This window comes from Pituophis catenifer, unplaced genomic scaffold (genome assembly GCF_029215685.1).
Source record: "Pituophis catenifer annectens isolate HBS135680 unplaced genomic scaffold, rPitCat1.0.hap2 SCAF_2, whole genome shotgun sequence".
NCBI lineage: Eukaryota > Metazoa > Chordata > Lepidosauria > Squamata > Colubridae > Pituophis > Pituophis catenifer.
This window is the reverse complement of record NW_027256882.1, coordinates 102,065,800-102,137,888: the sequence shown is the minus strand read 5'-3', so window position 1 is coordinate 102,137,888 and position 72,089 is coordinate 102,065,800. Positions and strand designations below refer to the sequence as shown.

Below are 72,089 nucleotides of genomic sequence, written 5' to 3'. Positions count from 1 at the left end.
AACTAATCTGGTCACTCGATCAAAAAAGAAAATCAGATTCCGGTTGTCTCGTATTTCTTGATTCTAAAAATGTGCTATCACCATCTTACAGTATTTAACATGAACATATGGTTTATGTTCAATGAGCAAATTCAAATGTGCCCTTCCATTGAAATAATTGCTTTTTCTATTTGACAAGTTCATCAATTTTCCATATTTCTGCAGCCTTTTACCACCTCCCACAGAGTTCCAAAGTGTCTGCATGACCCTTTGGAGAAGATTTTCAGGGAGATGATAGGGATGAAGATGAAGCCCTAAACCGGGAGCCTGTTGGTTCATTCTGAGAGATTCGTTAGCTCAAAGATGTTTAGAAAATTGGTATATTTTATATGCTAATTCAAACAGAAAATTGAAATCTTCATCCAGAGCAAAAAGACATGGCTTCATGAAAAGATGTTAATTAAAACAACATCTGAAACTCCAAACTGTAATTAGCCTACATTGTTTTGTGAACTCCTTTCATATTAAGCATGGTCTGAAGAGATGGGGGTTTCCTTATGTTTACTAAAAAGAATCTTTGTTTTGTACACATTGCCCTTGCAAGAGGTAGGGGCACTAGTATATAACAGTCTGTTCCAAAATAATATACTGTATATGTCTTATCAGTTTGATGGATGATAGAAATTAGAACACATGTTCTTCCTTCTGTTTGACTTTTCAAAAAATGAATGGTTTCAGAAATGGGACGTTTGCCATAGATTTTGGTGGATTCTAGACCAGAAATATTATTTCGTGCTCTGTGTAAACATAACTCTACATTTCAAACACTATCACTGCAGAAGGCACGCTCTTTTGTAGTGGGTTTATATTGGTACATTGGAGAAAGAGTCATGCAATAACAAAAGCCTGTAGGTTTCCCCAAATAGTAACTCTGTTCATTATTAAAGCAGCATTGAACAACATCAAGCAGTACATGTTACTGGTGGGAAGAAAGTGGATTTTTAATATATATTGGAGCTTCATTAGTAGGAGGTCCCAATGTTTCTTTTACTACCCCTGCTCCTTGGCCAAAAGGAAGGACGTTGCAACTTCCCAATATATGAAAGACCTTCTAAGACCTCTCACCTCAAGAAAGTAGTGGATTTGTATAACTTTGAAGACCAGTTCCATCATACATAAATAAGGCAAGCTTATATAAGGGATGCTGTTTCAAGAAGAGATTCTCCTAACTACTTAGTCTACCTCTGTTTCATAATTCATGAATGTAATATGGGAAGCTTTGTTTGGGACTAATGCAGAACAACCTTTCCCTCATTTAATATGAGATAATGAAATAGAATCATCACAGTTGTCAGGATCCAGTGCTTACACTGAGAATAGGACATGGTCAGTCCACTTTTTAAAAAATATAATTTTTCCAAGGTCTGAGCAGAGAATTGTAATGAGTCCTTTGTTCTTTTTTCACTTTCTCAGTGGTTCCTACTAGATCAGAATATCAGCGGGAACAATGTGTGTGGTAAGAATACTTATCTTTACCTCTATGTGGATATTGCATCTAGTGGATCCTTGCCTTTCCCACAGCACCCATCCTTCTTGTCCTGATGATCCTGGGACTGAAGGAGTTAGCCTAGGACCGTGATGGTGAACCTATGGAACGCATGCCACAGGTGGTACCTGGAGCCATATCTGTGGGCACACGATCATTGCCCTAGCTCAGCTCCAGCACGCATGAGTGGGCCGGCCAGCTGATTTTTGGGCCTTCCAGGTCCACCAGAAGTCAGGAAATGGGCTGTTTCTGGCCTCCAGAGGGCCTCTGAAGAGGAAGGCTGTTTTCGCCCTTCCCAAGCTCCAAGAAAGCCTCTGGAGCTTCGGGAGGGCAAAAAATGGGCCTACCGGGCCCACTGTGCCATCACGTGCCAAAAGTGGGGGTAGTGTGTGTGTGGGGGTCGTACACGCATGCATGGGGGGAGGGACGCATTGAATTATGGGTATGGGCATACACATGAGTGACCCTCCCTGTGCTCCCTCCCTGCTTTTGGCACGCGACGGCAAAAAGGTTAGCCATCACTGGCCTAGGAAGTGGGTTTCTCCTGTGGATATCTCCTTCTTTCTAACCATGAAAGAGAGAAAAACAATGCATTATATAATTTGAGTGTTTTTTCCAAGGACAAGATTGAAAGGATCTTTTTACAAAGGAGGGGTCCTTAATGCTCTCTGAGCTTGCTTGTTTTCTTGCAGACGTTTCATTGACCAAATTAGATAACATCATCAGTGCGGGCCACTAGCACTGATGATGTTATCTAGTTTGGTTAATGAAACATCTGCAAGAAAACAAGCAAGCTCAGAGAGCACCAAGGACTCCTAATTTCAACCCTGAGCCACAAATATTGTGGATGTATTTTCTTGTTAGCTTGCTTTTAAATAGCATCCTGGGATATGGTGGCAATGAACTTTATATATTGAGCCGAGGTGGCGCAGTGGTTAGAGTGTAGTACTGCAGCTACTTCAGCTGACTGCTAGTTAAGCAGATCAGCGGATCAAATCTCACCGGCTCAGGTTTGACTCAGCCTTCCATCCTTCCGAGGTGGGTAAAATGAGGACCCAGATTGTTGGGGGCAATATGCTATTTAGTATACTGTCTTTGGTGTAAGCCGCCCAGAGTCCTTGGAGAGTGGGCGGCATAGAAATACGAAAAATAAATAAATAAATAAATATGGTGTTCTATGAACTTTAAAAAAAATAACTCTATTTTAAAAAAAAGCTGCCACAGTCTAGCAACCCCAGTAATACTTTACACAGGTTTATGATTGCTATTGGTGCAGTTACAAGTTACATAGCTTCTGATTCTGAACATTAACTTGAACTGCATGTACTTTGGAAAACTGAGGTTTTGTATTAATTAAAAGACACTTTCCCCAGTTTGTTTTTTGAATGTATATATGCATGATTTTTTCCCCAGTTTCTATTTATGCAGTAGAAAAATTTGAGAAGACTCTATTTTTCTATTTAACAATCAATCCTTTTAAGTTCCATGTATCCTTCTCCCAGACAAACGATGATGATGACAATATTAAGATCTAAAGGGGCCATAAACTTTTCAACCACTTTGCAAAAGCCATCTTATATGGCATATACTGAGCTTTGGATGAAATATTTGAAGAACTTTGTTTTCATGTGTTTAGAGATGATTGAAGTAGCCATTCTCAATTACATTGCTATGTTTGATTCTAAAAGCCAAATCAGAGAACCCATTCAATGTACCTTCTTTTTCCTTTAAAAATAACAGCTAGGGAAAAATCAGAATTAGGACCATAATATATGAGGTTCATTCCTCAACGTTTGCAAAATTATGAGAGTGAGTGAGAGAGAGAGAGAGAGGGAGGGACAGAGACAGAGTGAGAGAGAGACAGAGACAGAGTGTGTGTGAAAGAGAGCAAGAGACGGAGGGAGGGAGGGAGAGGGAGGGAGAGAGACAGAGAGAGAGAGAGAGAGAGGGAGAGATATTTCTATATATATGCTATTGCTGGCACCAATTGCATGATCCTTCCAATAGATAGTAAGCAGGGAAAAATTTGACTCACTCTGCTGGTCATCCACTGTGGTCTTATTCCCTGACTTTCTAGTGCCATCTCTTGACTCATTAAGTGATGAGAAAGCATTGTAAATCAGGCTTCATCACATGTGAAATACTTACTTACGAAAGGAAGTAAATCCTTTAGAAATTAAACATGCATAGCTTCTCACTGTATCAATGCAATCCTGTACACATCTATCAGAATTAAAGTTTGTTTAATTCAGTGGATAATTATAGAGTTGCAATCTAAAGTCCTTAGATAAGTGGTAATATATAAGGTTCTCAAGAACATAAAGAAGTTATATAACAAATGAAAATGTAATATTGTAATATTTTCTATTGTTTTATTTGGCACATGGTAATGTAGTTTTTAATTTAAAAAAATATGGAGCATTCTTATCGGGATTGTGCTGTTTTATATTTGCATTAGCACAAGCTTCACCTTTAAATATATCTTGAAAACTGCTGACAAATCTTAAGTACTGAGGTTGGATTACTGGATACATGCAGGTCGTCCTGATTAGTTTATTAACAGAGTGCAAAATTAGTTTATTAACAGAGTGCAAAATAAAAAGAGATAGGGCTGGATTTCATGTTTCAGTAGTTCTTTTACATGGAGTCTTCATCACAGAAAATTTGACAGACTGTCACTTGACAAGGCATCAGATTTCAACCATGTAGTACAAGTAATAAAAGATCAAAAATAGTAGGGAAGACATGAATGAAGAACTCTTATTTCTCCCCTGCTATAAATCAAGGACCAGGGTGAACATGATGACATGAATGAGTATCAGGTTTAAAATAATTAGGTCATGTTCCATGCTGTAAGCACTTCTGGAACCTACTTTCAAAATATGTTGTTAAGGCTGTATCATTCAATTCAACACAGATTTAAACAAATTCATAGTGATTAAATGTTTTAGTGGCTGAGAGCCAAGATGACTGTGGGATGCAATTTCATACTCAAGTATTTGGAAGTCTCTGCTTTGTCAAAGGGATGAGTGAATGGGAATGGATTATTTCATAATTGTTCTGAAATATCTGGCACCAACTGTTGCCATATATAGGACACTGAGGTAGATTGTCCATATTTTTTACTCAGTGTGTGATTTTCATTGGTGTATATTGTGTCATTGGACCAGAATTATTCACATGGAATTCTTTTTCTGATTAAGAGAAGTTGTAAAAAGCAAAATGTTAGTAATCATTACTTGTCCTTTTTCAATCACCCATAGCATTTTAGAAATCAGGGAATAACTTTAAAGTAACCAGGTGGAAGTATTTTTTGAACAAAAGGATTTTTGATAAAGACTAAATAAGAGACACAAAACTAATTGTTGAAATCCAAACATGCTCGAAATGGCAGGATCCAATCTGGGTTGGTCACTAGGATTAGAGATTTAGTCTTCCAAGCTCTTGGACTCATGCTGGAGCCCATCCTCAGGGAACTTCACCAGAATGTCACATTAATAAGACTCCTATTCAAGGAATGTTTCATGCCACATTCTCAGTAAGTTTTACCAACCAATTGCATGGAACAAAAATTCAACATGTAGTGAGAAACAGCGTAGTCGTAGTGATAAGGATGAAACAATTGACTTATTTGATCAGTGGCCGCAGCAAGCTACAAACTGCTACAAGCAGCATTATGACCAAATCACCAAAATTATTCAGTGAAAAGGTGTGGATTCAAAGGTAGTAAAAACTACTGAGACTATCAAGTTGAGAAGGTTTTAGAGAATGAGTGGGTTAAGATCATATTGGACTTTAAGATCTGAACAAACTGGCCTCTGGTTCATAACATGTCAGATATAACAGTTATAGAAAAGAAGAAAGTCTGGATTATTGATGTTATTATTCCTGGTGAGGCTACGATTGAGGAAAAACAATTGGAAAAACATATGAAATAATGGAACTTGCAGACAAAAGTTGAATGCGTATGGAAAAAGAAATCCCTTGTTATACAATTGTGACTAAAGCCCTTGGAGCACTATCTAAAAGACTTCCTTGATAGCTGGAAACATTGAATTTATCAGACCTGAATACCCTTTAAAAAAAAAAAAACCTGTTTACAACTACCTATATTCTTAGACACTATCTTAATAGTTCTTAGGTCCTTGGTTAGGACTTCAATTATTTAGTTTCTATCAGCCTTGAACTTTGAATCTAACTGTAGACAAAATGATGGAAATATAAAGGAAACAACTGATACGAACTGTACAAATGATAACTGAGATATACAAATGATAATTTAGAAGAGTAATAACAGTAGCAGTATAGGCCAGCACTGAAACATGTGAACTGACAAGAAACATCAATAGAGAACATGCATAGGCAGATTATCAGTAAATGGACAAAGACTGCCACCATTGAAAGTAGTGGCAGTAGTGGCCCTAAAAAGATTTGGTGCCTATAATGAACTAGGTAAATAAGGTGCTTTCAAGGATAAAATAATGTCTATCAAATAGACCAATCAGCTTGCCTTCTGTACAGCAGTAGTGGTTGCAGAAGAACTGGCTATTCTAATTAGAAAACCAAAAGTATCATATCATATTCAATCTCAAAGTGTAAGATCAGACTTGAGGCCAAAATAAATAAATAAATAAATAAAGCAAGAATCAAGTAATTTAAAAAAGAAGAAGGAGCAAAGATTAAAGAATGTACATAAGGATCAAACAGATAATAATAATGACTGGAGAGGTGGAGAAAAATGCCAAATCCAGTCTAAACATCTCACTATCATAATGATAATCACCATCAGCATTGATAAAATCACCATTAGCCAATTGCAAAAGTTAGCTTTACTTGAAAAACCTTACCTCCTGTGATGATATCTTTAATACCATCAAACAACAACTTGGGAAGGACTTGCTAGGTGGATAAAAATGCCAGTCTAAACATCTGGCTGACACTTTCTTCAAAACTGTAAAACAAGAAAATGACACAGTTGCAGCTGCAACTGTGTTATTTTTCAGCTGTCTTAAACACAAGTGATTTTTAGTTTTTTTTAAAGAAATATTTTATATAATTATCTATCTATCTATCCATCCATCCACCCACCCATCCATCCATCCATCCATCCATCCATCCATCCATCCATCATCCATGATCACCTATCATCTATATCTCAAGGCAATTTGATGCCTTTTAGGCACATGAAAAATGTTTTAGGCACATGAAAAATGTTTTGGAGCAGCCAAAGATACTTCTGTTACTGGACAGATACAGATACAAAGCATGTGTAGGAACTGCTTTCTCAGTGTTGTTTGCTAAACACTATTTTTGCTTACAAATCGCCATGTAATTTAATTTTCAAAAATTGAATGAGTAAACCTTGATTTATATGTTAGAATCTCAAGCTGTTTTTAAATTATCGGATTCTTTTTTTCACACACTATTTGCTAACTGGGATATAACATATCTTTACTGAGTCTTGTTTTAATCAGTAAAGTCTATTTTATTTATATAATTCGAAAATAGAAGCATAAATAGAGTTTGAATTGGTACAGTGAGCAGCCAAACCTTCTCTCACCAGATGTTTCTTTTCCTATTTCCACAGGTGTTTGGTCCTTCTTTTAAATAAGTGCCCTTAAACTGTACCTGCAGAATTATTTCAGATCCTTTGGAGACTACTGAATAAGCAAAGAGTGTGTGCAGGAGTGTTCAATAAAGACTTTCTGCTTGTGTAGGAGCAAGAATAATCACAGGTAAATATTTAAGTTTTGCTCCATATTATAATTCACATAAGTTCTTAACCTTTACAAAGCAACAGTAGCAAGGACTATTTTTTCATTCTACATCTGTTTTGGATTGAGTCACTGTTACTTACCATGCTATATTATTATGTATAATAAAGTATAATATATGAGGTGAGGTCTGCCTCCACCCTTCTGGCCTTCCAGAAGGGTGTTAAAACCTGGCTCTGCCAGTTAGCCTGGGGTCCTGATGGGAGCATTCAGTGTGGAGGTTGCTGATGGTTTAAACTGAGAAGATGCTACCGGCACCATACCAATCTTGCCCTTTTCCTACTTGTTTCTGTATTTAATTTTGTAAAATATTTTTGTGTTTATGCTTTTAATTGTAAGTCACCCAGAGGAACTTTTCAGAGATGGACAGCTCATAAACTTAATAAATAAATGAATGAATGCATATCATTAAAATGGAATTTTTTTATTTTTTATTTTTTAAAAAATTTGATTTATATGCCGCCCTTCTCCGGAGACTTAGGGCGACTTACAATGTGCTAAGCAATAGCCTTCATCCTTTTGTATATTTTACACAAAGTCAGCTTATTGCCCCAACAACTGGGTCCTCAATTTACCTACCTTAGAAAGGATTGGAAGGCTGAGTCAACCTTGAGCCTGGCGAGATTCGAACCTGCAGTAATTGCAGGCAGCTGTTCTTAATAACAGGGTGCTTTAGACCATTGTACTACCAACGCTCTGTATTGGTTTTGGTTTTCCTTTAAACAATGTTTTTCAGCTGCATTTTATGAAATGGCAATGATGCTCACAAATGCTTCTTGAAGGTTTTCAGTGAGAAGTTCAGTTTTGGAACCTGAATTATTTTTATTAGGAATAATTAATCAAAAGATAAAGAAGCAACTCCAATGTATCATTTTACATACAGCAGCACAAATTGTTTATGCCCAATGTTGGAAACTTGAAAATATACCAGCCAACGAGAGGATTATTCATAAAATATTAGAATGTGCCGAGATGTATAAACTCACATTAGAAATAAAAAGAAAAGAAGAAACATAATTTTACGAGGTTTGGGATAAGTGATATAAGTGGTTAGAACAGAGAATCAAAAATATATAGAAATAAATATAGATAACTGTAAGAGACACATGACATCGTACTGTTAAAAAATGCTTATTGTTATTTAAATTGGAAAAATGGAAAATATTTCTTTTAAAAAATAGAGAAGTTCAGTTTTGGAAAGGGAATTTTCTGATAATGACTTTTCATTTCTGATTTGCAAAGTGCCAAGTAAAAAAATGTTATCAGCCTACCTGGCCTGGGTTGTGCACAACAAGGCCCATTGAACTACAGTAGTATTGAGCCATAAACAAAGATTTGCAGGCATAGAGGCCTTTGTGGCCTTCACACTGGGATTTCATAACAGTTATGTTGAGGTTCCATAACAAGTATGCCAGTGCAAGCAATGTAATAGACACTGAGGTAGTTTATGGTATTCCTTCCTGATTTGCTGCCCCCTTCAGTCATTTCATTAATATAGTTAATATTGGTTAAATGGTTTTTTTGACGAGAATTTAGGTAATTAATTTTTTCTGATTTATATGGTAATTTGATGTTGTAGACTTGACTGAGGTGGAGTTTTAACTCTTTTCTTCTATTAACCATAGAAGATATATTAATCTCTAAGGAAATAAATTTGTTTTGTATATAGTGAGGTTCATTCTTTTGCTAAACTGTGAAGGTTTAAATATAAGTTTCTTCATATGAAGAGTTAACACTTTTTTTTCCTTAAACCTGTCCTTTTCTCACCAGCATACTCCCATCCCAAATGTCTTAAATCAAAGTCTCTTATTAGCTGATTCTTCCTCCAGTTTCCGCTAGGGGGTCTCCCCACCCTGGTTGCATGTCTCAGAAAACTGCTACTGTACCTCAAGTTGGGAATATTTAATTTCTTCCCAGATAGATCAGGCACCCACTTGCGTGTTTATAAAATTGTGTAAAGATAGCCATTGAAAGCTGCCAATATTCTTTTCTTCTTGTTTCATTATAAACAAGATTTTTGGTAGAAGAAAACTGTCCTCCAGCAATAAAAATGATTAATTTATATTTATATTTGGTAGCAGCAGTTCCACAAAGCTTACGTTATTATTACAGATATACTCTGTAACTTAGATATATGTAACTTAGATGTGCACTTAGATATACTCCATATACTTTGGGCTTCCAAATTAGCAATTTCTATATGTTTGTTTTTATAATAGCCTATTGGGTAAGCAGGAAATTGTTTTCATTTTAGAGAGACAAGAGGACCCAAAAAGAAAGATCACAACTTGTTCAAGAAGATTTGCTTCTATCTTTTTTTAAACCAGCAAAATGTTGAGATGTCTTAGATAGCAAGTAGTTAAAATCAGCAAAATATATGAAGATTTCATTTTAAAAAAATGTTTCCTTATGTAAAGGGACAGGTAGTAAACAAGTCAGTCTGACTTGCTAAAATTAAAGAAAATCTATTTTGTCATATATTTTATTCTCCACACAATCCTCAACTCTAAACTGAAGATGAAGCAACAAGATCATTTCCCACAAGAAATTTCCCAACTATTGAATTTACTTCTGTAGAAAGAAACGTATAGGATTACATAATTATTCACTGTTTGTTATCCATTCTCCCACTGCTGGGTCACTTTTTATTTTAGCATTATTGATTTTCAATAATTTTGCCCTATTTGGTTTTAAGTATTGTTATAAATTGTCCATAGTGTCAATAATGAATATATAAATTGCTCTGGGACTCAGAATGGACTTTAGAATCGTTCTAAACCAGTCTTCCATAAAGTGTTCCATTCTCTTTAATTCCTTGCTGACATATCACAGACATTTACTGCAATTCTGTTTTATTTTTCGCTAAAACAACTTTTCAGTGATTCATAGGAAAACTCAAGGATAACGTATTGACTGAAATATCCAAGATTAAGTCAGTGTTCCTTAACACTCCTGTGTGAATGGAGGAACCAGATAAAGGTTGTGCATGTGGAAGGACACAAAAAATAGAAATGCACTAAAATATGGGCAACATTTTCTATCTTAGCACTAGCTGTCCATCAGCACAAATATTTAGCGAGAAAGGACAAGACTTCCAAGTCAGGTATTTTTCAAAGGAATTAACATTCACTTCATCTATAACATAAATTCCAGATCACGTTGACATTTTTTTCTTGAAAATATTTTTTTTTTTGTAGAATAGGACACATATTACCCAGATATGTTTGCAATCATAGTTTGGTACAGAATTCAAGTATAGTTATTTGCAGACCCTAGAGAACTTTTCATTGGTCCTTTGTTTAAATAACCATATTAATTGCCTCTTGCATAACATTAGCATTTCCTCTGCATACAAAAATGTTTTTGCATGTTAAACTAAGGAGAGAGCAGTAAATTCAGGTTATTTTATGAGCAAACTATTTAGGTCTTTAACTGAAAAATAAGAAGCATCTTTTGTGGAAGTAAAAGAATTCACTTTTTATTCTGAGTGTTGTTTAAGTACTTCTCTTACACCTGGGTGGTCTAAAAAAGGACTATAGTAGTTCTTTGGCAGGCTTCCTCTTTGTAATTGATTTTGTTCAGAAAGAAAACTTTATTGTTGCTACTTACACTGCTCGCATTCCTCATGGCTTTGTGCTTTTATTTTCTTCTGCTTAACTGGTAAAAATGGATGCTGCTTTGAGTTCTGCTCTTTTGAATTCCTGGGTTGTTTTTGAAGAAGACTTCCTCTTTCCTTACTGTATCTGTTATCTTAATGCATCTGTTAACCTAACCAGAATACTTTTCTTAACTTTCTCTCTGTTTCAAGGTGGATTCTCATGGAACCAAGAGTTATTATTAAAAAACATTTGCAAACATATCACTCACCGCCCTAAAATAGAATCCTATTTCAACGCCTTCCCAGAAACCTTCACCAGCCAAACTGCAGCCTTCCCCAGCAGAAGTGGAGAAAGTGTAGCATGCCAAAGGATGCCTGCAAAAACATGCTGACTCAGTTGGGTGTATCCCAAGAAACGCATTTAGAACTCCCCAGGGAGAAAAGACGCCTGGACATGTAAGGTTTAGAGTGGGCTAATGGGAAGCGTGGAAAGGATTCTCCCTTTGTTTCTCCACTAGTCCCAAACACCGTTCAAAAATAACAATCACACCTATCTCATGGGCCTTGTGGAAAGATTGCAAGACAATATTGCGAAGGGTCTGCTCTGAGACGGCAACCTTGGACCTAGATCATCTGCAAAAAAATATTGTTTGAAACAAAATAACCCACAAAATTATCTATGCAATGCATTGCAAATGTGTCGTTTCAAAGGTTGCACAGAGGTGGAAAAGGGTAACCTAAACACAAAAAAACAGGCACTCTGTTTTGGATCTCTGGGATGGTTGGGGCCTTGATTTTGACTTCTCCTCTAGCCCTGACTGAATTGCTTATCTGCTTATTGGTCATCCTGGCATTTTCTCTCGTCTTCCTTCTTCATCTTCTCCGCATATTAATAATTGGAGGGTGACCAATCACGAATGTGCATAGCTCCAAAGGTTTAGTTTCTTATTTGAACTTTTAAACTATTTTCTTTTATCTATGGCATAAGGTTGTGTACTTCCAAGTAAGCATGCTCAGTGTCAAGACACAGACAAATCCCTTGAGAATAACATTCTGATTTACATGAATTTAAAACATGAGTATTTTCTTTCTTTCATTCATTAGGAAATCCAGTACTAGTCAAGCTCAGTATAGCAGTGAGCATGCGGAATAAATTTTAGCTATGGGTTTTTCACCAGGAATAATTTTTAATTTTTCACTGGGAAGAAATGTTAGCTATGAATTTTTCTGTGGGGTCCATATATATATATATATATATATATATATATATATATATATATATGTATATGTATATGTATATGTATATGTATATGTATATGTATATGTATATGTATATGTATATGTATATGTATATGTATATGTATATGTATATATATACATACACATATACATACATACAGATACATACATACATATATATATAAAACCACCAAGCTCAGAGAGCACCAAGGACCCTCTTCCCCCCAGTTCAACACTAGCTACAATATTTTCTTCTATTGGTATTAATTTTTCATCAGAAATAGTATACCAACATCTGAAGGGGATTCTGGGAAGTCTACTAGAGGGAATTAAAATTAGTTGCATACTGATTTTTTTCTGAAAATACACTAGCAAGATCCAACCAATTTTTTTTAAAAATAATTGTGATTAAAATTTAAATTGTGTTGTGTGATTAAATCAAGATTAGGGAAGCCTGATTTACTATCATGTGTTAATAGGTAAATTAACTCTATACATGAAATTAAGGTTTGATGGGTGTGTGTGTGGTATACTTGTGGTATAGAGTTGACTATATATGTTTACACAGATCCTTTTGGGTTTTACTGACCTGAATATTTTGTATTATCTTTAAACTTGGCCATCTCAGTGCTCATCCATAACTTAAAATAACTAACTTCTGGTTAAGAAGCCCCAATCCCAACACAAATCCTTGAAGAATGCCACTTCTTTCACTTTTGAAATTTTTATTTAATTTATTTCCCTCATCTATTTTCTGCTTTTAACCAGTTAACAATCCATGACAGGACAAATTCTCTTTTCCAATTTCTTCTAAGTTTACTCATGAGTGTTAGATGAGAAACTTTGAAAATCTACATACAGTGGCAGTGGAACCTCTGCACGCATTGTCTTCTGCTAAAAATCTGGTCAGGTGGCATAATCTGAGGCATGCCAAAATGGACCTGGAGAGCCATTTGCCCTGGAATATCTCTGCCTCACCTTTCCCTACACTTATTTTGGGGCTTTCAAACTATTGAGATTAGAAAGTTCATTCCAGAGACAAATGCTGGATTTTCTTCTTTGAAGCTGGATCCCCCCCATGCTGAGTTTGGAGAGAAAATTCTTGATGAGATAAATCAGTATTCTGGCATCCAACCTCGTGATTGAACCAAGGTGGCACAGTGGTTAGAGTGCAGTACTGCAGCTACTTCACCTGACTACTAGTTCAGCAGATCAGCGGATCAAATCACACAGGCTCACTTGACTCAAACTTCTATCCTTCCGAGGTGGGTAAAATGAGGACCCAGATTGTTGGGGTCAATATGCTATTTAGTATACTGTCTTTGGTGTAAGCCGCCCAAAGTGGGCGGCATAGAAATATGACTAAAAAATAATAAATAAATAAATAATGATGAAATCTATGGGTTTCAACTGCAAGTAGGTGAATTCACTGTGAAAGTTACTTAACAGCGAGATGGGTGACATATACTATTTTAATATATAAATAATATAAAAATAAGAAGTGACCGTGTTTTACTTGGTGAACTATAATTTTACTTGATGAACACTATCATTTTATTTCTGTTTAACTGGTCTCACTATAATGTTTACTGTTTGAGATCTTTTGAAAGTATTGAATTATAGCATTAAAATATCATGGAAAAATATTATCAAAAATTGTTTTGGGTGTTTTTAAATTAGATCAACAAGGAACCTCCATCAAGCGGAAGATATGCTGGGCTATCAATCCCAGTGTCTTCAACCAGCATGATTCTACAGGCTGTGGATGATGGGAATTATAATCTGAACACATCTATGGAGTCTTATATTGAGGAAGGGCGATCTAGATAGTAATGTAGCTAGAAAGGAAGACAAAGAGGTTCAAGAGGTTTTTTTTTATTCCCATGCTCTTAATTTTCAAAGAAATCACGAAAACATAACTTATAAAACAATATATATACTGCATCCTCCACAACAGCATTATTGAAACATCCAGCGTAACGGTTACCACAGGTGGGGATACACTGGGAAAGAAGTACCTTGTGCATTTTATATTATGTTTCTTTGTCATCTACAGGTAATAAGTATCAACAGGAAAAAGCAACAAGTATGTCTGCGAGAAAACTTCATATGTGTTTTGTATGCGTATTAATATTTAAAGATCATATTTATCATTTTCATATTTTTTAAAAATTTCCAAAAAAAAAATCCTTTTAAGTATTATCTACATTTAACACATAATATCTTTTAAAAGATTTCTTGTTTGGGTTCCTTACTTGTATTGATTCATCTAAATCCAAAACTGGAGAAACAAAGTAATTTAATCCCCCACCCCAAATTTATTTTACCCATCCACGAGGTCACTTCCTCTCCTTTATTTAAGATGCAGTATTTTCCGATGCTCCTTTTCTTTTTCCTTTCTCTCTTTCTTTCATATTTCCCCTAAGATTCTCTACGAGAATCCTTTCCTTTTTTAATTTTTAAATTAAAAAAAAAACTCCTTTAAATAAGGACGGACGATAATTTGATTATCAGGGTAAGACTCTGAAAGGGAAGGAGGGGTGGGTGGGTCTCTATAAAGGTCCTTTTTTTTGAAGAGAGACTAGAGGGATTCCGTACTGCAGGCTTGGTAGAGAATGAAGAGGTAGGAAAAGGGACCTTTTCAGCCGCGAACTTGTAGTGCTGGGAACGGTAGGATTCCCTCCCTCCCCAGGAGCTTCCAGCTTGAGAAACAAAATCCCGCCGAGAGTCACGCACTGGAGAACCGCCGCCCATTCAACGGCGAAGCGCAAGGGAAAAGCGAAGATAAATAGAGCGCCTCGGAGAAGCGGGTTCGCCCCGCGGCTGCGGCGTTGGCTCAGAGGGTTCCGTCCTTTGGCTTTGCACGGGCGACCCCTCCCCGTCGAACGATCCCCGTCCCGCCCAGAAGCGAACCCGGAGCCCTGCCTCCTTTCTTCAGCGAAGGGACCCCCACCCCACCCGAAGGGCTCTCGGAGCTCCTCAGCAAAGTCACTCTTTCGTCCCTCTGCCCCCCCTTCCCACACACACACACGCCTCCACCGTTACCGTATCTTCTGGTCGTATAAAGTGGACGATTGTTAGGAAAGAAAGTCTTGTGCAAGTTCAAGTAAACACGCATACAAAACCCGCATCATCCAGAGGAGAAAATTAAAAAAAAAAAAAAAAAACCATTGCAACTCATCCCTGTGTTTTAGGTCCGGTCGGGCCCCTCCCTCTCTCTCCTCGCCGGCCACGGCTCGTCCGTCCGTCCATCCGTCTGCCCGCTCGCCCGTCCACCCCATTCCTCCTCCGGCGCGTTTCCCTGCCCCTGAGCGCAGCCGCGGTCCCTTTTCAGGAGGCGGAGGCCGGTCAGCTGTTGTACTGGCAGGCGTTTAGAGTGGAGCCGGGGCTCTGCAGGCTGCCGTAGCCGAAGTTCGAGTGCTGCTTGGACTTCAGCCTCAGGCTGGCCAAGCTGGAGTTGCAAGTGTCCCTGTAGACGCTGTAAGGGGAGCCCGGCGGGCCGTAGGGGCAGGCGGGAGTCGACATGGCCGTGTTGAGGGACGAGCCGCTCAGGTTGTTGAGGCCGGAGTTGGCCACGCCGGGCACGGCCGAAGGGCCCATGGAGGAAGGCATGCTCATGGAGGGCAGCGTGCTGGGCGCCGAGAACATGGACTGGGCCGACGACAGCGGGCTCATGGAGTTGAAGAAAGTGAAGCTCTTGGAGGAGAGCGGCGCCGGCGCCAGGCTCTTGGCGTGCCAGTAGTTGGACGGGTAGCCCGGGTAGACGTCCTCGTAGGGCTGCATCAAGCCGCTGAACTGCGGCACGTAGCCGTTCTTGCAAAGGTCCATCTGCTGGTTGCGTTCCCGCTTCCGCCACTTCGCGCGACGGTTCTTGAACCAGACCTGAGGGGAAGGAAGGGGCGAAGAAAAGACCAAAAAAAAAAAAAAAAAAAGGGCCCAGAGGCTTAGAAACGGCCATTGGCAGGCACTGCGCTTGCAACCCCTCGCGGACGCAGACATTAACAGGGGCAGGGGCTGCCTGCCTAAAATTAGCACCTGCCTAAGGTAAAGGGGAGGGGGAAGGGGGGAAGCCCCCCCCCACGGTCCACCCTGCTGTCCCTCCAGGTGAAACTTAGCAAGCCTAGTGAGGATTTCTCCAAGGTGGTCCCTGCCTGGCCCACCATCCTGAGATGTGTCTATCTATTAGACACAACCTGAGGACATACTGGAACAGACACCTTGTCATTTCAACTCTGAGGACCTGGTTAACTAAGGGGAAGCTAAGCAAGGCTGGTCCTGGTTACGAGACACACACACACCCCTCCTGTTTTTTTCAAGACTACTGCATGGGCTAGACTGGAAAGTTGAAAAAACTTCTTAGAAGAAGGCCAAATCAAATAGTTTCAGTGCAATAATATTGGTAAGGAAACTATCTGATTCACCAGTGGAGTGGAATTGAGGGAGATTTCACCTTTCCTTATAGGATGCAAGATAAAAATTGTGATTTGCTGGAAAATCATCTGCTGTGGTTGTTGAACATTTTGTTGCGTGGCTGTTTTTCTACCCACCTGCCCTAAGTTGCAGTGTTGAAATGAATAAAGCTTTGAGTGACCAGGGGCTGCATCTTCATGGAGAAAATTTGGGAGATCCCTTCAAGCTCAGACACATAGAGCAAAGTCATGAACTGGGAATTTCTACTTTCAAATGGTGCTCTTTCATGACACAGTTAAGGATTCCAAGAAAAACAGGGTTCCCGTGAGCTTGAAATTTTCCTAGGCATTATGGCAAGAAACTGAGAGCAATCACCCAATTAATAATATAACTGATTAAAGATTACAACCAGGACTGGGGCTCCTATCGTGGTATTGTGGGCTCCAAAGGGCCCACACAGCCGATGGCAGGGCCATATTTCCTCTTTAGATTTAATTATTGTTACTTTAATCTAAATAAGAAAAAGAAGAAGAGGATGGATAGCTTCAAGGTGGTTAGAGTCAGTTACAGAGTATACAGTAGGAAGAGCTGAATGACCAGGTTGGGGATAGATCAATGGAGAAAATCTATGTAGTCCCTAAAAATCAATCATCACATTGACAGCTGACATTTTGCAAAGTAAATTGTCCATCTCCAGTATGCTTTAATTTCTAAGAATGCTTCTCCTATCTGTATACAAAATAAAAATGGTCAGCAGCTGCAGCCCATTTGGAAATGCTGCTCAAGGAAAAGACAATCTTTTGTAAGAGGCTTTGGGGAAGAGTAAACAAAGACACAGTATTCTTTGCCCCCAGCTCTCAAGATTCCAAGGCTGCCCACTAGCTAGGGGCTAGCTATTCCCTGACGGATCTACAGATTGATCAGCATGATTCAGAACTGTCTCGGTTCTGAACTGTCTTGGTTAGCTTGTTAAGAAATCCCCTGCTGGATCTTTTCTCAAAACTGAATATGGTACAATAGTTTGGAAAAGAAGGGAACCTAATGGAAAAGTTGTTCAGCATTACTTTTCTTCCTGAAAGAAGAGGTGCCAAACTAAATTGCATATTTGTTGGAATAGCCATTCTTTCTCCTTGACCATACACACTTTTGGTTCTGCTAATCTAAGACAATGTAGCTAATCTAAGGCCATTCTGGGCATCTTTGTTCTCATGAGCTAAATTAAGACCTGGGACTGAAAATAACATTCTGGGGTTCAGCCACTTGAGATTCAAATTAAGTTTGGTGTGTAAAGCTTACCTGGTAACTTCTATTGATATGCTATATAACCTTACATTTTTTATCCATGGAGATGGGGACTTAAAGGATAGTGGGCTGCTGTAAACATGAGGGATTGTTTGTTACATTGGTTTTGTACTGTGTTGCACCATTCATTGCCTGTGTCTATATTTCTACTATCTCTTCAGCCAACTCATCCCTCTGTTGCTTTCTCCTAAAAGGTCCTGTAGCAACAAGGAATGGTTGAGCAGTTTTCTCAACATTCTGATCAGTTTATTTATTATTGGATATCTTAAAGTCCAAATTTTACTCTTTCTGGAATAGCTATTTACTTATTTATTTATTTAACTATTTCCCGCCTTTATTATTTTTACTAATAACTCAAGGTGGCAAACATATCCAAAATATCCTCCTTTTATTTCCCCAACAACAGCAATCCTATGAGGTGTGTTGGGCTGAGAGAGCTATAAGCAAAACTCTGGTTGCAATCAGATCAAAGCTATCAAAGTATAATAAAAAGGCATTAACGTATTCATTACTCAGTACATTAAACAGGCATATTAATTAATATTTCAATATGCTTTTGGGGAGTCAATAGGAAAAAGATACAGATCTTCCTACTTTTTAACCTCATCCTAAGCAACATTCTGGAACTTCTTTATTGTAAACTATGAGAAATCTGCACTTTTGCTGTAGTAAGAAAGGCTGCAAATCATTCTAATTGCCTATTTGGGGTATTTGCTGCCATCACAGCTTATACATGCCTGGTCCTGTGTGATTGAAAACAAAGGGATACATTTTAATGTTGATATTAATAAGAATTAATACTTTTAAGAGAGTAGTCTTTAAAGTGGAGATAAGATTGGTGCCCTCCAAATGTTCCAGTCTTCAACTTGTCAATCCTAGCCACCATGAAAAGCAACTTCCCATGAAAGAAATTTGCACCTTTAAAAAAAAGCCCCTGTTTTTAAACAGGCTGTACTGGAAAAAGACATCTGATCAATGTTTTCAATAGTTGCCTTTTATCTCCAAAGCAGATAAAGATTGTCGCAGATAGCATTTAGTTAGATGGATAGCTGGCATTTCTCTCTGGAGATGGCCTTTTCATTTTGCGATTGGGGCCTTGAGAAATCCCTGCTTACAGATTGCTGCCTTGACTTGGCATCTCCTTTGTTTCCTGTTCAAGATCTCTGGATTTCATTTACTTGTTTCCCTTCCATTAACCACTTTCTGGCCAAACCTCCTGCCCAAACTGCTGTTCTCAGACTGATTCTGGTGGCTTTATCCAACTTAAAAAACAAAAATTCCTTATTTCTGGAAATTAGAAACGGATGGGACAAGTATCCCAAAAGTAGACACAGCCAGCCAGTCCTGGGCATCTTTTGCCTTTCACCAAAAGAGGCATCTGCCCTTACACTGAATGTTCAATATTTACAGTTCTGCTGCTAGAAAAGGGAATCAGTTTAGATGCGGTGTGTGTGTGTGTGTCCTAAGACAGGGGAGTAGCTGATGCAATCTTTGGGAAAATAATCTTTTAGGAAAGGCTTTCAATTTGTTTTCATGAAAAATCCAGGGATTCAAAAACACCGGAAAAATCACACTCTTTCTGCCTCTTCTAAGACCAGTAGGCCTTAGCCACGTGATTCCTGGGAGAAATATGACCAGTGGAACTGCCTGCATTACTGGTAGGTTTAGGATTTTGATAGGAGTTGGCTGCCAACTAAGGCAAGCAGATGCAAAAAACTATCTTAAGAGCAAAAACCAGCCAAACTGGGAATCTAACTGCTTTGTGGGAACACTTTTTTCCTAAAGGCAGTCTCGAAAACAAAGCAGTGCCCCTGTAATCCTGCAGGGACTACAGTGCAACTCCCCCCACCTTCTATTGAATCATGTCCGATTCTTGAAACTTCCTGGACGAGTCCCTGCAGTTTTCTTGGCAAAGTTTTTGAGATGTAGTTTGCCCTTGCCTCCTTCCTAGGGCTGAGAGAAAGTGAACTGGCTCAAAGTGACCCAGTTGGCTTTCTGCCTAAGGCAGAACTAGAATTCATGGTCACCCAGTCTCTGGTTTGATGACTTAACCGCAACACATAATTGGCACTCATAAACAAAGCAAGAGCTATTTAATTGGCTATGTAATTCCTAAACCCAACTAAGATCAGGCTACACTCAGGGGATTGTGGATACCTATTCTGTCCCCTGTTGTAGAAAGTTCTTTGACGATCAAACATGTTTGCTAGTTTGGGGAAAAATTTAACCAAATGAAAACAAAAATGCAAGTTTCAACAAGAAAGAGCAAGAGGAGGAGCTGGCGAGGAAGAATTAGCCGAAACTCCTAGACCTAGAGGAAAAAATGTGGAAAAAGCAAAAAAGCAGCTTGAAATTCACTTCTCAGAAAGTACTTCCAGACATTAGGGGTTTCCCGAAACTGAGGCTAAACATTTTAATGCTGCCTCTAGATATTTTCAAACAAAGTCCTCTTAGCATATTTGGCCAAATTAAAGTTTCAGAAAAATATAACTACAGAAGAGTTTGAGCTAAGATTTGGAAGGAAATGGAGTAATCTATTGATTTCCCCCTACTTTATAAACAGTGGGGGGGAGAGGCTGAAGGAGGGAATTGGGCTGAATTTCTTGGTGGAGGAATCTAAATTAAAGCATCTCAACCAGATGGCTGCTTACCCTCTGTTTGAAGATATCTAACATCCTACTTTAATTTGGAAGCAATCCTTCCCTACTGAAGCCAAGTCAGGCCTCCACATTAAATGCTTAGGGTCAATAACTTTGTATGAATTGCCCCTTCCTTATAGGGCAAACTCATTAAGCATCATAGCACTTCAATGAAAAAACAAAATACACACAGCAGGATTTTAACCCTGTAGCAGTTAATTAGATTATATGCAGAATAATTTGGGGATGGACAGAATAGGCCAAATGGCATCAATTTGGCTGAATTATGCCAAAATTAACAACAACAAAAAGTGTATTGCTGCAATCTTTGGGGAAGTGTATCTCTATAGATGTATTCCAAATGGAAATTTCTCACTGATGTTGAGAGCAAATGTGATTAGAAGTGTGTTTTTATCTTTTTTTTTTTACTTTCAATGTAAAATGCCATTTCTTTCAGCATAGTAAGTCTCTCCCCCTCCCATCATTTATCACAAAAGCACTTTGCCAGGCAATTTTCAAAATGTTTCATTAAGGGGCAGCCCTAAGGCTATGTTAAAAGAGGAATTCCCCCTCCCCCCTAAGCTCATCAGAATAAGTATAGTTCAGGCTTTGAAATGATTGGATAGTTTACTATTTTTCCTTTAAGGCAGCATAACTAATCAGCTGAAATATAATGCTAAACTTAGCATTTCAGATTTCTTTGCTGACTTCAAGGTACAGAAACAGTGCAGAAAAGAAAATACATAGAATAGAGGTATGGAAGAACTGCTTTGATAAGACTTCTGCCTTCAAAGTTTCAGGAAAGTCCTGGGCAGACCCTGAGTTCCCTCCAATTTCCTCTCAGTAAGCAGCTGCAGGATTGAAAGCCAAGGCTGTCTTTTTCTCCAGGAGAAAAACTTTATGGAACTTGGTGGATCTTGAAAGAAGCAGGAATAGGCTAAGGTGCTACTTTACAGATGATAATAATGAGGAACCTCTTTATTTCCCTACAGCCTGATGCCTAAAGCCACTTAAGCCTCTGCTTTTCTGCTAGCATTTGGGTGGGTGGGTGGGTTGGGGAGGCCTTCTTGGCAAAGCTAAGTTTCTGTAGATCCCATTTGGGGGTGAAATGTGAGGCACATATATCGATCTTAAATAGATGTCAACAACAATCTTTGTGGACTTAATAAAGCTCTGGTTTCCTTTCAAATCTAGTAAGATCTATGGTATGTATATAAAAAAGATAACACCAGGCTGATCTTGGATAATACTTCAGTAGATCTTTTTCCCTGTGGGCCCCAATAAATTAAAGGGAATCCTCAATAACTTTTTATCTCTGGAGTGTCGTTATACTGTTAGGGTGATCTCCATTTAGAACCTATTAAATCAAGAACTACCACATTCATCAACTCAATAGGAATACAGCTTCAGAAGCTGTAGGATTCATTCGCCCTCCTGAAAGTATAAAGCAAACTATGAAGTTGAGGGAGGGAGACCCAAAACCAATAAACCAAGAATCCAGCATACAAAACAAGCAAAGAGAATGACTAATAAAATGTCAATCTTGTTTGTCTTGCAGGTTATTTCTGACACTGGATCCCTTGAAACAAACTCAAGCAATTCCTGCCATTGAAGGCAGGAAATCCCTGACAATCAGCTCAAGCAGCCATGTCTATCTAGAAATACTTAGCTGATTTTGGAATCTCAAATAATCCCATCCTCTGATGAATTTAAATCTTTCTCTTATCCTTGATTTGGAGGGTCTATTGATTTTAATAAAACATATTACCCAGCAATTGTTCATATGCAAGTATACATCACTCCATTGCATTGTAGTGATATATCTTTGTATAAACTCAGCTTGGCATGAATTGAGGGGCACAAAAATTCATATATAATAACTGGCTGTTAGTATTAAAATGATCAATGTATCCTTGTTTAGAAGTAGCTGAATATAATTCCAAATACCTGTCTCTTCTCTTCCCTCCTAATATTATTTTTATTTAATTACTCTTTCTTGGTTATTTTTAAATAATTGGTGCAGTTCTTACACTTGTTCAGATAGATAAATTAACACAGCTCTGAAAGCAACACACTTAATACCTTTCAATTCACGATGATTTACTTCTATTATTGGGCACAGTTCTGCCCAAATTTTGGATTTTATGTCCATCTCAGACACAGTAAACTGTGGTTTCATTTATCATGGTTCATTGTATTATTCACCGTTGGATGCATTTGTACAACGGCAATACACAAATCAGAATGATTAGATGTGCACAAAACATTACATTTCAAAGAAATAGAGTTTAGCTGAGCATGTTGCAGAATCCTGCTTATACATGTGTGACCAGCTTTTATGTGATTGTAATGGAATTTGTCTGTTCTTGCCTTTACTAAAGTCTCATTAAACATGGGATTACTCAGTGTCACCATGAATAAGATAGCAACTTCACCTGCTCACTGATTTTTTTCCCCATTCCAGAATTAGGTACAATTCTTTGAAATGAAGCTCTACTGACCTCACAGTGCTTATGACTGCCTGGATATCTGTCCAGTATCTGCCGTGTGTGTGTGTGTGTGTGTGTGTGTGTGTGTGTGTGTGTGTGAGAGAGAGAGAGAGAGAGAGAGAGAGAGAGAGAGAGAGAGAGAGAGAGAGAGAGAGAGAGAGAGAGAGAGAGAGTGTCTGCCTGTCAAATAAACCCAAATACTTGCATTTGTTTTATAGCTACACCATACACTATTGGCCTTGTCCGGGGTTCAAAGCTTGAAGCCAACATCTGCTATTATAGCTCAACTGAGGGTCAATCCTTAAGTCATGATGAGAATTTTGGGGTTTTTTCCCCCAGTTCTTGCCGACCGTTTTCATGTAACCTGGCCCTTACCTAGAGCTCAAACATAGCCATTCCCTAATCTTTTCCTATTCACGCTTCTCCCGAAATTTCCCATTTATAGACAGAACCAATAGAAAGCTATAGAAATCAGGGGAGAAACACATTCACGTTCCCCAAGCTTCCTTGTTTCCAGAAGTAGGAAGTGGGACCAAAACAGTTTTCTCCTTTGTGGGGGGGGGGGAGGGATCTTGTGTTTCTACATATTTCCCCTTCCTGTGAAAAAGGGCGCACTCACAAAGCCCATCCACCCAGAGGCTTGCATCCTCTTTCCCTCCACCCCGAAGATGAACTAGAATTGCTGTTGTTATTAAATGGCTGCATTTATAATCAACCCAGAGGAAACAGTAAATCTTGGGTGACCTTTGTCTATTTTGGACAAATCCTGCTTTTCCCAGGCCACCAAATAAAATAAATGAATCAATAAGCAAAAAGGCTTGTGACTCTGTTAGCATTTAGCATTTTCTTAGCCAGGTTATTCCTTCAAGATAGAGGGAAGGCAGGAGAGATTACATTTCAAGCCATTTGAAAAAGCATCTTTTCCCATCAGAAATTGCGATTAATATATGTTGTTTAAGATCCGTTAATCCCCGGGCTTTTGAAAAATTGCTGGGGTGGGGGAGCCTAGAGGGATTCTCCCAAGGAAAATCTAGGCCCGGTTTGGATGCTCCGCTCAGTTCTGCCAAAGGTCCGCTTTAAAGAGACGGCAACACTTCACTCAGGACTGACACTCCACGGAATTGCGCAGCCGGGATTTAAGGAGCACGTGTTGGGCATCCCTTCCTTTAACAGATTTTTTAATGAGCGTCCAGAGGGTTGGACCCAACAAATAATAAAGGATCCAACAACTAATCAAGAAATAATCCTATTTAAGAAGGGACACCCAAGGAGATTTAGCTGTGTGGACAGACAGCTCGGTTTACTGATTTCAGCAGCTCGCTTCTAAACAGAGTTTAAACCTTAATTCGGTGTGTGTTTAAAGTAGCTCTCAGCTTTGCAGCCTTTTCTGTATACATTTATGTACTGGAAAGCAATGGGGAGGCAACGGTAATCCTCCAGTTTACTTCAAAGAAAGTGGCTTCAGAGTCACACTTGGGAGACCCTGGTTCATAAGCAAACCTCCATGAGATGACATTCTTCAAATAAAATACGGGGGAGATGCCCTAATTTAGGCACCAAATATCTTGCACCCTAATTGTGACCTAATAATATTGGAACCCCTATGCATGTTGCCAAGTGGTGGACGGGACGGACGGATGGACCCTCGCTCGACCCAAGGGGGTTTACCTCTTACTTTTGCTCATGTAATTGTTGATTTTGTTTCTTCTGTGGGCTTTCCCCGAACTGAGAACTTGAAGGCATTTCAGTTCTGGGGTATGCAAAGCAAGAGAGAAGTTACATGGCCTATGCTTTCCCTGAGCAGGCCTCCATCAGGCCTGGCGTCCCTCCGGCCCAATTTAAACACGGCGCAGCGGTTCTTAGCCCCCGTTGCTGCAATGGAGAGGGCTGCAAAGACGGCTCGTCTTCTGCTCGCATGCAAAGATCGATTCCGCGGCCGCCTCTGTGCCCGCATCCCTCCCGCGCGGGGATCTTTGCCCTTCACACGTCCGAACCTGCTACGGATGGAGGGAAACGCCTCCCAAGTAAGCTTTGGAGCTCTTTGGCTCCCACCAAATTTCCCTCCTGGCTTTCTTGGTTCCGAGACACATCTTATCAGGGTTGCTCAGTGGATCGGGGTGGGCTCTCTTCCCAGACAAGGCCCGGGAAAAGCTGAGCACTGGGAGAGAATAAGCTGTAAACGCTAAGCTCTAAGAGGAGTGACCGCTATCTGCAGACCTGATGGTCTGCAGACAGCGGGGCAAGAGGAAGGGGGAGAGGCAGGGGTGGGTTCTAATTTTTTTTACTACCGGTTCTGTGGGCGTGGCTTGGAGGTCATGTGACTGGGTGGGCATGGCTAGCTGGTCATGTGAGCGGGTGGCCATGGCTATGTGTATAAGGACTACTCAGAGGGCTGAAAAAAGTCATTTCTGACAGGTCCTCGCACTTTTGACTCGTCCTCACACTTATGACCATCTTCACATTTATGCCCGTGCAGCATTCTTAACAACCATGTCACTCATTTCACAACTGCTTCTCTTCACCATGATGACAAGATAGGGCAAAAAACTTAAAATGTGAGGACAGTTGTAAGTTCGAGGACTGGTCAAAAGTGCGAGGACCAGTCAAAAATAACTTTTTCAGCCCTCTGAGTAGTCAATATGCACAAAAGGACTACCCAGAGGGCTGAAAAAAGTGATTTCTGACAGGTCCTCGCACTTTTGACCAGTCTTCGCACTTATGACTGGTCATCATTTATGCCCATTGTAGCATTCTTAACAACCGTGTCACTCATTTCACAACTGCTTCTCTTCACCATGGTGACAAGATAGGGCAAAAAACGTAAAATGTGAGGACAGTCGTAAGTTTGAGGACTGGTCAAAAGTGCGAGGACCAGTCAAAAATAACTTTTTCAGCCCTCTTAGTAGTCCATATGCACAAAAGGACTACCCAGAGGGCTGAAAAAAGTGATTTCATCACCGCTACCCGCTCGGCCGAACCGGGCCGAACTGGGCTGAACCGGGAGGAACCCACCACTGGGAAAATGAAGGAAAGCTTTGCAGAGGCGACCGTGGAGGTGGCTCACCCTGACTCTGGGCTCCGTGAGGTTGGTCCACACTGCAATCTCCTCCCTCATGCTCATGTCCGGGTAGCGGTTCCTCTGGAAAGTGGCCTCCAGTTCCTGCAGTTGCTGGCTGGTAAAATGAGTCCTTTGGCGCCTCTGCTTCTTCTTCTTCGCCGGGTCATCCGCGCTCCCCTCCTCGCTTTTCTGCGCGCCGCTTGGCTCCTTTTCTAGAAAGAAAGAAAGAGGGCCGAGGAGATTGAGACCACAATAAGGATATAATAATACTAATACTAATAATACTAATACTAATAATAACAATAACAATAATAATGTACTTGGTTGATACTTAGGACGCTGGCAGCAACCTGTATCAACCATTAGCACCAATCAATGGTATTTGTGACGCATTTTTGAATGTTCAGTTGACTGAGTTTCATGTTTAATTAATAAAGTAAACAATAATAATAAACCATAAACCATAATAAAACAATAACAACAATAATAATAAGGATCAGTTGGGGTGTGATTAATAGTATTATTGCAAAGAAAATAAAAGGATTTCCGCCAGGCCTTTTAACCCAAGGCAGTGCGAGTAACCGTCCCCCTGCAAACAAGCTGGCTAATACGAAAGTCTAACCTGAATCTCCGTAAATTATACACCATTTTCACAGCAGCGAAAAGGTTTGGATTGGAACCAGCTCCTCTGTTTCAAAAAGTTGGAGAATTGAAGGGATTGCCTCTACAGAAACAAGGGCTAGAGATGACCTGTGCTGTTCTGCATAGAAGATGCAGAAAGCTAGAAAATAAGCTATGAAATACAGGGGGAAAAACACTTTTTAAAAATCTTGCTTTTACGTGCAATAGAAAAATTCTAATGAAAATGAAAAGTTTCATTTACAAATCAGAATCTTTGTTCTCCCAAAAAGTAAGAAATTTACTGCTCATTTTGATTGTTTTGGGGCATTTTTCTATTATGCTGAGGATTTAAACTTACAAAGGATACAATATACACTTCTCCCAGGGATGATATAACTACATTGAGAACAACTTTATTTTCTTATTAAACTGAAGGAGTGGGAAGAAAGGACAGGAGCAGCTCTATACCTTGGGAATTCGGAATTTCTACTTTCAGGGTGAGCTTTCAAGGATCTCTCTTTATATTTAATTAAAATGACATAACATTAAGAAAACATGTTTGTTTAAACTATTGAGATAAGGATATTTTGCAAATTTGGATTTATCTCCGTTCAAAAATACAAAAAATACAAAAAATAAAAAATGCATTTGTACACGAAGTTCTCCAGAAAGCATAAAATGTATTTGTTCAGTAATGGCTGAAGTTTGTACAAGTTTGAAGTGGCATGTCAATTGGCATGATCATTCCTTCAGTCTAATCATTCAGGCAAATGGGAGAGGGAAGAAATCAGGACTTACTCAAGCCCCAAGTTTTATAGGCTTCAGTGCAAGAAATGTGAGGACGCTCCTATTTTTAAAATGCATGGCAGTTTCCAGATACAAACAATTCACATTAGTTTCCAGCATATACCCACAGGTTAAATTGACTGAAGGTTTCTCCCACTATGCTTTGGAAGGGATGAGATATAGTTAAGAATATGGATGCAATTTATTATTTATGGAAGTGAATGTTTAGAGAACAAAGGGTATTCTTCTGAGATATTCTTCTGGCAATCAGTTTGATATAGCAATGCTAAGGCATGAGACTGGAAACCAGGAAATTGTGAGTTCTAGTTTTGTCTTGGGCACGAAACCAGCTGGGTGACCTTGGGTCAGTTAATCCCTCTCAGTCCTAGGAAGGAGGCCATGGAAAACCACTTTCCAAATCTTGCCAAGAAACTGCAGGGACCTGCCCAGCCAGTGATCAGGAGTCAACACAAAAAGGATAATTCTACCATCTAAGGTCTAGATCCATGCCTACTGAAGAAAGTGTAGCTGAATTCAGGGGAACCCACCACTTTTGAAAAGACTTAATATTCAATTGAACACCTCAGCAATTCAGCTAAATGTCTCTTAATGCTAATACTTTTATAACTAAATTATATTCAAACTGGCCAGTTTGTAGGCTATAAATTCTAAAAAGTATAATGAGATCTGGAAATGCTCCCCGAGTTGATTAAGGCAAAGTCTTCTCTGTCCAAGAATTTATAATTAAATTGCTTGTGCAACAGTCACTGAAGTAGTTCAGGCTGCCGTGTGGTGGAGAGACTGAAGCAACAGTCATTTATCTTCGTAGGATTCTAGATATGCAATCAATTTCTAAATTGATATTATGCAAGTATTTCAAAAGAGTATTGGACAGTTGCTGATGTGTGTTATGTGTGTACAATTGCAGTTTGAATATATTGTAATTAAAACTAAATAGAAGATTCTGTGGAAGGATCTGCAGTTGTCCTGGCTAATAATCCACATTGTTTGCTTTCTTTAATAGCCTGCTTAAAATAAAATGCATGACACAGATTAAAGTGTGTAGTAAAGGAATTGTGGGTCTCCGCAATGTATTTCTGGAAAGTGAGAGGGATTTTAGAGAGTATTATCTTTTACTTCCTTCCTCTACAGACATTTAAGAAAGTCACCTTATTATCATATGCATCTACAATATGTATATGCTTAAACAGACCCACACCCGCCCACATTAATATTTATACATCCTTTTTATATTGAAAAGTCAAACTGCAGACACGATCCATCCAAAAATAAGCCCTTTATGTTCCCCTGATTTCAGCGGATTACAAAAGTGCTTTGCCCTTCTTATTGAAAAGAGCAAGGAGCTCAATGGCTTAATTTCAGCAAGATCAGATGCCACATAAAAATGCAGAAATTATTTATGCCTCTTGAAAGAAAGAAAAGTGGACAAGGAGCACGTGCAGGCACCGGCAAGATTAAATTCACATTTGATCCTTGTATAACCAGCTGCTGCTTGGGAAAAAAACAAAACACCCCATTCCATAAAGATATTAGGCAACTCTATGGCATGAATCGACTTGGGAGGCTATTCCATACACTGAAAACCTAAATACACGCGCTACAATCTCTCCTCCTTTTGAAGGCCTAGATTTGATATTCTTCCCGGAGGACTCTGATCAGAGAGATGTGTCAGTGCCCAGCTGGCAGCCCCCAAAGGACAAATAGTTAAGGAGAAGCGCAGCTTTCTTTCAATGCAGCTCAGAGAGGAGGGCAGGGAAGCAGTTCACAAAGCCTACAAGGCCTTGGTGCTGCCTAAGGAAACTGTAGGTCCTCTTCAAAGCTTCTCCTCCTTATTCACCAGGGCCTCACCTAGGCCCTGGTACAACCCTCGCCTTTTTCCTAGCAAGGCCATGGAAAAGAGGGCTCAGCTTGGGACCAGTTTGGTGGCCTTGGCTTTTCTTAAGGCTGGACCTCGGAGAAAGTGTGGGAGAGACTGAGGGCAAGGCCCCCAAGCAACCTTACGTCCCCATCAGTCCTCAAAGGGAGGGGGGGAGCATGGTGAACTTTAACCCTTCTCCACCAGTGGAGTCTACCCCCACATCCCTGCTCCTCCAAAAAGCTGCCTTCTCCCTCGGGCTTTGATACAGCTCCAGAACTATCACTTCCCGCCAGCTTGCTGGCCTTTGCACTGTTTTCCACGGGCAAGAAGTGAAAACTAAGCTCTGGTGGGCCTAAGCAAGGAAGGTGTTGCTTGCTCGAACCCTCTTCTCCATTAGGAACTAGAGCTTGGCACAGCCATAAGGACCTCAACTTACACAACCACAAGGACCCTCAGCTGTGGTGCTCCTGCCATTTGCAAACCACTCCCGGAACAGCTGCTTAAAAAAAAATAAAAATGGGGACATGACTTGGCGAGAAGGCGCTGTGTTTTCTCTGGGCCGCTTCTACCAGCATTCCCTCATTTATCTGAGGGCATGTTAAGAAGCCTAAAATTTATTTCAGAAGAAATCTAGAGGCAAAGGTGTTGTTTTCCACAGGAACTAGACTTGCCCTATTGTTCAAATTCCTGCTTAATCTGACCCCTTCTATTAAATATTACTGGTGGTTCCCTGTTTTATTTTTCCTACTTGGCATTACTGGAACGCATTGTATATCTTGGAACCAGGTCTCTTCACTCTTTCCTCTCTTGCTTGGGGAAATTGTTTCTCCAACTGATGCAACCCAATGCGTAAACATTACCAGGGGCTGGTCCCAAGGTAGCACAAGCCCAAATTCAGCAATAAATAGTGGGATTGACTTGAAGGGTTGCATCTTAAATTTACTTCAGTTTGGGTGAACTCGGCTTTATTTATTCAGATATGCCATTAATTTCCCGCAAGATCAAGCTGTCGCATTAAAATGCAGAAATTATCTGGAGTTTGAGAATTAGATTCCACTCTTGTGCCTGCTAATTTGAAAGTTAAATTCTTTCCCAAAGAAATATCTACTAATTTCCCCAACAGCTCTCTAGACTCGAGTTGTCTTCACTAAAGCAGGAATGTCAAAAGGCACAGCGCGTTCTTAGGTATTTTAGGTTGCCGTCCACAACATAATTGCTGGGAAAGGAGAAGTGCGAAGGATTCACTCTGAAGTTTCAGTCTGTCATCGAGGCGTTGTTCTTACTCATTTTTAGGAGTGAACTTTCCCAAGATTTGAGCCGCGGAGCACTCGGGGTAATTTTCTCAAGCAAGGAGCGCGGCTGGGCACTTGCATTTGGCGGCGGCGCGGGGGGGGGGGGGGAGCATTTTGCAACCCCCTCCCTTGCCCTGAAATCGAAGAGAACCACTTCTTCGGAGCAAAAGGCTTTTTCGTGTATTTAGGGAAGAGTTGCCAACGTAGCGTTACTTTGGGGTTGGCAATTGACGCTCGTTCACCTGCAAATAGGGCTGACGGAGGGAAGCTGCAGCCGGTGTCCTTTTACACAACCTTCTCCTAAAATATGCCACTCCTCTACAAAGACATCCCGGATTAAAAGCAACGCCGGGCGGAATAAGATGTCTGCTCATTCCCTCGCCAAGGCCTTGAAACTTTCCTTCCTTCCTTTCTCCTCCACCTTTTTTTTTTTCCTTCCCTGCCTGAGTTTTGATGGGGCCCCTCCCGAGAGATCCTTTTACACGTCTACGCTATCCAGACTGGAAAATAAACCCAAACAAGACTTGCCGTGAGTTCGAAAACCCGGAGCCCGAACGGAAGGGCTCTTAAAAGAAACTCAAGGAGCTGCGTATTTTGGGGGGGGGGGGGGGAAAGAAAGAATAAAAAGTGCCAGTTAGCCTGGGAAACTTGAGCGCAAACTCCGCCACAACCGAGAGGGCGCGATGAATCTCACCACCCCTTCCTCGTTCCCATGCTGAAACCAAGGGATTCTGGGCCGCCCCTAACGTGCTCTTGTTTTGAATGCGGCTCCTCTCGCCTGATCGCGCCCTCCACTGTAGGGATGGAGGAGGGCGCTGGGGGGGGGTATCTTTTCTGCTTACTTCCTATAAAACCGCGGCACCCCACCGCCCCAAACTGCGGGTTTACCTGGGACTTCGGTGTCCGAAGATTCGCTGGCCGAGTTCTCGATCGGTTCTCTGCCTTCGGAAGATCTCTGCAAATGGAAGCTGGAAGCCATGTCGTGGGACGGCTGCGGGGTTCTCAAGCTGTCGGGAAGCCTTTCCAAATTCATCCCACCTTTAAAGGAATCCATAAGCAAGAAGGAGGCTGAGTCGTAGCCTGCGCGCCTGCCCTTTTGAAGTCTGCGCGCTCTCGGCTTGCAACGTCTTACGTTCATACAAAACTACGAGAGAGAGGAGAACTGCCAAGCTAGAGAGAATGACAGCGAGCGGCTGCCCAGGACGGTTCCACCGAAAGTCCACTTTACTTATAGCTACATATATATATATTTAAAAAAATTACTTTTAAATCCACTAAGATTCGGCTTGGCTGACTGGAGGACAGGCACCGCCGAGCTTCCGAGCGGTCCGACTTCCCGGGGAAAGAAGCAACGGCGCCCCCCTTGTAGGTAGCGCGCGGGAGGGGAGGGGGGGGGCGAGGAAACCAGGCGAGTCGCTTGGGGTGGCCGAGATTCAAGTGACCTGCCCTGGAACGAACGCCTGAAAGTTGAAGCAAGACTCCGCCCCTTCTTTCTTCCTTTCCTGCCTCCCTCCTTCCCTCCTCCCTCCTCCCTCCTCCCTCCCCGCCCCCACCCGCCTAGGAAAGTTCAAAACCTCCCCGTCCTCCCGGCTACTAGATCTCGTCCACCGAGCTCTCTCTTTCCTTCGCCTAATGGAGCCTCCTGCGAGCTCTCGGTCCCTGCCAGCGAGAGCTTCCGAGGGTGGGCTTCGCGCATTGGTTAAAGAGACCGCGCCCGCTCCGCGTCGGCTTCTCCTTCCCTTGCAGCTCGCTTTTTTTTTCTCCTCTCTCTCTCTCTCTCTCTCTCTCGCGCGCGCTAAAAAGCTGAGTTTCAGGAACGGGGCTCTTCTCCCCAAAGCCAATTTGATTCTCCTTCTCTTTTTACTTCTCTCTCTCTCCCCTCCCCCCATTCCCCACTTTCCAGACGGTGTGGTTCATTCCAAGGTCCGCTTCAGGCAAAGGGGACTTCTGTCATTGAAATCACCAGAACGGGGGGAGTTAGGGACTGGGGGTGGGGGGGAAAGGAGGAGATCGCTTACTCGAGAAGGGTTTCTATGGAAATCCGTCTTACTGGAGCGATCATTCAACTCGCTTATTCCTCCCGGCGAATTTTAACCAGAAAGGCAATTTGTTTCCATCTACGTCCGATATAGAAAAGCTTCCCCAGCGGTTGCTGTGGAAGTCTCCAGGGCTCAGGGTCGATGTCACTTCTGGGACTGATGGGGCTTAATTGCGGTGAATATGTGCAAGGTCGGCCTTCTATTCCACTGTTCAGCTACGTGACTCATGCAGAGTGCAATCCTAAATGCGTTTACTAAAAGACCACAGGACATGTTTCCGAAGAAGCAAGCAAAAATCCAACTCTTTCAGTGATTGCACGTGTACCTGTACTCAGATTTCGAATAAGTCAGCCAAGTCCTTCCACATTTACTCAGAAGGATTTTTCGTTCCGGTCAATAGGCTTACTTCGGGGAGCCTTTTAGTAAATTTAATTGCGACCGATTTTTGAGTTAGACGTGCAATTTATAAACTACGTCAGAGCTTAGAAGCAAACTGCCAGGAAGTAAGCGGGGTATATTCTGTTTGAAAAGTTACGAGGATTTGTGTGAGTGTGCGTGTGTGTGAAACTAATAATGCATTATGAATACTTCTCCCAATTTTAGGAGGGGAAAAAGCAGTTTAAACATTGAAACAGCCCAGAATGGATCTCCCCTTTGCCTTCTGCTTATTTTCTGGTGGCCCGCAAATGTTGGCTCAGGGATATTTTTTTCCCGTAGTTCTGAGTTTGGGGAGAGGAAATATAATATAGTACGATAGATTGAGAAGAATTAATTTTCATGGATCCCTGCCTGGTGTTTTTGGACGGGGAAATTGAGACGTCAGGTCTCAGCGCTTTAACCACATCCCTCGGCTTTTCCGAGTCCAACTGGAATATTTTTTTTCCAAATCAAGGTGGAACTGCGTCTACTATTTTGTTTGTTTTTTTAAAAAAACCAGGAGTTTTTAGGTGTCATTATAAACAATTAAGTAAGGTGCCTCCTCCGTTAATATTATTGACGGTCTTAGTAAAGAGCCCCAGATCTTCTTTTTAAATCTCCTCCGGGTCATGGAAGTCCCTGTGCTTAAATGAGATTTTTCAATTCTATAAATCTGGCGACGAGGCGACAAATCCGTCGAAGTAAATGGGATTTGCCGGGTTCATAAACACCGCTCCTAAAAACGTACCAAGTCCTATCTCTGGATCCCCGCGGAATTTCTACTCAAACCGCCTAGCTTCTATTTTGGGCTGCTTTCGCGATTCACTTGCCATCCCCGCCTGCCTTCAACGGGAGCTTCGCCACAAACTTTTGGGATAATTAGGTAGCGCCGTGCCAACGCGAAAGCTGCCGGACCCCCTCGGCCACAAAGCGCTCGGCCGCAGGACCGACAACTTCAGGACTCTGAGGACTCTGGAGCCGTTCCCTCCGCTGTCCTGGCTGTAGTTCAACACAGATCCTCTTCTCGGCTTTGGTTTTCGCACTACTGGTGGGGCGGCCGGACTGCGGGTGTGGACTCCAGCCCAAAGTCTCCGGCCTGACCCCACTCTAAGCAAGCCTCAACTTGTTCGCGGGGGCGAGGGGCGGCTCATCCCTCGAGTTCTGGCCACTGCGTGCTGGCTTCGCGTTGACACATTTATTCCACAAGAAGCTATGCCATACATTATGACTCATCAACCACAATGGCAAGATTCACTGAAGCATCTCTAAATAATAATAAGGAAGTGCGTGTCATGTCATGGCACAGCAAGTTCTGTGAAGGTAGCTTTTGGGTTGAATTCATATTAAGCGAGATGAACGTAGCTCCTATGGATATCGGTGGATCTTAAATTGCAGAACAGCCCTTCAGCAATTTCCATTGTACTACTAATTTCTTATGATGTGTTGTCCAGCACCAAATACGTTACCGGTAATTGGCAGTAAAGGCCAAACGACCCCCGCTTGCTGGAAACTTTCTCTTAACGGGCTTATTGGGGAGGGAATGGACACACGAGCATTTCTGTTCTGGGGGTCTTTTTCTTTTCCAAGGCTGGAGCTCTTGGCTGCAACTCTCCAGGGAGCGATGGCTCTGAAGAACTCGAGTTCCAAGGCTGCCAGGCAGCGGCAAACCTCAGGGTGCTTTTTCCTCCGAGTTTTAAAAGCTGCGAATTACAAGCCCGGTTCTGCAGGTGCAAAACAGACTAAAAGATCCCCCGAAGGTCAGGAGATCTCTATCTGCCTCCTTCTGGACCTGGAACGGTGTCATGTTCAGACCGCATTTCTGGGGTGGAGAAATACTACGGAGGGAGTTTTACACGGTGGGAGGGAAAGGTGAGGGCCCTTTTCTCGAGAAGCCAACTTCCGTTCATCCCATTCTTTTGAGTCCGCTCTCTTGGAGCTTCTGCAGCATTCCCTCCTCCCACTCCGCGCGAGGGCTCAGGATGGAGGGCGGCAGGGTTGATTTTTCTCGCGCCCACCGCAAAACTTTTTGGAGAGCGCAGTTTAGAGCCGATCCACAGCCTAAGAAGAACCGCGGAATGAGTTCTTCTCTCTGCCGCCCAGCCATCCAGGCTCCTACATTGCCAACTTCGGGACCTTTCTTTACTCTGCCGGAATCCAGCAGCACCGCAGCAACCGCTCTGGTTGAGATTCCCACTGTAACTCCTAAACCAGGAGCCTTTGTAGGCTCCTTCCACGCTCCCCTTTCCCACGAGGAGAAATCCGAGGAAATCTGTTGCCAGGACCACTCGGGTATCAAGTGTCAAAGGGGTTCCACAGTTGTCCCCAGAGTTCGCCTCGGAAACTGGATTCCCATCCAACCGATCAAGTGAAGGAATTAACCACCACCCCCATTTCTTCTGACAGTCATTCCTGCATATTAAGGCCCAGCAATTCAAATCCAGACTTTCTGAGCGAGCAAAGAAGCCCCTTTAAACTGTAAATAAATACAGCCTTAAGTCGAATTCGGCTCAGAACTCCCCATAACAGTGCTGCAGCGAAGGGCAAAGAGCATTAATCCGGGGCGAGGAGGGGGGAAACCTGAAGCCCTTCAGATGCTGGTCAACCACCACTTCCAGCAGTGCCACCTGCCAAGGCAATGGGGACCGTGGGGCACAAAATCTCTACTTTACCCTCTTTGCCCTTTTAATAAAGCACCAGGCAGATCTTGCTCTATCAGCAGATATTATTCCTGGCAGCTTCTGTTCTCTGTCTGTCTGTCTGTCTGTCTGTCTGTCTGTCTGTCTGTCTGTCTCTCCCCTTCCTTCCCTCTCTCTCCTCCACTCACACACCTCCATCCCATGTTCAGAGGCTCCAAAAGGTGACCTCTGAACTGTAACGCTGCCTAATATTTGTCTATACTGAGCTCAGAGACAAGAAAAACCACTGGGGAGGAGGAGGAGAAGAAATGACTCCTCTGACTGAAGTGCTCAAATAATCAAGAAACCAACCCACCCAACATCAGTTTCGGTTAAACAAACTCCCAAAGTCCAGTTATTTCACCCTGGTCGTATTAGACCTCTTCTATTAACCTCCCCCCTCCCCAAGCGAATAAGTGGAAAATATGTCAAATAAAGACTGAGGGTTGGTACAGCGTTAGCACAACGTCATCACAATTTTCATGAAAAACCTCAACTTTACTGTGGCTGCTTTCAATACAACCAATGAAGCTGGATTAGGGTTAGATTCTTCTTTAGGGTTTTTTTTTTTTTAAGTTTTGTACAGTTTCCCCCAAAATAAGACATCCCCTGATAATAAGTCCAATTGAACTTTTGGGCGCATGCACTAAAATAAGCCCCCCCTGAAAATAAGCCCTCCCCCAAAATATTTAAATGCATGCGCAGCCAGTCCTCGCCATTTCCTCTGGTTAGGGTTAGGGAGACAGAGCTGGAAATCAGGTAAGACTGCAAGAGGAGCCCCGTCTTGCTCCATGTGCCCCCAAATAATAAGACCTCCTTAAAAATAAGGCCATGTTTTAGGGTTCAAAAAAATATAAGACAGGGTCTTATTTTCGGGGAAACGCGTTATGTGTTATTTTAGGAAGTGGCTTACTATATTGAGGAAACCCAGGAAATGGATTAATTCAGGAACCTAGTTAGGGTTCTAGCCTACACTGACTACATTGTGTGCCAACAGCCAGGGCTGGCCTTTGGGTATGTCGAGGCTCCTTTCAATAAATGGAGCAGAGCCTCTCCAACATACCTTGCTGTAGCTGCCTTGTTACATCAGAAGTACCTGGAATAAGAACCCTTTGCTTTTAAAGAGGAAGGTAGGGAAAGGGTAAATCTGGTACCTAACTCTATTACAAACTAAGCCTGTGGTGCTCTAACTGCTACAGTGAATAACTTTTCTGGAATGCCATTTGGGAATGCGGCAGAAGACACTAAAGGCTTTTTGGATTTTAGAAACCAGGAAAGCAGCAAGCTGGAAAAAAAAAAAAAAAAAGCCCAGCGTAAGGTTTTGCAGCACAACTACAAACTTGCTCAATATTCTCCTAAGGTTCAGACAGACTTCCTCTCCTCTTCCTCTCCTCAAGGGATGCTGCTGTTTTCATGAACGGCTTGTATCTTTGCCAGCAGGCCAAATGTCCGGAGGCCTTTAGAAAACAAATGTTTTCCAGCTTGTCTTGGCCGATGCCTTCCAGGCGGGTAAACACAGGATCAAGCCACAGTCATATATATCTCCTTTTCTTGGAGAGAGTCCCGTTGCAATGAATGGGGCCTCTCTTGGGAAGAGACATCCTTGGGATTCATCTGTGCCAAGTTGAAGTTCTATCATTTGCTTTGGTATCAGGCTGAATGGCAAAGTAACAAAAATGCCCCTAAGCAGGTTCAGTGTGCCCTTTCTTTGCCAGCTTTAACCAGCAGGGAAAACAAATTGGTACATCCTGTTATTGTTGAAGCTACTTCCCAGGAGCTGCTATCCGGGAGAGACAAATTTCCTATCTCTTACAGCTCTTGCTCCCTTGCCCTCCTCTCTCACGTTGGAAAGAAGGAACTTTAATTCTTATTTTTCACTTGTCATGTTTTCCATTCAGAACAGAAAATAAAGCATGGCCTTTCCAGGAAACACAACACTGCGAACCTCAGGGCTACCTGGGAGAATCAAGCTGTACCTGTCTTCTGCTCCTTTCTCTCAACTCCAGGCTGCAAAATTGGCCTGGCTCACCTGTTTGTTTGGGGAGAAGCAGATCTCAGGGCCAAGCGGCAGCCTAGGCTGTGGATGAAGGTGGAAGGAAAGGTGGAGCCAGGGAGAAAGTGAGCCAAGGAGAAGGCAACAGGGAGTGTTGGGGAGAAAGGCCCTGATAGGAAGGAAACAGCCTTGAGAAGGTTCCAGTTCAGGGATCAAAAGAGCCAGGTGGAAAGATTTAGTCCATCTAAAGCCAGGGTGGCATAGTAAGACCTAGCAACCACAAATCCCTTATGTTACTTTGCCACTCAGATCTGGCTGCCAGGTAAGAAACAGTCCATCTGGATGTACATGAGAGCAGGGTTGAGCAGTCAGTCAAACCCAGTTCTGGTTTTGCTTTTTCAAAGAGCTTTGGTAACTCTCAGTACTAAACTTCATCCAAGCACAGAATCAAAGGGGAGGATCAGGCACTATATCTTACAACACAGGGGTGGATTTGGCTACAGTACACTCTTCAATCAGGGCTCCTCTAATGGTTTTCAGTTATGCTTATTGCAGGTGATGGATATTGTAGGTCAATGTATCTGCAGGGCAACAGATTAAGCAACAGTTATGATTGGAGGAGTGGTCATTCAGACCTGATTTGAAATAGATGTTTCTTGTGACCACTGTGAAACTGACTTTGAAGTTCAGTCTTGGAGACAAGAATCATTATTATCAGAGCGTCAATGAAAAAGACAGGGAAGCAATTTTTTTTTTTTTTGGTGAAACAACACATTATGTTAGTGTCATGTATCAATTCAGGCATTTTTGCAATCAAAATAAGCCCAAAGAGGTTTATTTTACAGCAAATGGCACGGAGCTCATAGAGCTTTACTTTACAATACTTGTAATTCAAGTCTGCAGCCTGGATGTACGGGTTGTTTTGTTTTGTTTTGGGTTTTGCTTTGTTTTGTTTTTGAAGAGGAAAGATTGTTTTAGTGAAATAAAACAAAGGACCTAACTATTGAAGATTTCCTCAGTTACTAGTGCAGTTGCAAGACCGCCTGGAGTTATTTTGGTGGGGAGAAAATCAATATTACTTGCAAGACCAAGATATCTGGACCAGTGCAGAAGAAGGAGGAAACGACTCTCTCAGCAATTATTCCCAAGTAATGGTAGTTACTATAGTGATAGCAATAGCACTTAGACTTATATACTGCTTCATAGTGTTTTACAGTCTTCTCTAAGTGATTTACAGAATCAGCATATCTCCCCTCCACCCCCAGACAATCTGGGTCCTAATTTTACCAACCTCAGAAGGATGGAAGGCTGAGTCAACCTTGAGCCAATGAGACTTGAACTGCTGAATTGCTGGCAGTCGGCAGTTAGCATAATTAGTCTGCAATACTGCATTCTAACCACTACGCCACCGCGGTTCCTATGTAATATATTTCTTATATTACAAGAAGAACATCACGAAGTTGGAAGTTGGAGGAACTCTCTGTCACTTTGGATAATGAGGAAAAAAACACACAAAGTTGTTGAGTGTTATGAAAAAGTTACACTTGATCTGAAGTAAGTACTACTGCAGATTTGGCTTCCTCAACGTAACTAAACATTTCCCTCTGGTGTCTCTGCCATCCAGCATGACAAAAAGTTCAGGTGAACTCCAAAGCTTTATGTATATTCATTCTTTAGCATTTCCAGATCTTGGGTGGCACAATTGGAAAAGCTAGAATAGACCAGTTTCCCCTGACTTTATATCTAGCACAACATGGTAGGCTTCAACTTTCATGTTCCCTCAGCCAGCATGGCCAATGGTGGGATTAAGTCCAACCTCCTTGAGCTCTTAGGTAAGGGAAGGTTGGAGCTGAAATACTGAGTGTGATCAGTTATTGACGTGACTCAATATAAACTAATTTAGTATGTTTACATATTTACTATAACTTTAACTTCTTCTACTACCTGATCAAAAAGCTGTCTTCAATTTTTGACAATCATGAAAAGATTGTGGGAGAAAAAAAAAGAGTAGTTATCCTTTGTAGTTATATTTTCACACTGTCAAGATAAAGGAATCTCATTCTCACGAAAATCGATTCTGATTCTTTAAACCTAATGGCTGACCATTTTAGGAGAACTGGAGGGATGCAACATTTGGGGTATTATGCTCTACAAGAATCCACGAATTACCCAATGACTGGTGGATCAAGTTAGAATGAAGATCAAAGGAAGTGTGGGAGAAGAGATATGCATCTCCTTCATTATTCATGTTTACTTTAGTGGCTTCCTTCTCTGAGAGGCTACCAATCTGTCTGATTTTGTGTAAAGAGGATCTCAGGATTAATACTGGAAGATAGACCAAATATGATCTGTTCAGTATAACACTTAATAGGGATTCTCTAGATTTCATGATAAGGCTATCTGATCAAGGAAGCACAAACTTGCCAAAGCTAATTATTAAAATTAGGATCAATGAGAATTAACAGTAACTTAAATCCCAATAATCCTCTATGTGAAATTAGAAGACAATTGACACTAAAGTCTCAAAGCCTAAGTAAAGAATGTACAGAGTAGGGCTGTATAGGTGGGGCTGAGATGAAATTGCATAAAAGTGCCACTAGCTTTATTATTATGCTCTCATTACTGTAAGATGGACGAGACTTTGCTGAGGTGGGAAAGAGATTTGTACTTGTTCCCCCTTTATTGACTTTTCTTGCACATCCATTTCCCCACCATAATATGATGCTGGGTCAAGTGAGATGGAATGCATGAAACTTGAAATCTTGCTAGCCAGTTCCATTCAGTGCTTACACTACCAAATGGTTCAGACAACTGTGCCCCAAATGGGTTCTGAGTTGGTACCTAGCTTCTGTTTCTACTCCTCATGCCTTCTCAATGGATCCATCAGTTATCCTCTTTTTCAAGGACAGAGGTGGTATTGAATCAGGCGCTCAGGTTTTGCTTGACGGTACTTTTTACTGGGATATTTATAAGGCTTCTTTTTAGTTCATTTCCTAGATGGACAGAAACAATTCTATGTGCAGCTTCTTTTGGTGCCTGAAGATCGCCCCAAGTAACTCTTGCTACTGCTAAGTTTGCTACTTGCTGCTGCTAAGTTTGTAATTGTAGCCTGTTATATCTGTGTTTTGTTAATTGCAAAGTAGCTCAAGCGTGAACGCTACACTTCTTACTATGTGCATTATATTTTGGTTTTTTTGTTGCTGTTTGGGTAGTATACTGCTACTACGGTACTACTGTGTACTGTCCAGGGTTCCCTCTCCCTCCTTTTCCAATTGTCCAGAATTATGCAGTATTTTCTATTACTAGCCCACATGCATGTGTGCGTGTGCACACACACACACATGTACATAGACAGATAGATCCATGACTTTCAGTTCAGTCTCCCAATGAAGCCTCAGGTTTGTGGCTTGGAGAAATGTTCCAAGTTAAACAACAAGACCTCCGCAGTTAGTAGCAATTTTCACTGAGTACACCCTGCAGAAGCAGACTTCAATTGTCAACACAATCAATATCCTTTCTCCCCTTCCAAGTTCGTCTCTTACCTGTGGCATTAACAGGTCACAGTCATGTTTTAATGTGGCATATCCTCATGACATTGCTTTTGTCTCATCCCCAATCTACAGCACTTGGCAACTTAAATTTGTCTTTAGTTCTTCCTGTTTTGAAGTAGCATTTCCCCTCTTCTCCCAATACTATTTCTGCTATGAACATTCTGGCTTGGCTTCAGAAGTGACACTTTAAGCAATGCAATGCCTGACCAGTGCTGTTCAAAACATTTGTTAGGTTTTACGTGAGCTCATAGAGATATGGATTTAATGCTTTGGGAAGAGATGGACTGCACTTTAAACCCAGTTGGGCTCTTTATTTTCCCTACACCCCTCAACCTCATTTCCTCCTGAAGATGCTTGGCCTATGAATGTGTCCTTGAGAGGCAAGCCACCTCACTTCTTACATTTCTGTGTACCTGCAGTTCCATGGATCTGCTGGAAGAAAAGAACTCTGTATGTTATCTTTACATTTAATATCTGCACCATCTCTCCATTTTGGATATTGGACCACTCTGATGAAGTTATAGAGTTTAGAACAATGCATTTTATATAAAGAACTGCAAGGACTAGTCAACACAGTTACCAAGAGTCAACTCTGACTTATTGGCACAAAAATCACTCACTCACTCACTCACTCACTCACTCACTCACTCACTCACTCACTCACGGAAATATCCCAATCATTTAGAGAGAAGGTTGGACCAGCTGGCTTGCAAATAGCTGTTGCTTGTTCAAAGTAAGTGGCTTTGCATAATTGGGGATGGCACCCCCGTGTACGGTTACTCACTATGATTGTGCACTGAGTGTAGATTTCTTAAACTCTTTCCTCAATATGCCCCGTAGTGCTTGCTTAAAGTCGGATTACAGTTGCCAGAATCCCCAGCCAAAATATTGCTTTAGAATTTAGTGCCATATTGGGAAAAGGTTGATTGAAAGGAACTAGACAGATTATTTTAATTCTAAATCGACGCTAGTAAAACACTTATTATTTCGTCTTACGAAGAACGCCGAGCCTGGAGACGCCTTTTACCAGAAAAGAACAAAGATCGCAGGTTGGCTTAACTACTTCATCTTCCCTTCCCGTACACTTTATAGTATGAGGAACGTGGATGATTAAAGGATGCCTGCTTGAACCCCAAATTCATGGATCCCCCCCTCCTTAGTAACCCTGCCCAGAGAGACCCGAGCGTTCCTGTGATGGGTCATTTAACCGGGAGCGTGACATCACCCGTTAACCTCCGCCTCCGCCGGTTCCCCTTGGGGCTCCACATCCTGGAGGGCCAGCAATAAAACGACCGTCGTTTAACCCATAGGAAAGCTCGAGTAGGGTTTTGCCTGACCGGACACCTTCCCCTTGGAAGGGAAGATTCATACGACCGCGGGCCTGGTGGCTCAGCAGACTAAGCATTGTATTAACACCAGCTGTCTGCAATTATTGTAAGTTCGAATTTCACCAGGCTCAAGGTTGACTCAGCCTTCCATCCTTTCAAAGGTAGGTGAAATGAGGACCCAGATTGTGGGGGCAATAAACTGACTTTGTATAAAATATACAAAAGTATGAAGGCTATTGCTTAACGCATTGTAAGCCGCCCTGAGTCTCCGGAGAAGGGCGGCATATAAATCAAATAAAAAAAAAAGATTGCCCGCCTGCTTTTGCTCTCTGAGGGCTGTTCAGAGCCCTCGTTCAAAGGCAGGTATAGTGTGCTAGGGGGCGGGGCCAGAAGAGAGAAAACTGGGAGAAGGCCTGCCATGGTCCTTGGGACGCTTCTTAGAAAGGGCGCGGGGTGCTGGTGGCTGGAAGCCGCCGGGAGGAGCGCGAGTTGATGGTGCTGGGCCTGGGAAAGGTGGATTAAATGGACTACTAGGAGGATGTGGGGGAAGGGAGAGGAAAAGAGACGTCTGCAAGACTGCATTTGGTTTAAGGTCAATATGTCTCTTTGTCATTTTTTCCAACCATGTGTGTATCTTAGTCCAAAATCTCCTTGCTTCTAAGCATGTCCACCACATATGGTAATAAGATCCTGGGGTCTTAAACCAGAGATATTTTTTACTAGGGATCTTACCAGAGACATTTAACAAAGAATTACAATACTTAATTGTGAATATATTAACAGCTGCTAGAATTGTATTTGCAAAAAACTGGAAAGGAGAGAAGATGATTACTGATGAAGAAATTATTAAGAAAATGTTGGATTGTGCCGAAATGAGTAGATTGACATTTGAAATAAGAGAACAGGAAGATAAACAATATTATTTGATATGGGAGCTATTTTATCAATGGATAGATAATAAAGTATGGAGATGAAATATTATATATGAAATGAAACTTGGATAAAAAGTTTAAGCACTTGTTTTTTTGTTAGAGCTAAGAATATCTGTCATATAATGAGAGTTTGAAAATTTTGAGAGCACGAAATGATTTTCACCGATCGAAACACTGTCTGTAACTGTTTGGAAGGTTGATGTTTTTATGTTGTTTCTGTTTAAAAAATAAAAACATTTTTGCAAAAAACAACAACAACAACAACACTGCATTTGGTATAAGAATCAAAGATAACTTTGCTGGTCTTAAGACAAATTCCACAATTCCCCCAGGATAAACATCAGGACCGCGTCCGATTTCCAGATCTTCTTAAGGAAGGTTGTATTTTGGAAGCCGTTCAAGCTTTTATTGTAGGCGCACAAAGCCGGGAGATATTTCTACCCCGCTCCTCCGTTCTGTCCAGTCCCGTCCACTCCCAATCCAATCTTGGCTTCCCACTGCATTAAACAAAGAAAAGATCCTAGCGCCGCATAAGTTTGTTCATTTCTGCTCAAAAGTCACCTGATCGAATTTAGCGAGTTAAGCGAACATGTATAAATTATGTTGTAGACTAAAAGACATAGGACAAAATGTTTTTTTTTTTTTTTTGGGAGGAGGGGGAGATTAGGTGATTGGAGATCGCGGGATTACTTTCAGGTCAACAGCCGCCGTGTTCGATCACCCGGAAATGTGTATTGGGGGACATAACTTTTCTGCCTTTCAGGGAACTCACTGAGAACCGAGGAGATCCAGCATTAATATCATACTAACAGTAGACACGGAGCCAGCAATCCTCATCCCCCTTCTCTTTCATTCTCATCACCAATAGCACCATCATAAATAATTGTAATCTGATTTGATAAGTGTAAACGTCAAACATCACCAAGGGAGTCTTCTTGCTCGAGTTAATGACTACATCCTTTCAGTATCTACTTTTTGTATGGTTCAAATTGTCATGAACGGATTAATCAGCATTCAGCCCCCTTTAACCGCTTCGTGGGTCAGATCCATACAAAGGTTAATGCAATTCCATACTTTTTCATGAAAGCTGGGGTTAGTTTGCATTTAAGGTATACCCATGTAATCCCGACAGAAAAATCCCCATTATTCTGACTTGTTTTTAACTATTTACTTCCCACTTGACCCAAATGATTAATATGCATTTCTGTAGACCTCGTGTTTTAAAATTGAGATTTTATGAGACTGATACCACTTGTATTGCCTGAAGTGAAATTGGTCTGTAGACAATTTCAAAAATGTTATGCAAGAACACAATTTTATAAAACAATTTATAAAACAAATTTTATATTCTTCTGATCCTATACTTATGCTTACTGGAAATATATTCTACAGAAGGCTGCCATATATATTCACTCAGTGTAATTAGTTACATTTGCATGCAATTATTTATGAGTAAAGGTCATAGAAATTTCCTTAACTAATGTTCATAACATTATTTATTTTATTTTATTTTATTTTTGAATTTGTATACCGCCCTTCTCCCTGAGGACTCAGGGCGGTGAACAGCCAAATAAAAACATCAAATACAAATATTAAAACACAGTTAAAAATATATATATAGATTTGGCCCCATTAATTAAAACGATAAACAAAACAAAACAATTAAAAAACCCTTAAAAAGAAATTAAGCCAGCCCGGCTTGTTGAAAAAAGAAAGTTTTAAGGGCACGGCGGAAGGCACTGAGGTCATGGATTCTCCTTATCTCAGGGGGCAACTGATTCCAGAGGGTGGGTGCCCCCACAGAGAAGGCCCTCCCCCTGGGGGTCACCAGCCTGCATTGTTTGGCTGATGGCACCCCGAGGAGGCCCTCTCTCTGGGAGCGCACTGGTCGGTGGGAGGTCGTCGGTGGCAGTAGGCGGTCTCGAAGATAGCTAGATATATTATGATATATCTATGTCATTTCTCAAATAATATGATACAGTATAAATATTCTATAATCTATAAAATAAGGGTAATTTACAAAGATCCAATAGTGGATCCTTTATAGATGGCAGCTCAAACTGAAATCTGAGTTTAAAGTAAATTAACTAACTTAATTATTACATTCAATTAAACCCTAACGGATGCTTAAAATCGACAGAACATTTGCATTAATTGATTACTAGTGAACAGAGGAAAAACCACAAACTTTTAAATGTAAATGCATGAGTTGGGCAATTTTGAACTTTGGAAAAGGAAACCTTGCCATTAAAAATAACAACAACTAAACCAGTCTGTACCTGGTAAAAGTTTTACTGAACTTCTACCACGTACCATTAGCAATCGATCAGATTTTCTCCCCCCTCCCTTCAGGAAGCGAGGTTAAAATATGGCAAGCCAATCTGAAATGTCTACTATTCCATGGGAACAAAAATGGGCCTGGATGAGCACTCAAACAGAGTGATCCAGATAAAAACCATCTGTTCCCCACAAATACAGAAGAGATGAATGTGCGGTTGCAAATCTAACTTTATCTAGTATCAGTCAGTTAGAAAAAAAAGGAAAAAAGAACAACTCTGATGCAATGTGTCTATCTATCTTTCACACATGCATACCAGTTGTGGGAGTCTGGGAGCAAATGGCTTAAAAACAGCAGGGTTGTTGCCAATACGTTTTATCCTTGCGTTTTATCTGTAGCTGCATCTTTATAAGAAGATGACCATCCTACGCAACTCATTTCCCTGGTAGGGCACCACTAGACTCCCTGCCTGGGCTGATTTTGTACAGCTTTATTAATGTTACAGAAGCTCGTATTTCATCGATAAATTATAGACAATTGTTCATTTGTTAATGATGCCACTTCCTAACAAATGCCGAAGACAAGCCTGTTTATAATGAACTGCTAATTAAAAAAAAACAAAACAAAAAGGTGGTGGACTCTCTTCTGAGATGGTTGCTTCTTTATTGCTTCATATGTTATGCTCTTTTTAAAGGAATTTAGTAAGCCATTCTATGTTTTTTTCCCCAATGTTCACATGGTGGCTTGGTCTCTAGAAGATAAAGTCTTAAGCCGATGGGATAGAGCAGGGCTCTCCAACCTTGGCGACTTTAAGCCTGGCCGACTTTAACTCTTCAGCTTTGCTGGCTGGGGAATTCTGGGAGTTGAAATCTGCCAGGCTTAAAGTTGCCAAGGTTGGAGACCCCTGGATAGAGGAGGCTCCATTGCAAGGGCCAGTAGGCCAGTCACCGAAGGAATGCTGTCATGCAGATATACCAGTACCCAAGTTGATAACGAAATTGATCTGGCTTGGAGGGAACTTACAGGTTTTATTCCACCCAAGTGAAAGAGTCTAAAAATAAATAAATGCCCTCAACTGCAACTTTGCCAAGTGCTATTTTGTGCTGGAGGAACACAGCTGCCCTGGAGACCAGCTGAACGGAAATGGTCTTCTCCTTCTTCCATTTGGATAATGGTTTTTCCCAACCTGGTGTCCTTGAGATGTGGAAGCCTGCAATTCCCTCCTATATCCCAGCCAGCATAATCACTTATTGGCGGGACTATGGGAGTTGTAATCCAAGATAACTGAAAGGCGCCAGTTTAAAGAAGGTTGGCCTAGAGAGTAAAGGGCATCCAAGAAGCTACGAGAAAGGGCTTTGACTTCTTATCATGGAAGGAAGGTTTGCTCCCCCCTTCTATGTCAGGCTCCTGAGCTGGACTCCATTGTGTGCCTTTTGCCAACACAAAGTGACACCGGGATTTCTATGGGAAATATGTAACTATTTTATCAGAGGACAATGAATCCCTGTGCGGTCATAGAATGACGATGTGCCCATCAGCCTCTTGCAGACAAGAAGGAAAGAACAATGGCTATTTTCTATCTTGTGGAGAAAAGATAAGTTCTATCTAAAAATCCGCAATGGGACAAGTCATTGGCTTAATGAATGCACAATACTTTCTTCAAGGGTGCAGCTAAGAAGGTGGAGGCTGGGGAGAGAAGGAAAATGCAGTAAAAGGGAAAAATACCCAAGAACTGACAAAACCTACATGCAAAAGCTCTTCACCCTTCAGAGATTTTCTGAAACTTTAATTTAGCTTCTCCCAAAATGATATCTGCTGGGAATATAACATCATAGCCTTGCTTGCTGGGAAAATGTTTGCGGTAGTTCCAAACAGCTGGAGCACACCATGTTGTAGAAGATGTCTGTTGGTTGTTCAATGTTGTCAATAGAAGCCGCCTTCCACAACATTCCGCCAGCAAAACAAATGAGCAAGTCTGTAATTAAAATGGGCCCTGCACCAACTATCTTCTTACTACCAAGGTCTTAGCAGTGGAAATTCAAGAAAAAGAAGAGAGAAAATCTTCTGACCATGGCCTTATATTCAAAATTAATAGGCCTTACCCTCCCCAAATTTAATGGCCTTTACATTAAATTGGCATTCTTTCTGAATGTTCTTAGATAGTAGCTCCAGTTGTAATTGAGATCTATTTTTCCACAGTAAAAGACCTCCAAACATGGCTTTTGATATCAGAGTAAAATATTTTACAAGGTCTTGAACAAAAAAACATCAGATTTTACACCTACATGTAAAAGTTGGGACTGATCTACTGCCACATTCCTTTTCTTTAGTGGGAGAGGTTGATATGTATCCTAGGATGGATAGACAAATGTCTATTCAGACATAGGTCCTCTTGAATGCAAGAGGAGGGGGGGGTCTGCTTCCTTGTAAGTTTGTTTAGGATTGTGTTGCACTTCTTTCATTAGCAATGGATTTATTGAGGTCATTCCTAATGTCTTTCCCCCTAGATTTTAGGGCCATAACATCGATTTTCATGTCTATTTTATATAGCCACATGTAATAACTCATTGTCTTAATCTCTGGGGAAAGTGAGAAACCTTTCTATAGTATCCATGTTTATCCTCAGGAATCTTATAATACTGCACATTGCTAATTTTTGTAGATTTCTTAGCTGCTTGCATACACATACATAGGTATATACATACACAAACACACACAATATATATATATATAGTCTCACAATGGGCACACACACTACACACACATTTCACAGGGCACTGGCAACCTCCTGTTCAATCACACTATTGATATTTAAATCTATCAAATTCCAGCTGGGTTAAAGACATGGAATGTGAATTCATTGCTTTACTGAGTTATTCACATTCTGTTTAGAGTTCTGCATATAGCATTTACATACATGCCCACCGCACTATTCCTTTGGGATAAGCAACCTTTGGAGTAAAAAAACCCAAAAAACCAAAATAAAAACCAGACTAATTAAAGGGTTAGAAAAAGGAAACATAGCTAAAACCAGTTCCTCTCCAATCCCAATTCCTCTCCATACCTTCTGCAAAACCACCCTTGCTTCCATTATGTACAGTATCCACACCTGCACGCTTATATTATAATATGTAGCCTCTCATAACGCGCGAGTTTGTGCGCTTTCTGCAGTATTGGCAGAACACATACAACACACTAAACTAATATTGTAAACTCCACCCACCCACCTTTACTTTGATAGCTAGGCCGCGCTATAATGAAATTGATTAAAGGCATGGTGGCATCTGTAGTTTGAACACCCTCGCGCACACTCAAAACTCAAAACAGGCCCCTGAAATTTAAGGCAGCCCCGTGAAAATAAAGCAAAGAATCCACCTCGCGCCATTGAACTAAGAGCCAAGTCGCCACTCCGCGCGCGGGGGGCAAAAGTGAACCACCTCTGTGGAGCGTCCAGCAGGGCACAAAGGGAAATCGCCCCCTCCTCCCTTCAAGCTGCCACCTTAACTACTCCCACTCTTTCTTATTCTCTCCGGGGCCCGGGAAGTAGATTTGCAAAATGAAGCCTTTCGGTGGGATTAGACGGGAGAAAGCTCCCCCGAAGGAACAGGCAGGCTAAACGCGTTTTCGCGGCGTGGCTCTTTAGGGCAGGCAGCCCGCTCGGCGCGGGTGGGCCGTGGCGCTCGGAGCCCAGTTCCTCCCAAGGCGGCTGAAAGCTGACCGCCCCGCCCCGAGGCTCTTGGCCTGCTAGACGGCGGGAGATGGAGGGGGGGGGGGTCCCGTCCAAGCGATCGCCGTCAGGGCAGGCAGCCAGGCCTTTTCGAGAGCATTTTCCCTTCAGGAGTGGTGGGAAGAGCCAAGCGGAAGAGCTTTCCGAGGCCCAGGGCGGCCGACCTGAAAGTGATCCCCTTTGGCGGCTCTCCGTCGAAGCCACTTGCCAGAAAAGCAGCGGTGGTGATTTCGGAGCCAGGGCTCCTTTTTAACTTGAGTTTGGCCTGGCTTCCTCTCAGCTGCTTGCACGGTCCACCATGCCCGCTGTAGAGCTTGCTCACGACGGCTGGGCAAAATCACCCGGGGAAAGAGAGAGAGAGAGAGAAAAAAAAGAGAGAGAGAGAGAGAAAAAGAAAGAGAGAGAGAGAGAGCGGGGGGGGGCTATCGCGGGGATCCGCCTCAGTGCCGGGCTTCTTGTGGGAGCGCCAAGACTCTGGATCTCACTGGCGGATGGGTGGCCCTTTTTCCCGGCCAGGAGTTCAACTCCTCCGGCGAAGCCGCGGCCCTGCTTGGAAACCCCTGCCTTTTAGAGGGCGCGCTCCCGGAGGCAGGGGGGGGAGGGAAAAAGGGCATCCTCTGTCTGGCCGACTCGGCGGTCCAGGTGCCATTGCTAGACGAAGAGGGTCAGATCAACGACGATGAAAGAACAAAATGGGCCTAAAGGAGCACCTTCCTATCTTCCCGCTTTCGGCCGGGTCTGGAGACCTTCGCGCCCCCCCCCCACTCCCACTCTGTACCACAAGCTGGGAACTTCCCCCCTTCCCTCCTGCAGGAATATCAAGGAAAGCGGGGGGAAGTCCCGAGGCAGCGTGACTGGAAAGAGGAGCAACCCCCAAGCATGTAGGTCTGCTCCGAAGGGACGGGGAGGGGGGGAGCGGGGAGAAAGAGATTTTGAATAATACACTGGCAGCCCCGAACAAAATCTGGGGGAAAGGTAAGAAACAGCAAGGGCTAAGAATTGGGAAGTTTAAGTGTTTTTTTTTTTTTTTTTGGACAGAGACAAAATACACCCCAAAGCTTATTTTCGAAGGACAAACGGCCGGCTGCGCTGATCCTCCTTCACTTGAAGCCAGAGAGCTCTTGGTGATCTCAGCCACTCAGCCGAGGCGGCCCTAGCCCGCACTTGGATAGGGACCACCTGGTTAGACCAGGAAGTCCCTAAATAAATAAACAAGCAAGCAAACAAACAGAAAAGCGCCCCAAAGAAGGCAACTAGCGACACCTTTACCTTTACAGCAGTCAGTTTCTGCCGTGAGACTAAGCAACTATGAACAGCCTAAGGCCCGGGCCCGTCGCTGCAGACCATTTCTAGAGCGCTCCGCTGGGAAAAAACAAACAAACAAACAAAAACAAACAAACAAAAAAAACCCCAACCTTCCTTTCTGAAACCTGAAGGAGGGTGGCAGGTTTGGAGCCAAACCGAAAAGTTTGGGGGAAGAGATCCACAAAGGCCTGGATCGCTCATTCGTGTTTTTTTTTTAAAGACAGAAAACAAAGAGAAGCTGAGAAAACATCTAAGGGATGGTCTTGTCCCAGGGAGACTTAGCAACAGGAAGCGTAGCTAATCAGTTCCTGAAATTACCTAGGTGAATTGGAAAATATTCCTGAATCCGGTCTAAAATGCGGAAGAACAACTGCGTGTACGAACTTGGGAGTTCTTGGGATGGGCATTAGTTCCTATCGTGCCCATCAGCTATGTTGGCTGAGCATGAGAGGAGTCGAAGCTCAAAACATCTAGAAGGCGGTAGCAGCTTGTATAGAGAGAGATATCGGGGTGCCATAGGCTGATTTGGTAAAATCATCTGCTGACTAGAGGTTGCCTCAAAAAAAGTCCAATATTTAAATATGGGCAAACAGGCTAGTCATGGTAGCCTTCCACTTCCATCTTGGACAATTTGGAAATGATGTCAAATAGGATTAACACTACAAACCTGGAAACCCCCCCCCCTTTTTTTTAATGGGACATCTAGCTAAGATGGAAGTAGTATTAAGCAGAAGGCGTCAGTGACGCATTGCCAGAACAATGGCAGGGTGATGCTATAAATTGCTGACATGGAAATGCAGTCAATGAAGAATTGTTATCAGAAGGAAAGCAAATGCCACCTTTTCATTCAGTGGAAAATAAGATCAAACCCTCCGTGGAGGATACCAATTGACAAAGCTTGTGGCAAAGCTTGTTGGCATCAAATCCTTCCGAATTTAGTTATAACCTGCTTAAAAACTCAGCTCTGGATTACGAGGCTAGCCTTTTGGGTCTAGACTTGCTCCTGTTGCGGAGTCCGATTCCATGGAGCCAAGGGCCTCACTAAAAGACACCAACCAAATAGTCTTCAAGGAGAAACACAGCCTTAGGGCCACAGCAGCCAACCCGCTTGCCCAGACCAGCTTCATTGGTTTATTTTGGGCATGGCTTCCAGGGACCTCCCAGACTTGGGACCACGCGATCTGTAATGGAGCCGAAGGAAGAAATAATTGCATACATGAGAAAGTAATCACGTGAACCACGTTTAATGTGAATTCCATGCAAATGAAATCGAACCCCACGTAGTTCTTGCCTCGGCTCCACAGGCAACAGCGGTCCTTGGCTGAGCCAGTATTCTCGGTCTGCAGAGGAGAAGAAGGGCTTCTGGAGGGAAGGGGTGGGAAGGAGAGGCAGAAAAACCTCTCGGGAGAGTGGGGAAGAAGGACAGCAGGATCGGGAGCCCTGGAGAATTCCTGGCTTTCCCCCACGGGGAACATGCCTTTTAGATTAATTGCATGCATGGAGAAAAGGGGGCAGAGAGTTTGTTAAGCGGGCTGCTCAGGTTACTCGGGGCATCTCTGAACTTGGAGCGCTTTTGTGGGCGTGCGGGGTATGTGTTGAATTAACAGTCTCTCTCTGATCCAGTGTAATCAAAGGCCGAAGAGCCAGCTTTTCCTTTCCGTCAGGGCCCTTTCCCAGGCTGAAAAGAAAGGCGACAGGACCTCCAGAGATTATATTTCCCCTTTGGGTCTATCTCTGCATCCCCTCCACCATCTCCACGCTTTCTCCCCCCCACCTCCCAACCATCCTCCTTATACATGATTAATTCGAGCAGCCTCTTAATTGCTGGCATATTTGGAGTTGGATGGGAGTGGGGAAGAAATTCTCTCTTAACGGGACATTTCCCCGAATAGCTGAAGTCTTCTAATAATGCCCACTGCTCAGAGTAAATTCGAGGCTTGGGACAGCCGGCGTATTTCCTGCCCCAAGCAGATAATTAATGAAGCTTCGTCGGGGAACCGGCTCAATTTTGTGGGGAGGAGGAAAACCTAAGACGTTAAATGAAAAGAAGCGGAGAAAACAAGTTTCTGATGGGGAGAAAATGAGATAAAAACTCATCAAGGTCAATGATAGACATTTTCCCCAAACTTCAGCTGTAGGACCTCCGAGTAAAAACGTGGCCTCAAAGAAAAACAATCATTTCAACGAAAACAAGCACAAACACAAATCTAGATCAGGCAGTTCGATCTGATTCGGGACTTCGCCGGATTTTGCCCTTCGAGGCGGGAAACACTGGAAACTTCAAGCCCCGACAATCCCAGGAAGAGTCACCCACCCCGGAAGGCACTGCAAACCGGGTGGCACCACCGATAGGTACCAGCTAACACGCGTTCCCCTTGAGATAAATGAGCCCTTTTCAGATCGCCTGACCTGGGTCATCAGACCCGGTGCGTCACTTGGCTCTGGGTGCCTTCAGACACGGAAGAGCCAAACAGCCCCGAAGAGCCAAAACCGTGACAAAAACATGAGTTGCTTCTGCACCGCTCGTTTCCGTGGTCGTAAAAACCGCTTGATCTTAATATAGGTAATCACTCGCTAAGGACTGGGGAGTGGGATGGGTGGGGAGGAGCAGGAGCAGGAGCCGGGGCACTCAGCCGCTGACACCGAGCCTGTGGAATCGGGAGACTGGAAGCAAATATAAGCGACGAATTTGAATCACGTCTGAGCTTTGTCGGGCTTTATCAGGACACGAAAGGAATCGCGGATCTCACACTTCGAAACCCCTTTTTGCCCCACTCCGCCCAACTGCGAAAATACCCCATCTTACCTAAATCCGTATAGGGAGGGATACTTTTGGACCGACCGAGCTCCATAGCACAAACTCTGTGAACAACAAAACACACCGTGATTAAATAACTATTTTATAGGGTTTGCTTTGCCAGAAATAATAATATAAACGCCCCCCCCCCCAAAAAAAAGCCATTTAAAAAAAAAAAACCGGAGCACCCTTCTTTGTCTCGGACATCCCTTTTTAACTGAAATACCCCGGAAAGGCCAACATTCAATAAAGTAAATTTTAAGATGTGGGGGAGGGAGAAACACTCTCCATTTTTATTGCTGAATTTAAGTCCTTCTTAGGCCATTTGCTCACTTGAGATTCATAGCGTGATCCAACCATCCTAATTCAGCTATGAGGGAGCCGGTCCAGCTGTCCTAAACAAAAACCGGCTCAGTTGTCCCTCTGATGTCTATCAGGTTCAGTTCGATTTGGCGGAAGACAAGGGGACCTGGAAGGGTTCTGGCCAGGATTTATCTGGTAGGGAGAGCCAGTGCTGCTAGTGAAATGGGAGGCCAATATCCTGTTTTAAAATGGCTGTGGCAAGTCTCTTACCAGCAACTCCTTTTAAATCTCTGTCACACGGAAATCCCCCAGGGGCACAAGCAAATATGCTCACTTTATTCCAAAGGGGTATGTTCTGAGAATTATATCAATGCTACCTACAACGAACAGTGGGAATTCTCACTTTCAATTATTTGTCAACCTTAGGTCCCAAAGAGTAGAAAATTCTTGAATTTTCCCCAGGATTATTACCTAATGGAGTATTAATGGAACGGGAGTAGGAACAGATTTCCAGAAAGCTTGCAGACTACGGGAACCTAGTGGAGTAATTCTGAACTAGGCGATAGTCAGGAAATAGAAAATAAAGCAAAAGTGAACAATTGAAACTAAAAAAACCCTAAATATTATATAATGCCAACGGCAGGCTGTTGGCAGAAAAAGCTAATATTATAACAGCAGATTCCAGTTTACCTTACAACTAATATTGGAAACATTATATGTCTCAGTGCATTGATAGGAAAGTATTCCCGTTCTTCTAGTATAAAGTTTAATATCATACATTGTCAGGTTATGTGATATTTTTAGATCAACATGAACAGATTGAAAACTGTGTCACAGAAAGGCACATATTGAGATATACAGCTTTGGGGAGTGGGGTGGGGAGCAAACTGTCATATTCCAAAGAAACATGTCAATTGTTGATTGGCTACAATAATTGCTTGTGTACTTGTTTTATTTCAAGGAAAGAAGTATTTTAAATCCACAGTCCATTTAAGTCAGAGTTGTGTTTGGATTTAAACTGATTGTGGGATTGGCACTCCAATTTGAAACATATGTTTGTTAAAAAGCAAGTACCCTTGATAGAAATGGGATTTACTTCCAAGTAAAACTGTATTCCTAAACAAACAAATACGGATCCATTGAAATAATGCCAAGATGTACTATCAACATGTGTATATTTTAAGTTAAAGAAGAATGATTTAAATCTAAATCTGCTTAAATCTAAGTATTCTGTCTTAAACTATATGTAGAATCCAAAAAGCCAAACTAACGAGGAATTTCTATTATAAGGAACAGTATTTTAACATGACAGCAATTTCTGTCCAACTCTGAATTCTTCAATCAACTTATTTCTGCTCTTATTACTACCATAATTTCTGTTTAGACTTTTAATTTAAATAAGGAAAGTTTGATTTCCTCCATATAAATAAATACTTTTAATTAACTTTTACGTTTGCCTGAGCCTTTGTATTTCTTTAAATTAAAATGTTTCCTGTTAAGATTAATTTCTCTTTATTAAAATTGTCTTTGCAAGGATTGAAATTTCTTTATTTCCATTTGGGGTTAATACATATTATGTTTTACTTGGCTTATAAAAATCCACGTTGGGCAAATTATCGAAATCTGGCAGAAAAAAAATGGCTGTTTGCAAGAAAATCGTTTGGATTCTCATAACCTCTAGAAAAACACACCTGTGAAATATTACATTAAATTAGTCTTTTTCCACTGCAAAATACTCGAATGTGTGATAGAAATATACATAATCCCATACTCCAAGATCAAGTAGCTGTTGCCATAAAAGAAAACCGAATTCCATAAAAATATAACGTTTATTAGCGACGTCCCAGCGTGCTCCTTGTCACGCTGATCCAGCGGGAGCAGCAGGGAATAAAATTGTTCTTCACAACCTTGACGCTAGACAGTCCCACCGAGAGTCTCCCCTAAGCCAAAGGCGTTCTGGTTTGATTTCAGACTTTGCCTTATGCAAAATGAGGTAACCCCCTTGGAATTATATTTTTTCGGGTATATTTGTCAGCTTTGACGAAGCGCAGGAACCTTTGAGAATTTACCCAAGGTATAAAGATGTCAAGGACTTGCAACTTCAAGGCTAAACCCAGGCTGCAATTAGGGAAGCCGAGGGGACGACGACTTGGGAGTGAGGGGAAAAGTGCTGAGGCAGAGGGAAGGGAGCGGAGTGCGGACCGGGTTACCCAGCCGATCGGTAGCTTCCCTCACCGGGGAGGAGATTGCAAAGCTCTGGCGCGACTAGACGGGGCGCTGAGCAAATCCGCTCGGAGGAGTTAAAGGAGAATTTCTCTTGGTCGCGGACTAGTTCATACCTTTTGAAGTATGACAGGAAGACAAGACCAGAGGACAACACTCCCCCCCCCCAAGTCTCCGCACCCCATAAGTCAGTGGGGTTAGGAGAGGGAGCTTAAATAGGGAGGGGATACAAGGACTGGGATCGGGCGGGGCGTGGGGGCAAAGGAGAACTGTTCCCAATATCCCCAAAAAACTAACGGAGAAATCCAAGTTCCCCGGAGGCTGCGGCGGAATCCCGCAGTTCTCCCTCCAGTCCGTCCCTTGCGCCCGCCTCGCCCGAGAAGCGCTTACCGGGGTGTCTCGATATCTTCTCGTTCGCTGACGGTATTTATTCCCAGCCAAGAAAAGATTGGGTCGCTTCCGCTCAGAGCGCTCTGGGCACTACTCCCGGGGTCCCATGTAGACTCCGCTGACGGAGCCCTGCGTGAGAAGGGCGGCCGGGTGGGCGCTCGGGAGGCCCTTCCCTTTCGCTCCCTCGTGGCCCTGCAGCGCCTGGCCCCGCCTGCTCCTGTCCGAGAGCCCACCAGTCAGGTACGCGCTGCCCGAGCAGGGGGCTTTAGGCTTTTTCTCCGGGAGATCTTCACGAAGTTTCTTCTGACGTCAAGCAGGGTGGTAAACGCTGTCGAGGGGGAGAGAGCGCGGGCGAGCCAGAGACGCACCGAGATTTGGGCGTTCGGGGGTGGTGATGGTGCTGGGGAAAGCCTGGCCCCCTTTGATTGATCCCGCCGCACCTAGCTGCCCCCGCCGCCCTTCTTCCGCCTGGCCTCCCGCCCCGTTACCGGAGATCGCCTTCCGAGGCCGGAGGGACCTGGTTTCCGGGATGTCTCGACCCCAGCGATGAGGCGTGCCGGTTCCCGATGCAGAAGGCATCAACCGAGACCTCGCCTGGGAGGATTTCCTTCTCTCTTTACAGCCAAGGAGAATTGCCCGTCCATCCAGCGGCGGCCTTCCTTTGACCAGCGCACCCCCACTCCCTTCCTCCTTCCCGGTTGTTATCCTGACCCCGGCCCTGGGCCGCCTCCTCCCCCGTCCCTGTCCGACGGCTTTCTTGTATTCCCCCCCCCCCCCACGCTTCCCAATCAGAAACCAAACGTGGAGGCCCCGAGCGGCCCTGACGAGGCGCAGGTTCTACAAATTGGCTGCCTTCGTTTCCTTCCCTCTCGGCGCGTTTAAATTGCCCCCTTTTCCCTCCCCTTCGCCTCCCTCGCCCTGCCACAATCGCCGGCTCGTTCCCTGCTCCCTATTGCTAGTGACAGACCTATTAACATTCCCCCACCCCCTCTTTGCTTGCTGGGGGAATGATGATTATGGAGAGCCTCACCCGGGCAGCGGATAACAAGCTCTTTGCCTGGGGATTTGCAGGCGGGGATGCCTTTCCCTCGCTAGGCCTAATCCTCCTCCTCCTCCTTTTTCTTCAAGTTAGCGAGACCTTTTGCTAAAGCGCTCAATGACAGGAGGCGGGAACCCTCCGCGGAAGGAAGCCTAAGTGGCCGGCCAACGAGTGGGGGTCCGGGGAGAGGAGAAAAGGGCTGGCTGGCTTGCCTGCCTGCCTGCCTGCCTTGACGGGCTCGGAGCCTCTCCTGCTAACCTTGCTTTGGCTCCGCACCGATACGATTAGTGCTCGAGTCTACTTAAAATAAAATAAACTCCTAAGCGGGTCCTTTTTCCTGGGTTCACCGGGCACAGTTTGCCCATTCCAAATCCCTTCCCTGCTCTCCTTCGCCCGGTCGGCCACTTCTTTTGGCCAAGCTGTATTATTTTACAGCACTTTGGCGAGGTGAAAGGAAGTTCCCTTTCTAGTCCGGCCTGCCCCACGAACCAACCCACCCTTTCGCGGTGACAAGTGGGGCTGAACGGAATCGGCGTCCCATACAATAAGAGTACTTTGTAGTTAAATCACGTCGCTTGATCTCGCGATAAGAAGGGGGAGTGTGAACTGAGACTGAAAGGGCTGGGGAAGGGTTGATTCTGCAAAGCTGGGAGAAGGCCTGGGTTAATGCCTGGCTTGGCTTGGCGTGGCGGGGAGTGGTGTGTGTGTCAGGCGGAGGGGGTGAGGCCTGTTGTACAAAGGCAGTTTCAGTTTAAAGAAAACCTGAATTTAGCATGAATATGAGAACAAAGACCCACATGTTATAATATTGAATCTGAGCCCTTTTTAAAATTCATTTGCACTCATTTGCAACACGTCCATGAAATTGCTAGGCGACCTGATGCCACCCAGATGTCTTAGATTACACTTTGCAGAGTCCCAAGTCATCGATAATGTTTGTGAGGCTTATGGGAGATGTAATCTAAAGGACCTGGAGCAAGAACCGGACCAGCTTGCCCATTACGTATTTGTTAGGAAGTAAATCCATTTTATACTAAGATAAATCCATTGAAAACTGAAACTGGTTGCCAAATTGTATTACAGATTAAACTACGCGTTTGTAAATAATGGAATTAAAAATTACTTGTATCCACCCCACATTTTGTCATATCAGTTCAGTAACAGTCCAACAGGATAATCTACAAAGATAAAAGCTGGGTTGACACAACCTGCTAAGCTAAAATGTGCAGCGAATTTCAAATTTGAGCAGATGATCTAATTCAAGGAATTCATTTTTTATGAATTTCAGAGAATAATTCAGGAAATAATGTATGTGTACAACTGGAAGTATAATATATGAAAGAGATTGTAGAAAAATAGAATATACTATATGTAAGAGATTCTAGAAAGATCAGTTCCAGTAATGGATATTATGGGTTTAGATTGATTTTGTCTATACAGCATTTTTTAAATATAGGAGCTGGCATCCTGTTCATCCCACACCGGGGTAATCTAGATCCATTGAAATAAATAACAAAGCTATCATAGGTTAAATAAAAGAGGACCGCACCGATATTTGGGAATAAAACAGACTGAAATGAGAAAAATCACATATACTCATAATTGCCAGAATCTATCATATAACCAGCTTTCTCAAATTGGTTAAAGTGAGCCTAATCTCATGCTGAACTGTATTCAGAACAGTAAGGTTCAGGATATAAATTATTATAAACCCAAGAACGTAAGATTACTGTCTTGTACTCATTCACATGGAGCTACAGTTTATTGAACTTGCTCTGTACATCTATCCAAGAAACACACCAGACATACATCTCTATAACTGAATTTGAAAATTCTCATTGAATGCAATTTGATTAAAGAATACTGTAAGATTATCTGAGAAAAGTAATACATCCATATGGTCACAATTAATAGAAATATTGTTTATAATGGCAATGGAAAGTAAACAGTCATATAGTTACACCATTTGACTTTTAGTTAGTGTAGAATATATGTAATGATATAGTACTATAAAATTAATTAACTATTGAAATCTGCTTAATACTTTAAAAAAACAAGCTGCAATCTGCCAGAATATGAGATTAGTGTGTATTTTAGAAGCATGCATAGGGAAAAACAGCATGTTTGAATCTACTATGGCATGCTAGATAGCAAGTTGTTTGGTATTTTGAAGTGATTTCTCATTTTTGGTCATTTTCCAAAGCTTAGAATAACAGAAATCAACAAACATCTATACCTACTTTTGTTATTCTATTCTATTCTATTTGATTAAGTTTTTAGATACAGTTCCACTGTGTAATCTCCAAAATGACCTAAATTTGTTCCTTTTGTCACTGAAGCATTATATGAGCTTCCATTGCATTTCTCGATAAGTTTAACATTGTCCTGCATAATATGGAAGATAAAATGAGTATGATTTTTGGGTGGCCCCTGCCATTAAGAATGGATGGATTCAGGAAAAGGGTGTAACCCATTTAACTATAGGCATCAATAAGAAGTGTGTGCTCAGATATGCTCAGATTAAAAAATATATTAATTTTAAGATTGATCACAGTTTCAGAAATGATCAACACATTTCCCTATTTAATTATGGTTTCTGATCACCAAGCATTTACAAATATCAGGAAGTTTCCCCCTGGAACTGAATATACACACTAATGTTTACAAAAAAACTCTCATATTTATTGAGGGATTCATAATGAAATTAGAATTTTCCAGATTCCCTGCATGTAAAATAAAATGTAGGTATCTAATATGGAATGGATTAAAGAGGCTAATTCAGACAATTATAGCCTACCATTTGTTCCAGAAGTAAGAAGTAGATGGAATTCATATAGAGTGCATTAATCAATTGTTAAATGGATTGATGATATTAATGTTAGTATTAATTTGGGCTGCTCAGGCTTTCAAATGTGACTGAAGGAATGAGGTTGATTTGGGTTAACATAACCTTGTCTGAGAAATTTTGGCACAAGAAACTACCCAGCGTATCAGGGCTGTATGAAGGTCACTAAAAACAGCTCATAAATACTTTCTACTAGTTTAAGGCAGACAGCTAGTGATGTATTTCCTTTTCAGTTAGATGTGCAAGTTGCAATGGAGCAGCTGTTTCAAAGGGGCTGTGAAATTAAAGAGAGCAAAAGATGATTGCATGTACATCAGTGTCTAATAACAGGTTATTAGAAGGTTTTTAAAAATATATTGCTTCCTTTCTCCTTCCTTGTACAAACTATCACACACAAACATCTACAGAGAAGCAAAGGAGGATTATTCTTAATGCGGTCTGGGATCCCAGGAACTTGGTGGGAAAGAAGGGGTGCCAGAAGAAAAACATCCAGGAAAGATAAGCAGCAAACAGTTTTTATAGTTAACAAAATTTGGTACTTCTTGGTAATGTCTTGGGTTCAGAGTGGAACAAGAAAGACTAAGCCATTCAAGGACCATTATACAGGAGACACACAGATATGAATTTGACTGTGCCTTTAACTAAAATATGTTTAGGATTGAGGTGCATTAAATGTAGCTCATCTATATGCTTTGTCCATCTAGTTGAAATTGATACTCATTTTCTGCTTTGGGTTGTTGGTTATTTGTTTGTTAGATAACTTTAGGTGAAAATAATCCCCCCCCCAACATATACAAGGCCTGCCATGACCTACTATAGGTTTTCTGTGCATTCCTTAATACAAGGATGGAGAAGAAAAGAGATGTCTGGAACAGCAGCAATAATTTCACTTGAAGCTAGATCTCTGAAATTAAGCTTGAAGTAAGATTTTTTTTTGGTCTGCAACGAATATGAATCCCATTCAATCATGGTACTCAAAACAAACCTTGGCTTCAGAATATTTTAATTCTAAGCACATGTACTTTGCAGCAGGCGATGGATTGTGGATTTTGGAATTTTAATAAAAATAAAGTAAGCCTGAACTCTGGACATCCATGCTCTAGAGTGGTGATAAAGTTGCTGAAGCTGAGAAACATTACTCTAGAGAATGTGATGTCATATTTTTTGGAAAGCTTGTATTTTTATTACTTAACAGGAAGCATCTGTAACTTCTGTATACCAGATAATTATTTACTAGCAGATTAATCACACATGCCCAGCCACAAAGAATCTTACAAAGGTCTCTCCTTGCTGCATTTCACAAATGAATAAATATCGCTCTTTTACATACTGTGCATCTGATTTGACTTTGTGATGCAGTCACTGAAATGATTTTAAAAAAAATGACACATACGTATTTTGTATGATGATACAATGAGGGCTTGATAGTAAGGTTTCTAGCCCACACACCAGGGAATTCTCTTGTATTTAGTAATCCTTTTTTTCTTGTTCTTCTTGTCCATAATGAGCAACGTAATCCTTAACTCCAGCCCCCAGGACCTTTAATGGCTCCAGTGGAATTTTTCCTTTTCTCAATTACTGTGCACTGGGAAATTTTGTAAATTAGCTCTAGGGAAAGCTGGCTTAATAATCGGTAGTTAAGGTACATTTCCAAATGGAGAGTGCATGGTGGCTTAGTGCCACAGTTAAGAGAAAGCTGCAACTGAATAATCATTTAAACAGCAACATTCCTGTGTTCACATTCTAAAGATTCCATCTTGGGATCTGCTTATTTTAAAGTTAGATTTCATGCTCAGGATAGATATGCTTGATATAGGAATGTAAGTGAAGCAACTGAAATACATTGGTCCTCATACTAAAGCAACACAAATATTGCAATGATGAAAAATTACTAATAAGACAAGGAACTATTCTCTCCTTCCCCTCCAATGGTAATCATACTTTGGTTTGGAGACTTTTTGGGAGATAGTTGTGGTAAAGGATGCTTACTGAAACAGACCTGTTAAACCTTCTGAAAAGTTTGGGAATATGATCTTGACGAGCTTTGAGTGATAATAAAAAAGAGTTGGGAGCACATGTAGCCTATGTGCCACTGATGGCTGCTGATTTATTCTGTATTGTTTATTCTGATTGGTAATCCATGTTCACTGAAGGGGGAATTCCTCCCCATCTGTTGCTTACTGATTCTTTTAACTGGGAATGCTTACATATCAGGTAGCAAATCTGATTTTGCTACCTGATATGGATTTTTAGCATATAGTGCACACGCTCTATCATTTCACACAAAACCAAATCTCTTTCCAAAAACATTTTCTATTCTGCTGTTACATGATGTAAATCTGGGAGCAGTTATTAACTCAGCATTCAAAACATTATTTTATTTTTTTCTTTTACTAATGAGATCTTTGCTGTTAAGAAAATAAATCCTACTATTATGGTTGCAAAGGGAAATTTACAAATAATATTGAAAAAGGGAAGAAAATGTAAATGAATGGAATACTGAGAAGATCCTCATTAGTCAGAGACGGGACTTTAAAATTATTCCCAGTTTCTGGTACTCTACGACTCTAAGAAGGAATTTTAAAGTAGTATAGCAACATCTGCATGAAACCAGGTTTCTATTAATTAAGAGATTAAGGCATGTGCTATTTGAACTCAAATATAAGTGATATGTACAATTTAGACTTGGACTGCATTTCTTCCTTGAGCATCCTTTACCTACTGCCCAGGGTGGGTTCTACTTATCTTTACTACCGGTTCGCAACGGGGCCGCGCACGTGCTCTTCTGTGCATGCGCAGAAGCATTTTGATGACGGAGTCGGTGGGTGGAGCCTTCCGCCGGTTTTACTACCAGTTCTATAGAACCGGTGCGAACCGGGGCCAACCCACCACTACTATGGCCCCAAATAACCTAGAATTAAATTAATTTATTTAGTCATCTGGGGAGACAAAATACTGTTTGTGTGCAAATAGTTACTTATTTGATTTACTCCATTTCTATGCTACCCTAATCAAAACGATAAATTTGACTGGTAATACATGGCAATAGTAATATCTCTATGAATTACAGATCAACACCCTGGCAAAACAAATTAATGTTTATATCCCTACTGAATGTTAACAGAGAGAGGATCATCCTTTAACTGGGATGAAAGATATAGACTCGTTGGTAAGGATAGATTGGCACAAAAAACAAACTTCTTGTATCCCCACACCGAGAACTTCAGGGAGATGGAATACGCAGCATTCTTTCTCTACTCAAATGTGTAGGATAGGAAAAGTCTACCTGCAATAGATGGTCTTGAAAATAATTGGACCCAAGATGTGAAGGGCTTTATAGGTGATGGATAACATTTTGAATTATACGTGGAACCATAGGTAACAAATGGAGCAATACAAGAAAAGATATTATTTTGCTGAATTGATTGTAGTAAGTTCCATTTTGAAGTCAGTCCTTAAGTAAAGTGCACTGTAGTACTGTGATAGTGGGGTTGTGATGATGATAACAAGCATATTTCAAGGTAGCTGTGAGCCCAAGAGGCTCTAGCTAGAAATTTTGTTTAGATGTTAAGAAGATATCTGCGGAGTTGGCTAGAAGACTGGCGAGAAACGAAGAGTTCCAATATTAAAAAAGAACAAAAGGAAAGCCCCAAGAAACTATGGTCCCAGTCAACAACAACTTTTTACACCTGGGCTTCTGTGAATGTTGAATGCAATATTTAGATTCACTTGAATTGAACTAGAAAATTTGGTGAAGTTAATAAGTATGTAATATGGCTGTTTTTAAAAGTGGCTGATTAATTAAAGATGTTTTTTTTTCCTTTTAAAACAAATGTACAGTTTTTCTAATTCCAAATTGGAAAGTCGAAAGCTGGTTCTTTTAAACATATCTATAAGATTCTGATAGAGCTGTGGTTAAACTATTCATTCTTCATAATTTTGTTGAGCTCTGCTGTATCCTAATAAGTTAATTGTGCTTTCTAAACAAAATCCTAAATGTCCTGTGCATTTTTTGCAGAGAAAGTCCCTATATGAGGAGGTTTCTCCCCTGCATTTTCTATACACATATATATTGACTATATTTTCTTTCTTGTACTAGGTCCAGAGCACCATTTATGATTATTCCTAAGTTATTTGGGCACCTACAATATTGAAAAATATGTGCCTTTTACTGCAAGATTAGCATTTGTTTCTTTGTTAATTTGCATCTTGTCTCTAGAAACACATCTGAAGCCACCTATTTATTATAACATCTTTTATTTGCCCTCCTAAATAGTTAGGTAGCACTTAGGAAACTAGCAGCAATCCTGGGATAAAATGCATGAAGGATTTGGAAAGCATGAAATGTGCAGGATACTAATGAGCAGTTGTTGCTGCTGCTGTTGTGAGACAATTTTCTATCACTAGCAATCCCAAGGGTCATTTTGGAAATAACCGTACAGATCTCTGTGTGCTTTTGCTTTTCAGACGAAGGATAGGATTTTATGGATTTAAGCATTTTGTCCAAAGAACTGGAGCGTAGACATTGATCTATCTATCTATAAAATGTCATGCAATGTTGAGATAGAAACTTTCTTAACAGCTATTAAGCATTATATGAAACTTGATTGTACTTAGTAACTGTTAACTATTTGATACCATTACAAGTATCACCATTGCTGTCCTGAAAACAGCTCATAAAAGAACTTTGATTTTATATAAGAATCAGCTGAATGGTGCATGCTAAGATATTGATGCTTTGCTTGCAAATGCACTGTGTTTGTAGCTTCCTTTTGAAATCTATTTGCGATAAGCAGATTGTTGAATTATTTATTTATGCCAATCATGCACTTTCTCCAAATGATATAAAATTTGCAGTTTAGTTTTAAATGTTGCAGAGATAACTGATGGTAATAAATGGGTAGTAGTACATAAATCAGCAGTTTGGATGAGGCAAATCTGCGTAAACACAGAGACCAGTAAATTTGGTATCCTTTTTTTTTTAAAAAAGCAAAATTAATTTCCATCTCCAGTTCTTGACAGTTGTCTTAAATAGACCTTTTCTTCTCTTTCTGGCCCTGGGAAATGAATATAGCAATTTCTAAGCCCGTTGGAGACTGACAATAGAGGCAATAGAGACATGGGAATAAGAATCATAATCTTCAGAAGCTGTGAAATAGAAATTTTGAGCTAACACATTAAGCAGGTCAATGGATGGTCTAACATATTTTGTTGGTTGGGATAAAATGGAAAAAAATGAAGATCAAGGAATGGGAATGTAAATGTAGCTTATGCTAAAGCATAATACTTTGCTTGCAGCATTTTTTTAAATAAATCATTTATAAAATAGTCCAAATGTCCATAATTACCACATGAATTTTAAATATATAGGCATTTTTCAAAGCTCTACCGACTTGGAATATGTGATGAATACACTGATAGCAATACCACAGAAGAGCTGTCCTTCTTTCCTTCAATTGGGAATGTAGCGACCATAATCCCTATGTGCATTTGCAACAGGACCCTTTGATTAATTTTATGCACTGTATTAAACTATGGTTTACTGAATTAACCATAGTTGTCTAGGTCTACACAATACTAAACTCTAAATTATGATTTTCAAAACACAATGATTTAATTCATACACTATTCTATGCCCAAATAAGTTATATTTCAGTTTACCGGTATTTTGTCTGTTATGGAAAACAAGTATGATTCTACGTGTATAATTCAATCTTGGTTTTGCTGTGAAGGAAAGAGGATGATTTCACCAATGAAGTTTACCTGGCAAAGGAGAGAAACTGAAGACTTTGTAATAATCAATAGAAAAAGTCCAAAGAGAAATAGTGTTGTATTATATCTTCCCAGTGCCTGGTTCTCTACCAGGATTCCTTCTGTGCTGTTCTTCTGCTAAGGCTCCTATTGGGATCCCATTTAGCATCATAACTACACTGGAAAAATCCAGATGTTCGCTAGGCACGACAGCAAAGAGATACAGAAGTTCTTTGCAGTTTTCTAATAGTGTTTGCAACCAGATTTGGTAGCTTTACCATGCATGATCATGTTTGTTGAAACTATAGGACAAGCAGTTGATGGCAAAAGGGAATCATATAGGTCCACCAACCAGTGGGACCAAAGGCAGCTGCCTCTTTTGCTTTTACTACATTTATGAATGAATGTCTCTGAGTCTTTGAATAAGGAGACCCAGGTTCAAGATTCAATATCTTCTCAGCTTACTGCATGACTGGGTCTATGTAATTTCATCAAAATATTGTGACGATATGTGTGTATATAATAATAACAACAATAATCACCAAATCTATCATACTATTCTATGATACAGTACAGTTAAGCTCATAGTTTGATTGAATAGAAAGTGTTACTTGTAATCATGGAATGCCCCAATTTCTACAGGACAGGTATATTACTCTGTTGCGGTCAAATCAACAAATGTTTGATTTGTAATCTAGTCTTGGTTACTAATTCTATATACATATACAGACATTTGGATGGGGTTTTTAACTGGATCAAGACTTGGAGTTTTATCCTAAGACAGAGCAGCATATAATGTAAAATTCTAGTACTCTATGTAAAGCCTTCAGAGATCTTCAAAAACTGTGATCAAATTGAAACTTTCAAGGCAGGAGAAGAGAATTTTAAAATATATGACTGAATAGTAGTCACAGCAGTTCTATACAATTTTAATTAAATAGATATGTAAATGAAATCAAATTAAATTTTTGTCCTGGCCTTGCCCAGTATTTCTTGGGGTATGTTCCTATATTAGTATGGCCCTTTATCCCTGGTATAGTTTTTTTCAAAAACTATCTGCAGATGATAGCCATAGAAAATTACAGACTATGCACTTTATACATGCTATTATATATTATGCATACATAAATGACTGTTTATATATACACACACATGAATATGTATAATTTATTAGGGACGTTTTAGCACCCTGCTAAAATTCTGAATTCTTAGTGTTGTTGGCTTAACTTCCACCCATTATAAATTCTTTGTGCTTTCAATAAAGATGCATACACTGCAAAGATTTATTGGATGCATTGGTTAGGGTAATGAGTTGGTGAATATCAGAAACATTGTTCTGAAGGAACTGTGTTACTCTTCATCATCTCTGATCAAGTTGCCAAAACTATTTAAGATGTGTATTTTTCTGGATTAACTACTGATTTAAATGTTTGTCTTTAAAGACTCAGGTTTATTCTACTTTATATTTAAGTAAACAAATGGACATAATAGGAGCTTTCATTAATTAAAAACCAAAACAGACAATATGTCTGGTCCATCAGATCTAAATCCTATCTTCTCTGGCAGAGATCCATATCCTGAATTTTAGAGGAAAATGTTCCAGCCATAATATATCAAGCAAACTGAAAAGGAATTAAGGTGTATCTGCTTTGTATGCCTATCTTTAGTTATAATGCACATAGTTGATTTTTTGGAAGCTACTTAGCCTCGAGCTGCATTGTCCATTTTCATTAATACATATTCTTTTTAATGTGTCAAATTTAGAATGTAACTTTTCTCCCCAACAAACCCAGTGTATTTTCATTCAAAAAGTGACCATGGTTAGAATGGCCAATGTAGCCATGGCAGCCAGAAGCCAAAAATAGTTATCTTTATGCAAAACAAAAAAAGTGGAAAAAAACTAAAAGCAGATTTATCACAGTGGTTTAGACAAATGTTTACTATAGCTATAAGTAGAGGTAATTTATTATACTATGCATCAGGATGTTTTTATTAATATGAATCATAAATGTAAAAATGTGCAAATGAAAATCAGCAAATGATTCTATTAAACCATAGCTTTTTATATATGAATAATATGAATAAACAATAACATAAATAAAAATAACCAAGACATATTAAGCAAACATTGTATTTTTATTTATTATTTTAGTTGGGCATTTTTAAACTGGTTGACTATACGGAGGACCCAGACTGAATTTCTTCCTTTTGGTTCTGTACTGTGATATGTTTTTTTCTGAAGGAGAATTACTCAGGTTTTCTTTAGATTACCACTGTTCTTATATTTCATGAAAAGTCTGTTTATATAAATCATGCCTGGGAAAAGTCATTCATCATAAAGTGCCAAGCAATGTATTTCAGTTTTAGACTCGTTTATAGATGGGTTAGAGCATTATTATCCAACTTGGTCCCCTCCAATTTGGAGATGCTGGCTGAGGTTGATGTGGTTTGTAGTCCAACACATATGAAAGAAAGCTTGGCGAAAGCGGAGTGAATGATTTAGCTCAATTGGTGTTTTCTGTTTTTTGTCTGTAGCCTTTCAAAGTCACCAGGAAGATCTGATCTCATCTTATGAGGCACTTCCAACCAGCAGCAAATAGAAATTTTAATAACTAAGGGATGGATGGCAATGGCTGTTCTATGTCTGACTGAAAAATGCCTAAAGTGTAGACAATCATAATGTCAGCATTATCAAAGATAACTAGATGGATAACTTATTTCATTAGGTGTGCACAGCTAGAGTAGCTTTCAGGCACTCCCTGCAGCATATAGAGTTCTGAGGTCAGCAAGGTAGCAAGATTGCACAAGATTAATATTGCCATCTGGGAATTCAGTTCTTTAAGGATAGCTTCAGTGTCTGATTAGAAATGGTAAAAAAAAGACAGGATTGCCTATTTTTTAAATATGAAAATGCAAGTCTTTTCAGAGGATATTTAGAACTTCAAGTAATTTTATTTTCTTTTGGGCTACCTGAAGTCTTTTGGGCTATTTTGGTTTTGTTGTGAGGCACGGATCAGGAGAAAGTAAGAAATAAACCACAAACAGCTCAATGTAGAGGAATTTCTCTAGAAGACTGAAGCAATATTATATAGAGCCCCTGATTACCTGTTCATTAAAAGACCAGGGAGACCTAGAAGTCCATTGGGTATTGTTTATTACATGTATATTGCTTACTACATTGCTAACTACAGGTGTACTTCCTTCAATTCCATGCAGGAATAGTCTCACAAGTCACAATGCGATCTATTCTGAGGGACACAGAGTACAACCTACAGAGCAGATAACATCAGAACTGTTCAATTGAAGCATTATTGAAAGAAAAGCAGAATCTCCCTCTCTTTCTCCCTCTCTTATCCCTATCCTTATGACTTTATATTGATCTACCTATCTATTTGTGTCTTTTTGTCAATGTTGACTCCTGGCAACTGCCTAGACTAGTCCTTGCAATTTTCTTGGTAAGATTTTTCATGACTAGTTTGCCATTGCCTTCTTTTTCCTAGTATTGAGTGAGAGTGAATGGCCCAAATTCATCCAGTTGGCTTCTTGCTTATGGCAGAACTAGAATTCACAGTCTCCTGGTTTCTAGCCTGGTGCCTTTAACCACTGCATCAAACTGGCTTTCATCCTGTTATCCCTCTCTCTCCCCCCACCTCTCTCCCTGAAAATGTTATGGTGCTAAAGATATATTCTCATATTCTTTCAAAGGATCTCCCAGCTGCCCTGCAAATGAAATGAAAGATAGTGATCTATCTATCTATCGTGAAATATTAGTGAAATATTACTGCTCAATATGAGAACTCTACACAAAAGCTCTATAAAAGCTGCAGGTCAGAAACATTCATCATTTTTCATGTATCTTATCTGTTTTCCATTTCTGTGGCTTTTGATTGGACGAAATTGCAATGCAAAGAAAGCAAAAATATAGATCTTTTAATATTTGCACTTTATCTGCTTGCTTGTTTGTTTATTTTTCACATTTCTGAACCTCCCATCTCCCTCAAAGAGTATTAATTATACTCCTGGTGGAGAGCAGGGAAGGTAAAAATGAGAACTCAGGATGTAGGGGTTAAGTAGCTTGCAAAGACCAAGATATACAATAAGTGAAATATTACTGCTCAATATGAGAACTCTACACAAAAGCTCTATAAAAGCTGCAGGTCAGAAACATTCATCATTTTTCATGTATTTCTCCACATCACAAAGGCTAAAATGTGTTTAAGTTCTCTCAAGATCTGAAGGCATGTTGGGAGGTAAGGTACGCCAATGCTCTGAACTGTGATCCCAGCAATGAAAACATTTAGGGCTTCTGTGTATATGTTCTACTTTTCTTGTCAGATCAGGAAGAGATAAGCTCAGACCTGAAGCTGTTTTTTTTTTTTAAAGTTATATATTTAGAGACTTAGAAGACAAGCCATTGCAAAATGAACCACAAGGCTCATTTTGATTGTATTCAACAGTTGGAATTGGTCAAAATCTTACTAAGAATTATTCATATTGATTAATGAATATTAACTAGTCCTTTCCATCAGCAAATGGCTGAACTTTCAATTACAGCATAATTACTTTTTTGGTTTTTTTTTTAATTTTTTTTTTATTGAAATTCTTGTTTTACAGAACTGAAAGCAATGCAGATCCTGCGCTGAACTCAAGGCATACTCTTAAAAATAGCATTGAGACCACCAATATGCATTTTGATGTTGCGTTGTGTTTATATCTGTCTTTCCTTTAATCTGTAACCTTACTCTATATTGAGTACAGTTTTTCAGGAACGTGAAATGAGATTCTGTTATATAGATTGGATGAAAAGCTTCATTTAGGTTCACCACTTACGTTCAGTGAGATGTAAAGTAGCCATATTATCTAATTAAACAGCTTTTGTTTGGGTAATAAATTCTGTATGTAATTAGTTTTCCTGATAATTTTTGTTTTACATACTTTATGTGGCAGTTGCCCCATCCAGATTCTAGATAACAAGATATATCCAAAATCATCAGAGAGGGCCATGCCAGTATTATGAGCTCTTGGTAAACAGGCTATGTTTTCTTTTCCCCCCAAACAGAAAATTTTTATTTATTTTTATTTTATTTTATATTTAAATTTGTATACCGCCCTTCTCCCGAAGGACTCAAGGCGGTGACAACCAAAATTTAAAACACATACAGTATAAAAATTAAAAAGAGTTAAAACAGAATTAAATCAGTTTGGCTTCCCTAAATTTTAAAACCCTTTCCCCATAAAATAACCCATTAAAATTTTAAGCCAGCCCAGCTTGCTGGAATAAGATCTTTAACGCTCGGCGGAAAGTACAGAGGTCCGGGATCAGTCGTATTCCTGGGGGTAGCTTGTTCCAGAGTCGGGTGCCCCCACAGAGAAGGCTCTCCCCCTGGGGGTCGTCAGTTGACATTGCTTGACCGACCCTGAGGAGACCCTCTCTGTGGGAGCGAATTGGCCGGTAGGAGGTTATTGGTGGCAGAATGTGGTCTCGTAAGTACCTGGGCCCTAAACCATGGGGCACTTTAAAGATGAGAACCAATACCTTGAAGCACACCCGGAAGACCCCCGGAGCCAGTGCAGCTCGCGCAGGAGAGGTGTTACATGGGAGCTCCATGTCGCCCCCATAATTACCCGTGCGGCCGCATTCTGGACCAGCTGGAGCCTCCGGGTGCTCCTCAAGGGGAGCCCCATATAGAGAGGATTGCAGTAGTCCAGGCGAGAAGTGACGAGGGTGTGAGTGACCGTGCATAAGTCCCGATCCAGAAAGGGCCACAACTGGCATATCAGGCGAACCTGATAAAAAGCCCCCCTGGCCACGGCTGTCATATGCTCTTCTAAAGACAGCTGTGAATCCAGGAGGACGCCCAAGTTATGAGCCCTCTCTGTGGGG

The 72,089-nt window shown here is 41.2% G+C and overlaps 1 protein-coding gene across 2 annotated transcripts; it reads right to left on the bottom strand.

Annotated features, from left to right (window-relative positions):
* Positions 1–15,484: 15,484 nt before the first annotated feature.
* PITX1 (paired like homeodomain 1) lies at positions 15,485–56,770 on the bottom strand. 2 transcript variants are annotated; one of them, XM_070933902.1, is made up of 5 exons: positions 56,571–56,770; positions 53,664–53,719; positions 31,501–31,650; positions 26,041–26,246; positions 15,485–16,018 (listed from the first exon to the last, which is right to left on the bottom strand). In XM_070933902.1, exons 2-5 carry the CDS (start codon positions 53,707–53,709, stop codon positions 15,485–15,487), a joined length of 936 nt encoding a protein of 311 aa, XP_070790003.1. In that variant the 5' UTR covers positions 53,710–53,719; positions 56,571–56,770. The 2 variants fall into 2 exon arrangements, with proteins under 2 accessions (XP_070790003.1, XP_070790004.1); XM_070933903.1 differs by lacking the exons at positions 53,664–53,719; positions 56,571–56,770 and adding an exon at positions 29,264–29,273 and having other exon boundaries at positions 26,041–26,238; positions 31,467–31,666.
* Between the last annotated feature and the right edge of the window lie 15,319 nt (positions 56,771–72,089).

Coding starts and splice junctions, on each gene's coding strand:
- PITX1 (XM_070933903.1), bottom strand. CDS start 31,666: ATGGATTCCTTTAAAGGTGGGATGAATTTGGAAAGGCTTCCCGACAGC. Junction 16,019..26,040: donor TCACGGAGCCCAGAGTCAGG/GTGAGCCACCTC, acceptor CCTTCCCCTCAG/GTCTGGTTCAAGAACCGTCG.